This window comes from Panicum virgatum, chromosome 1K (assembly GCF_016808335.1).
Source record: "Panicum virgatum strain AP13 chromosome 1K, P.virgatum_v5, whole genome shotgun sequence".
Taxonomy (NCBI): domain Eukaryota; kingdom Viridiplantae; phylum Streptophyta; class Magnoliopsida; order Poales; family Poaceae; genus Panicum; species Panicum virgatum.
In genome coordinates this window covers 29885736-29957824 of record NC_053136.1, presented here as the reverse complement: position 1 = coordinate 29957824, position 72089 = coordinate 29885736, and the positions used below count along the sequence as shown (strand labels likewise).

Below are 72089 nucleotides of genomic sequence, written 5' to 3'. Positions count from 1 at the left end.
CCCGTGACTTCTCCTCCCCAACCCCAAGTCTAGTTCGGCTGGCTGGCTGAACCAGCCAGCAACAGTGTTTTCATCTCACATCAAATCAGTTCAGCCACCAGCCAGCCAGTCAGTAGTGTTTTCCTCTCACGCCAGATCAATCCAGCCACTAACCACCAGCCACCAGCCAACCGAAGGAGGCTCCTTGGCAGTTTGCTCCTTGCCACCGGCAAACCAATCCGCCACGCCATCACCTCCCACCACAAACATCGTAGTTAGCCACCGGCCGCCGGCCGCCTCCCAACTCCTTCCGCACCCAAACCGTGGCTTGCTCGCCCCATGAACCCTCCATCTCCTTCCTGCCACCACCTGAAACCCTAGGCCGCCGCCACCAGGAACCTCCCCACAACAACCTCCTTCTGCGCCGCCCCAGCAATCCCATCGTAGTGACCAAAAATCATGCCTCTTCTCACTGAACCAGATGCTCCCGGTGCTCTAGATCTGTGCCTTTAGGGGTGGCTGCTGGGCACGTTGTTTGCCGCTGCTGTCCGCCACATCTCAAGCTTCTGCAGTATATTAATTGATGGTAAGATGTCGCATGCCTTGTGTTCCTGCTGTATGAGATTTTTTTTATCTCGGGCTCAGATAAATTGTTTTTCGTGTATATGCTAGCTGCAGAGGGAATGTTTGATTGAGTTTTCACTGGTGACTTAGATCTGTCCTAGTGCTGCTGTTGTCTTCCCTACTAATGCCCCCAAATCATAGACATCCTGAACTACTATTTGGTAAGTTCTGAATCTCTGAATTTTCTTGCCATTATAGGTGACCATTGCTCAAATGTGGTGATGTCCTGTTCCTGATGGGAAAATAGACTCTGTATGCTAATGTGAGATGTGGCGATGTTCTGTTTCTTGTTTCTTGCTGTATGCTAATGTGAGATGGGACGAGATAAATTGATTGGCACTACTAGATGGTAATTTGCTTGTGCAACAAAACTTTTGTTATTGCATTCCTAGTTCCAGGATTTCTACTGTAATTTTAAGTGGCTGATTTTCTACATTGTTTACACATCATGTTACCTTCTTGGATACAAAGAATATCATCTGTTATGACCAAGTTTACATAATATTTCTAAATTCATTTTATTACTCTCAAATTATTTGTTTCACTATTCTGTTTACATCATATACGATAATCTCTCATGAATACTTTGTTTTATATTCTTTTGCATGCAGAGATGGGTCCTCTGAGGTATCAACTCAATAAAGTGTGGCCTTGTCTCAACATAATGTGGTCTTGACTTGACATGTGAAGCACACCTATCTTGTATGTGAGGTAAAGTTCTATTTTCGTAAATTACCTGCTAACAATTGAAGGTCCAAAAAGTAGTTGTGCAGTTTAAAGGCAGGCATACATATTGTCTACAATAATTATTCAAACTATCAGGAAAGCTGTAATCTGGCAGTAGTTAGGAATACTAGGATAGGATATAAATACTATGCATGATATATTTTGTTACCATTGGAGACTGAGAGCTATTCAGTTGCCACTAGCTCCCCAAATGGATGACTTCAACTGTAGCTGAGAGGTCGAGGGTGTTAGAGTTTTTCATGAGTTGCATTGTTTTATTAAAGTACACACTTAACATCAACTATAGCTAGGTGGTAGTTCAATTGCAAAACTTTACAGGCAAAAATAACTCCGCTAGTTTCATCTAACTAGGATGTGCACAAAATGCATTAAATCTGCTAGTGTTTTTTTAGTTCAGTACACATTCTAATGATTTTTTTTTAAAACTTCATGCAGGCCATTCAACATCTACATCTGACTATCTCCATGCCTAGTCCATGTTGTATTATTGTTTTAAGTTTTTACGAAGGAACTATGAAAGTAGCTTAGTTAGAACCATGTTGTGCACTGTTTACAATCTGATACTGTTTCATTTGGCTTCTAGAAGGCCATCATGCTACAATACAAGGAAATGCCACCATGTTGTTCATTATTTCTCGGTTCACAGGAATTTGATTGTTGAAATGAACTGACAGCCACCAATTTCAATGGCCAAATGAGCTTTTTTCTAAATATGCAAACTATTGTGAAAGTTCCTAAGGAAGCTGTGAGGGAGGTACGGTGTGACACTTTCCCTGATGGTAGCAGCCGACGGGAAAGTTTCTTGCTATTCCTGACGGCAGCAACCGTCGGGGACTGCCTGAACTGCCCGTCAGGGGACTGCCTGAACTGCCCGTCAGGAATAATTTCTCCTGACGGTTACCCAAAAAACTGACGCGAGAGAGCTTCCCTGACGGTAGACGGTTGCCGTCAGGGAATATCATGTCTGGGGTAGCTACCATCTAGATAGAAGCACATCATATATATCAATACGACGCCCATATCAATCTGAGGGTGTGCATCACTGTTACCACTCCAATCCAAACATAAATATCACTTGCAGTTTTATTCTAGACATGTACATTTCGGTAAATTTATTGTATGATTGAAGGATGATACTATAAACTGAATAAGTGAATGAATACTATAGAAATCAACTTGCAGTTTTATTCTAGATATAACTTTATTATAAAATAAAGTCATTTAATTTGGTAATATGTTGGTTCCTTTGTACTAATTAATTTTTCTCTGTTATCAGCCACTAATTTTAATATTTATTATATGAACATATTTTTACTAAATATGTTAATAATTTGGCTAACCACTTCACTATAGGTTTATTTGCTCCTCTTCATCATGGGCACGCTAGGTTTATTTGCACCTTCATCATGGGCACCTTCATTAATTTTTCATTTGACTTGAGTGAGTTGGAGTATCCAAACAATAGTTACAGGTAGTCAGGCTAAAATAAGTTTTAGGAATTATTGTTTCCACAAAATGTGCCAATTCTCTAAGTGCCATTGAATATTTTACTCATCCATTCAATGCCATTGAAATTTAGCTTGTCCCTTCAGTGCCATTGAAATTTTAACCTCATCCCTTCAATGTCATCGTTGTGACTAACCTGTTAAATGAAGATGAAAAGGATAATACTACCCCTATAGGAAAGAGATGAAACATAGTGTCACCGTAAAAACAGGCCTTGTTTCGACACCGTTACAGTTTGTTTTCTTTTAAATGTAATGCTGATGGGCATAGAAGGGATGAAAAAGTAGATGTGATGGCAATGAAGGGATGGACTAAATTTCAATGACGTTGAAGGGATGAGTTAAATTTTTAATAGCATTGTGGGAATTTTCACATAAATAACCCTTAGTGATTGGTTGAAGCACACCATCTCCCTCCATCCCATCGTGTTGAGGTAAACCCCACTGAATTTGAGACCGGGAAAACACCCCTAGCAGCATTCATATTGTATCTAGACTCTACTTCAACAAACCATTAATCTATAAATCCCCATAGCAACAGAAAACATTCTCTCCAACATGTCTTAAGTAGAAGCTCCTAACAAAAAATTATGAATGCAATTGAAAAGAAAGTAATCCAATTTTCTTTAAATTATAGTCAAGCCAAACAAGATATAAGGTTGAAATTGCCTAACCGAACATGGGAATGTGTCACGCCAAAATATTTATTACAACGACATATATACCCTTTTTGCTACAAAATCATGATAAATTAGAATAAACAACATTTTAGACTACAAATCCAAACAAAGATTTACTATGATCCATTCATTTTCTTTATTATTGAAACACTTTGAGTATGGAATCAACATTTGAAATCACTCAATGCAATAAAAAAACTCAAAGTCACCCCTCATTTTCAAAGGTGACCTGAAGCCTCTGCACGACAGCCACAAGCACTTCCACCAACCAATCTATATCGTCATCCTATATAAGCTCTTCCCTGACACAATCAAAGATCTATCATCTTGTTGCTCGAATTAAGACCGTTCCCTATCCTAGAGGCTGTGCTTCACATAGTCTGAATTATCCTCTATGAGCAGGATCTCTTGATCTTGTGTGGAGTGGGGGAGGGAATGGAGAACAAGCAAGCTAGCCTTGATCGTCCCATGTGATAGAGAGAAGAGAGATAGCGACGAGTGTACAACAATCCAAACTCGAGCAATGTGGTAGAGTTAGAAGAGAGGTGAGGAGGTGAAAACAGTCAACAGATAAAGCCAGTGCTATAAATAGATAGAGAAAGTTTACTAGTGTCATAGATGGGAAAGGATGCTTGCTATAAAGGATGTTTACTAGTGTGCTGGGCAACAAGACACACGGCAAATAGCTGGCACGGGGCAAAATGCTCTATTTGCTAGGGGCGTGATCTTTTGCCGACAAATGGCACACGGCAAAGGCAGCCTTGTTGACGTTTGTTTGTCGTGTGCCCGTGTGGATACAGGCCTTTGCCGTGTGCCCGAGGCACACGACAAACAAACTGACCCCCGTAGTGTATGACACACACAAATGAACAATCCTCCAGGCGACGTCAATTGTATAGTCTGACACAAAGAATTGCGTGCATGTCACACACTTGAAAAATGTCCTTCCAGGACTTCTACCTATCTACTCATATATATACATGTGTGCTTATGTCTGACTCACTCGTCAAAATTCTTCTTTTATCATATGAAGCAAGCTAATGCCAAATTGCTGCCTCCTCGAAGCAATGAATAGATGCAGCATGACATTATAATTTGAAAAATAAAATCACCTGTCCTTGCAGTCGGAGCACCTTATCATGGGAAGTTCAGGATTGTATGGCATATTACAGGTGCAGTTCCTTCAATGAAAAAAAAGAACCTATATTATCAGGCAAAAGCAAGCTCGCACTGTGCCGAAATAAACAATCCACAAGAAATGGCTTAGATTTCCATACACTGTAACACGACCAGGGGTAATGGATGCGCTGGCCACCTTGTACTCAAAGCGGCAGAAGAAGTCCTCAAGCCGGGCCTTACTGAGCTTTTTGTACTCCGTCAAGGTGTGGACGGAACACTTGCCCTGGAAGGTGTGCGCGCTCCTCGTGTCGAAGTGGTCGGAGAGCACGAGCTCCTTCTCGCGCCGTGGAAGAAATGGCGGCGGGGCTGGGTTTCCCCGGGGAGGTAGTACCACCTGACCCACGCCGCCAAGCCGCGGCACCCGCAGCACGTCTCCATCTTCTCCACCCGCGCCACGGAGAAGCGCTTGTCGTCTTCCCCGTGCCAGGACGGGCGAATCAGCACGCAGTCCCCAGCTGCCATCCCGGCGGCCGCCCGGCCGGCAGAAATGGATGAGCCGCCGTCAGGAATTCAGTAAGGTATAAGGAGGATTTGTCGTCGCCGGCCGGAAATACACGCACACGGCGGCGGCGACGGGAGCGAGGAGCGTGGGGGACTGGGGGCTCGCATGTACCTCGGACGACCTGCTTGGTGTCGCGCCGGTGAATAGTGAAGGACTCGACGGTCTTCTGGCCGTGGTTGGTTTCCGCCATGGCTTGACAGGGCGTGGCTAGGGTTTGGGATTTGGGTGTAGGGAAACCCTAGCTAGGAGCGAGGAATGGGTAGGGGTGGTAATGGGCCATGGCCCTAATGACCTCTTCACAGCCCAATAAAGCCCTTAAAATTTTTAGTTCAAAAATACATATGTTTAGAGCCCGGCCCTTTTAGGGCCCGATCCTTAGATTTTCTAGTTCAAAATGTTGGGCCCTTTACCACCCCTAGGAATGGGGAATGGAGCGGGCGTCTGACAGCCTGACAGGGTTCAGGTTCAATATGATTGCCGGCGGGCTTAGGTTTTGGAGTGGGGTGGGCAATATAGTTGGCCAAACGGGCCGGGCCCAACGGGCCAGCACGGGCCCGGTGCGAAAAAGCACGGCACTGACCCGGCCCGGCCCGTTACCCCGCGGGCCCGTGCCGTGCCCGTGCCAGAGGCCGGGCCGTGCCTGGGCCGCGATCTCGGCCCGCGGCACTAGCACAGGCACGGCCCGGCTAAGGGCCCAGCACGGGGAGGCACGGCCTCGGTCCGTTTGGCACAATGGCGGCCCGTCCGGCCCGGCGCCATCCTCCCCCCACGCCCCCTCGACCGTTGGATCTGTCCATTGGGGGGCGATCTGACCGTTGGGGGGGAGGGCTATATAAGGCCCGGCACCGGCCGTTCCCCCTCCCAACCCTAACCCTAATCATTTCTCTCCCTCCGCCGGCCGCCACTCATCTCGCTCTCTCGCCTCTCAGTCTCTCACCCTCTCGCCTCTCGTCCTCTCCTCAATCTTCCTCTCCTCTCCTCTTCCCGAGCACCGGTGAGTAGCTCGGAGCCCTAGAGGGCGAAGGCCGGGGTGCGGGGCCGGCACTAGCAGACGGCACTGCCATCTAGGCCCATCGTCTCGATCTCGCACAGACGACGTAGCATCCTCTTCTCGTTGTCATCCTCCTCGCCGTCGCCGCCGCCGGACTCTGGTGCTCCGGATCTTGCGTAAGTACGTCTATCCTTTCATCTCTCTCTCGCACAGACGCTCTTGGCCTCTCGATCTCTCACTCTCCTCACCTTTTTCTGTAGATGTAGACGAGATCCGTCGACGAACCAGGGCCGGGGGGCTAGATCCGTGCTTCATCGACCTCGCCGCTGTACCTGGTGCTCCGGCTACAAAGGTGAGTCTCTTACCCTAACCCTAGATGACTAGATCTATGTTCTTTCCCTAACCTAGGTCTTGATCTGTGCAGCTGTTGAGGAACCAGGTCACTGGCAAGTGATGATGACCGGATCTGACGACGAGATGGTGGAGCTCGGTGTGACCGAGAACGAGGAGCGGCGATTGTGCGGGATGGCCGGAGATGATGACGAGGATGACTTGCGCGAGGACCGTGATGCCTTGTTCGGCCATGGTGCTGATGATCCCATCAACGTCGACATGATGGCCCTGCTGTACCTGCCTGCGGCGGTGCACCTCCCCCAGACGGTAACAACGCCAAGCGCTCACGTCCCTCTACCTCTCCTGTTTGGGATGATTTCGAGAAGCTGTTCAAAACCACAGCTGATGGTAAGACTGTCAGGTATGGAGCTAGGTGCCTACATTGCTCTAAGATCTACTCTGGTTTTTCTAGTGGTGGCACTGGTCATATTTCACACCACATTGCCTCTTGTGTTAAGAGGCGTGAAAAAACTCGCATGTCTCAGTCTTAAATCTCTTTTAATCTTGATGGTAGTATGCGTACTTGGGACTACTGTCCTCTGGTTGCTCGTGCTCAACTGGTTAGATTGATTGCTAGACTTGATGTTCCTATCTCTATGGGTGAATCTGAGGCTTTTGAAGAGTTTATTAAAACTGCTCACAATCCTAAATATGCTAGAGTGTCTAGGCAAACCACCACTAGAGACATACAGAAGTACTTCACTGATTGCAAGGCTAAACTTGTTGAGACTTTTGGTACTTCTGTTAATTGTGTGTGTCTAACCTCTGACATTTGGTCTGGTAATGCCAAAGAGGATTACCTCAGTGTTGTTGCTCGCTACATAAACTCTGACTGGCAATTAGAGAAGAGGATTCTTGGTCTAGTTCTTATTGATGTGTCCCACAATGGACAAAATATTGCTGACCGTGTAGCATCTGTTCTTGCTGATTATGATTTGACTGATAAGGTGTTTGCTGTTACTTTAGACAATGCATCATCTAATGCTTCAGCCATGCTAAAATTGAAACCTATCCTGTCTCACTACCTTGGTTTTGATGTTACTGATGAACCAGAGTATGCATCATGTAATGACATTGCATCATCTTCTGTTAATTCTATGTTCTTGCATCAGCGTTGTGCATGTCATATTCTCAATCTGATTGTCAAGGAGGCCTTAACTACTCTCAAGCCTTTGATAGAAACATTTAGAACTGCAATATCATTCTTAAATTCATCTAATCAAAGAATTGCTGCATATTAAAGTTATTGCATTGCAACTGGTGTTAGGCCTAGAAAGTTTCAGCTGGACATGGAGGTTAGGTGGAATTCTACCTACCTAATGCTTAAACATTTGTTTCCTCATAAGTCCCCTTTCACTACTTTCATCCAAGCTCAGTATCCTAGGTCTGAAGGTGAGCCATTTCTGTTAACTGATGAGCATTGGATGATTGCACAAAAAGTTTTATCATTTCTTGAGCTATTTTATGATTCAACAGTTACATTGTCTGGTGTGTACTATCCTACTTCTCCACTTATGATTCATTATCTTGTTAAGATTGCTCTGCACCTAAAAACTTATGCTAATGATATACACATCAGATCTGTGGTGCAACCTATGATAGACAAATATAATAAGTACTGGAGGGACATACCTTTGATGTACTCTTTTGCATTCACCTTGGACCCCAGAGCTAAAATGAAATATATGATGATGATGGTGCTGCTGGTTTGGTTTCTGGTAGCTTGCCTGGTACTCTTAACATGTCTAGAGATACATCTGCTACCTCTCTGCTGCATGCGGTAAGGTCATCAGCTTCAGCTTCCAATGCTTCTGAACTTGTGTCCTACTTGAACTGTGACACTGTCAACCACCTAACTGATGACTTCAACATCTTGAACTGGTGGCATCAGCACAAACTTACATACCCAGTACTCTCAATCATGGCTAAAGATATCTTAACTGTTCCTGTTTCTACCATATCTTCAGAATCCACTTTTAGTATGACTGGCAGGATCATCGAGGAGCGAAGAAGGAATCTGAAGCCTGAAATGGTGGAGATGCTGACCTGCATCAAGGACTGGGAGGCTACAGAAGCAAGGCTGCAATAGAATGTGGAAGACAAGGAGCTTGAACAAGCTTTTGAAGAACTTTATCTTGATTAGTGATCATTCTTAGACCTATAATAGGCCAAAATAAATCATTTTATTTGAAGTTCATGAATATTTTTGTTAAAGAAGTGTCAAGAAAATTGTACTGATTTATGGAAAGTCGTAACTGTAAGTATAATTTATCAACAAAATATAACTGATTTGACCCTCAGCTTGATTCTTCGATTCAATCTAAAGCTCGAGGCCTACTCCATATGGAGCGCGAGTTCATCATGCACCATATAAAAGATGATTCTAGTTCAGAACCACCAAAATAACTCTAATCTGCAAATCTCGATTCCCCTCATCCCCCTGCGTCGCCATTGAGAGATCGATCGAGCAATACATGGCGAGGAGGCAGACATCCTGCTTCCCCATTTGGGTCTTGCTTGACAAGGAGGTGGATATCGACGACGAGAGTCACAGGAACCCGATGACCACAGCTAAGGCCCGGACGAGCTTAGGGCAACTCGTGAAGGTCTCCTTCTTCGCCGCCGATCCGCCAGGCCTTTCGCACTTCTGCGTCCACTGCCCCGGTCTGATAGAGAAATTTTACTTCCTCGGGAAGCCGTGCATCCTCCACTCGGTGGATGACCTCGCCCTAATCAGCGTCGGCTTTGCCTGCGGCTCCAAGACCGAGTACTTCTTCTACAAGTAGGGCGCGGGCGCTGGCCCTCGTTGGAACATCTGAGACATCAGCAATTACCTCAACGGAGTTCGGGTCATAGCATCCGTCGGCTTCCTCCGTGGTGGCAGCAACAGTAATGGCGATGGCTTCATCTTGGCTGTGCATGGTTTCAGGTTGGTCGAAGGACAGCTCGCGCACGAGCTCCATTTGTTCCAATCCGAGCGGGGCACATGGGCCAAGAACTTGCTGGCTCTTGGAAATCGCCATCTATCAAATGTAGAAAAGGTGACGTCTGATGGAGGAAGCAAGCTTTCATTTGTTGATCTCTTGAATGGTATTCTAGTCTGTGACGTGCTTATGGACAAGCCCACGTACCGGTTGATCTCATTGCCCAAGTTGCTACCGAACAACTAGTCCGATAACTAGCTCTGCTCTCTAAGGTTGTACTGTGTGATGTTGCTTTCTGTGGAGATGGTTTCAAGTGCGCAGAGCTGGAAGCCCAATGGATGCCCATGATCAAGGAAAGAAAGTCAGTTCATGACATATTACTGGAGGATGTATCATCCAATGATTTGCTGCAAGACTCAGAGGAGGACATGGAAGAGGTGATCTACAAGTACCTGGGTTGGAGATTTATCATATGGAGCAGGACCCTGTCATCAACTGCTTGGCACAAAGATTGTTTGGTTGATGTCAAGGATATCATTGTGAACAACCCAGTTCATATTGCTTTTTTGCATGAGTTTGGGTGCAGCGATACTACATTCACTACTACAGAACATGCTTTTGGTCTTTCACATTTGTCCCGGCTGCTGTTGGACCCGGGACTAATAAGTCTTTAGTCCCGAGTCCAATAGCAACTCAGCTAGTTGGATACGGGGAGACATTTAATCCCGGTTGGAACCTCTCATAGTCCCGGTGGGTGGCTTCAACCGGGACCAAAAGTAATGTATTGGTCCCGGTTGAAGTTGAGGACCGGGATAGAACTGGAGTGAGATATTTTTTCTCCCCGCCTCTCTTCCTCTCAACTTCTTATATCTTTCTTCTCGAGACCATCTTCTCTCCTTATTCTGTTCGGTCTTCCCTCTCCCTCTCTTTTTCTTTCTCTAGCTGTCTAGCATGAGGATGACATTGAAGTATGGTGCCCGCCATGAGCCGGAGGGAGGGGCTCGGCCGGCCAGCCTCCTGTTCGACTGGGCAACCAGTGCTGGCTGGGGAACTGTTATGCACTATAGCTACAGTACTTATGTGTCATAACATTCACCAGCCCCAGCCGAACCAGCCAGCAAACCGAACGGGGCGTAGGACACACGGTGCGGCGAGCTAGGGGAGGCACGGCCGGCCGATGCTCCGGGGCCAGGGGCCGCGCGCCCTGACGGAGCTGCGGGGCCAGAAGCCGTGCACCGTGACGGAGCAGCTCGGCACAAGGGCGGCGTGGCAGGCCGGACCTGCCGAGCACGAGGGCCGTGCAGCCGGCCGGAGCGGCGCGGCCGAGTGGAGTGGGCCTGGCGAGCAGCGGGGGCTCGGGCATCAAACAGTGCCTGCGGCGAGCTACGGCGGCGACTGCTCAGGACAGCGGCGGCCACTCAACTGTGGGCAATTTCGAGTCTCCTATGTGATATTGTTTGTTTTTTTTCATAAAAAACGATCTGGTTTTCTTATTCATTTTTCAAGTCGTGGGAGGAGTAGCGGTCGAGATTGGGATATTTGGTGTTTGTGGTATTGTTGTAATGCTATAGCTAGACCGTTTGAGTTTGCGTGGAAATAGAGAAGCACTTGTATTCTCTTGGTGATGAAATGGCAATACTTGTATGATTTCTTCTTTTTTTGGCTAAGTTTTGTGCGGTGGTGTCATGGTGGCCGGAGAGCCGCTCCTGGCGGCGGCAAGCATGGTGGCTGCAAGCACAGCCATCGTGGATTCTTGGGGCATAGTTTTTTATTAATTTTCAGCCATGTTTGGTCCCGGTTTGTAAGTTCAACCGGGATCAAAAATTATTATTGGTCCCGGTTGCCAGACCCGGGACTAAAGTACTCCTCTTTTGTCCTGGCTTGGCGGTCCCGGTTGAGAAACGGGACTAAAGCCAGTTCCCAACCGGGACAAAATACGTGTTCTGTAGTAGTGATTGAAGACATTGTACACATCTGTCCTGACCCTCAGTACCGATGGTAGCAATTCATTTTACATGACTTCCAAGGTCAAACAAATGGACCAAAATTTTTGTGTTATGATGTTTGACATCAGAGTAGGACACTTGAAATGTTTCACCAGTTCTCTCTCAAAGAACTCTCTTTTCAAAACCAACTACCCTGTGACTTGTCCAATTACCTGAATTCAGATTCATCAGGTAACTGGGGAAACTCTTTCTTTTCCATGAATTCCAATCTGCTGTTCTTACATGTAGATAATTGAAGCAAGCATGTTTATTTATTTTGAACTGGTATGGCATGCACGCATGGTGTGAGGTTTGGGTTAGTTTGTGTGTGCTATGGTGGTGGTGTGGTGTGGGTGGGATAGGGGGGGGGTTTGGTGGGGTGGGGGGGTTGAGATTTACTGTTTGTCTTGTGTATTACTAGTTCATACTGATTAGCTAAGTAAGTTTACCTTTTTTGCTAGCATTGATACCTATGCCTTCAATCATGATTGCCCTTTGATACCATTTTTAGGGATGGGTGAGGGGTGACCTATCCCTACAAATGCATTTTTAGAGGCAGGTCGGTTGCTACAGTACTTGCGTCCATTTGTAGGAACGTATGACATTTTGGTCTGCCTCTAAAAAAATTTGGGGCATTGCTACAAATCGTTTTTGTAGTAGTACCAGCTCACCACCTTGGATCAGAGTGATGAGAGGAGAATTTTTTTTTCCTAGAGAGGACTGTTACACAGAAACAAAAGAAAGAACCTGACCAGGGATCAAAGGATCACACTAAATCACACCTAGGTAGGACTTCCCAGCCCCAGACCAAGAAGCCCTTCAGCTCCCCCTACTACCCATAAATGAGATTCATCTTTGAAGGCCTGTAGAGCGGTCGGGATGCTCAGAGGAGATCCATCAAACACACAGGCATTCCTGTGTTTCCAGAGGTTCCATGCACCAAGAATGACAAAAGATTTGAAGCCCTTTCTGTGTTCCTTCTGTACTTTCCTTGCTGATTTCTTCCACCAATCTGCAAAGGATAAAGTTCGACGAGTAGGCACCAAACTAGCTAGGTTCAAAGGTTGTAAGTTGTGGAAGCATAGTTGCCGGGCAAAGACACAAGAGGTGAGCAGATGTTCTGCGGACAGTGATTAGGGTGCGGAAGTCCCCTTTTTTGTAATTGATCAGCTATTCAACAGCGATTGCGGATACCGAGGTCTTGCATTTGTTAGGAGCACAAGTGTCACACCCGGTTTTAAGAACAAAACCGAATGCATAACTATATGTATGCCAGGATCAAGTTTCATACATATAGAGACATCATAAGTGAATAATCAGTACAGTATCACGAAAAAGAGAACTAAAACAAATAAAAGACTATCAGAGTTATACAGCTTATCCTGGAAACGAAGGCTTCAAACTTCACAGGCAATCGACTGGGGGTAGCGTACGCCTAGAACTCAGCAACATCTTCAAAAGACTTCACCACAACTTTCTCCTTCTGAGCAGCAGTAAGCAAGGGTGAGTACACTTATGGTTGGTACTCAGCAAGGCCACAAGAAATAACCAGAATATGATTTAAATCCATCTTTAAGTTTATTAATCATGTGAGGGTCCAAGCCGCTCTTGACCGTGAGCACGGCTAACCGATTAGTTTTAACTCTGCAGAGGTTGTACACTTTCACCACAATTCGCGTAAATGTTCCGAAGAACTTTGAACCCAACCACGCATATGTGCTGATCAGGCACAATACCACACTTCCGAGGTGTGATTGCATAGGGACGCTACGAGGCCTTTACAAAGAATTCCTATATGTATGTGTTGGTCCCTGCCGTGCGGTCCCTCAGAAGACGCAGCTTCCTTCACCCGCTCCACAACACAAACTCATAACCACCAAGCGGAACAACCCCAACACAACATATAGTTCATCTAATTACTCAGCCAAGACCAGAGCCCATTAGTATTGTGGTTGTACGGTTTTCTTGGGTGGTTCTCCATGTTCCAATTAAATCATAGTACTCTTGTAAATAAAGCATAGATAGAAAAATGGTTAGGGTCACTTGCCTTTCTCCAACGAAAAGCTACTCTTACTGCTCTTCAGCTTTTGCTCACTTGGAATTCTTGATCTTCAATCTTCGAACAGCGATTCTTCTACTCGAAACAATCATCGGGCAAACATACAAAGCAAACAGGAAGATACATCTAAGAACAATACACCAGAACAAAAGAAAGGCTTTAAAAGAACATACTAAAGGATAGAGCTCGCAGCTAAGGTTATGAGAGCGCAAGAAACGCGGAAAACGGAACTAAAACGGCGATTCTATGGGATAAACGATGCTTCAGGGATCTAGTCGCGATTAACTATTGAGTTAAGAGCTAACAGAAAAGATTTGTAAGACACAACAAAGTGTGCTCACAGAGGATAAAAAGTTACAAAGCTATTGCACACGTCACAAGGATCACGTGAGCGCAAGAATCGCTGAAAACGGAGTTGAAACGTGAAAGATATGGCTAAAACAAGATTCTAGGGACTTGTTTGCAATAGATTTAAACTTTCAGGGGCTAGCTCTAAAGAAACTAGGGACTAAAACGAGATTTAATCTAAGATACAGGGGCTAGCTTGCAAAACAACGCACTAAGGATGGTGGGTTCTATTTTGGAAAAGCTCAGGGTGTTTTCCGTAAAGATTTGGACTAAAACAGAAATAGTTTTGAACTGCGATGGACGGAGGGTTGATTTTGGAAAAACGGAGGGGTTTATTTGCAAAAATGACCACGGTTGAACGGTATTTGGTTTAGTTGACTCGGGTCATATTAGATCTGGGCCGCTGGATCTAAATCAGACGGCGGGAGTGGATTGGGGTGGGCTGGCGGCGACGCAGAGCTAGAGCGGGCGGAGCGGAGCTCGCGGCGGCGCATGGCGGATGGCGGCGACGGCGAACAAGCCCGAGCGGAGCAGAGCGAGAGAGAGGGAAGAAAAGACGGAGGAAGTTGCTCACCGGAGAAGAAGGAAATCGTCGGAGTCGAGGAAGAAGGCATGGGGTCAACGGCGAAATGGCGACGACTCACGAGAAGGAAGACACCACGACGAAGAGGACAACGAGCTGAGCACTGGAGTGGCGTCGGATTTCACCGGAGATGCACGGATGCGGAGGATGGTGGGATTCTGGGGAAAAGATTATTTTAGGGATTCCCAAACAATGAGCCTCCCTACGGGTAGTCTATATTTTTGTGTGGAGTTGCCATGAGAGGTTGGTTTAATATATAGAGAGAAAAGTCTCGCCATCCCACATCAACTAGCAATGTGGTACTAAACCTCCCTCCCATGCTAATGGGCTTTACGTGCCTTTAGCCCATTAGGGAACACATGAATGGGCCCTTGAGGTCCATTAGGGATTTATGCACTTTTAATAGACTTAGCCCATTTAAAATTTCGGAATTAATTATTTTCGAAATTAAAATAATTCTAGAAAAATCTAGAATTCATATTTAAAGTCCGAAAAATATTCCAAATGGCCCGAAAATTCTATGAAAAATCCTAGAAATATATTGGGACCTAACGAACTCAAATAAAATATTTGGAGCTCATGAGAAGATTAGGAAGAGCCTCTAAAAATTAGAGTTTGCTCTAGGGAAAATAGGAAAAGAATCCAGAAAAATCCGGAAAATTCCCGGGAAGAATTTTTGATGATAGAATACGTTTGGAAAGGTTTTCACACTCAACAACACTATGCATGTGACATGAATGCATCACCAGAAGAACAACATCATTTAATTTGAAAAACAACCAATATTTATTTTCTTTTACACTAAATTCTCTGTGAAGAAAAATAAATGTTGAGAAAATTTTAAAATTTTGAGAAAATTGTTATTTTTAATTTTAATCACATCCTGAAATTCAAAAATTTCAGGGTATGACAACAAGCCTTTCAAAATCTTTTCCAAGGATCAAACTGCACGGCTCCGACAAAGCAGAAGGCTCTGTAGGCTGATCTTGAAGAAAAAATACCTGAGCTTTCAAACTTTGATGAGATGAAACTCTGAAAGCGTGTCCCAAAGCACGAGGTATTCCATGAGGCCATGCCAACTTAAAGCAGCCCTTATGTCAGAAACCCAAGTATGGTCTGTCAGAGCTTCGGCCACTGTTCTTTTTTTGCGTACCCGTAGTGGAGTAGTACAACATTTTTATTTGAGCTTATGGTGACTAAGAAATGCTATGCATTTTTCAGGGGCTGGTTTAGCCGGATGTGAGAATGCTGTGCTGACGGAAGGGGCAGTGCAGGGAGAAAAGACCTAACCAAATAGTTGATTCTTTTTGGAGCACCACAGAAGAAGATGCCGAAGTTCTTGAGGCTTGGATTGACGCTTACAGGACCAAGCTCAGGAGTGTTGCCTGCATCAACGTGGGCATTGAACCACTGACTGGAGTACCCAGGTGAGAGAGAGCTGTGAGTTCTGTGCTGAAAAGAAGTTTCGAGTCTGGGAAGTTCTTTTTGGTGATTCAGAATTCGAGCGTTGGTGAAACAGATAGCAGTAGGATTATGTTGTCCCAGGTCTTCTGGATTTTCCGGTGTTGGTATGATCTGAATTGTTATATGCTTGTTTGTTGGTATGATCTGGCCTTCTTGCAACTTAAGAGTTGGTAGTAGCTTCGTTATGATGCTATGTTTGTGGTGAGTGGTTATGCATTTATAATGTTATTATCTTTTTCAAGCTCTTTTTCTCTTGATGATACTGCCACCCTAAGTCCATAGATCTGTGTTATGTGCCTCTGATATCTTTTTCGTAGAGCATCAATAAGGCTAATCCTAGCCTCTAATAATAGGGGTCGTGCGCGGGTGGGATCACGCGTGTTGCTCAAGCACTGGTCAACCCAAATCAGCACCCAACCGGTCCAAATCGCATAGCTCATGGCTCATGAAGGATGCAATATTATTGGTGTTTTTTCTTTTATTTTTTTGTTCATTCATTTTTTTTACTCGAGGAGCAGAAAGGGAGAAAACGAAGAACGAAAAATGATCTGTACACCCTGCAGCTGTGATGGAACTTATCATGGCCCTCCATCTTGTGACCAACGGTGCGATCACATATCCCATGTGAATGTATAAGAGATGTATTTGAATATTTTTTTTACCATATACCACCTGCCTGCATGGTAAGGTTCAGATTGATGATGACATAAAGTTGCTTTTTCACCAACCCGAGGTGACATAAAACTGAATCACTGGTGACATAAAGTTACTTTTTCACCCACCCGTGTAACATAAAGCTGAATCACCATGCTAGTCCATTTTCAACCCGTGAGCCACTCATTTCAAATTTTAAAAAGCTACCATTGCACACCACCATCTTCTAATTTTTTAATTTGACTGATAACACATTTATTTGAATGTACATCAAGATACCATTTTTTGATATACACCATGGTATAGCGCATGAAGAATCCATGAACACATATCTTACTTTTAAAAAGCAATATCAAATCTAAAATTGAATCAGGACCACGCTAATAATATTCATCAAATTGAAGTACCACGGGGGTTACGCAACTGTACTACTGTTCTTTAGTGACGTACCAAACATAGTCTAAATATATACTTGATCCCATATAGCACAGTGTAGTACTCTCTTGTACACCGTGGTACACCATATGAAGAACACATAAACATAGGTCTTGCTCATGATATAAATTAATAAATTCTTTTAGTAATATACACCATGGTACCAACGAAATCAAAAGTAAATATTGATGTGTTCTAATTTTCATGTACAAATTGAAGAACCTATGAATACACATTTTGTTCAAGAAAAGCAATATCCAGTGAAATAAAAATAAAATTTTCATGTTCCAGTTGTTCAACTGAAATAAACATGAATCAGTAAAAAGTGAATTCATGAATCTATAGCAATCACGAATCCATGCAATTTTTTTTCACCAGCATACCTCAAAGCAGAGATGCAACTGACCAATCATTTCATCCATGAGAGAGATCAGAGAGTAGGCTTCCCTCCATGAAGAACAGAACCAGAAACATAAGTCAAGAACAAGAGCTAGAGCAAAGTCCGATGAGGGAGAACAAGAATCGGAGGAGCTGGCGGCGGGCCGGGCCGTGATCAGGCAGTCGCCGTGTGCCCGTGCGTGCTCGAGGGAGCACCAGGAACTACCTCCTCGGCAGCAACGTTGAGTGGTCGTTTATGGTGCCGACCTTGTCGCCGAGCTTGAGGGCCTCCGCGGCGGCCAAGAACGCGGCGCCAAGGGCGGCCACCATGGCTTTCTTCAGCACCAGCACATGCGCCACCGTGCTGCTGCGCGCCGCAGGTAGCCACCCAGAACACATGTTTATTGGAAAAATCTATCAATAAGAATTGTTCATTGGAAAAATCTATATATAATCAATCACATCAATGAGAATTGTTCATTGGAAAAATCTATCGGACGACCTGTCATTCTGGCGTGGAGCGCGCGACCCCACGCAGCCTGCCAAAGAGAAGCTGGCTGTCGCAGCCTACCTATTTATGTATTGTTTGAGCTAAAAAAAATGTGATAACTTTCGTTAGGTTAGTCCGATTTCAAATCCGCTTGCACCATTGTATTCTTCTCAATAAGATCCACAAAAATAGATCCATGATGCATATGTTTTGAAATATTTTTTACAAAGTGGCAACTTATATTGAATGTGTAGTAGTTAGTTAGTTATGTGTTAAGTGTGTAGCAACTTATATGTGTACCAGACAAAAAATTATATAGATAAATTGCTATAAAAATTAATTTTATCATCCATGTTTAGCTCTATGAAGTATCTATATAAGTTACCATATTATCTCTATATAAGTTGTTAATAGATATACTATAAGATATTGTCTATAGATATTTATTACCCAATCTTTACAAGTTGATACATTTGTCTAAATAAAGTTGTCACTATAAAAAATAGAGATACAACATAAGTTGCTATATAGTATAAGTTTGAAACATTGCATCTATGAATGTTGTTAAGTTGGATCAATAAAAATCATCTATCAATTTGTACACGAGTTTTATAGATAAGTTGTTGCATAGTTGCATATAAGTTACTACTTGCGATCAATATAATTTGACTGGCTCGTAAAACAACTTCAAAACATATCAAATATGAATCTTGCTTCATAGATTTAATTCTAAAAAAATGCAATAGTGCAAACGGATTTTAAAACAGACATGGGAGAGTAATGGTGATTTAAAGAAATATATTCTTTCTAGTACTCATGTCACTTGTGAAAGCGACATCCTCTCATGATCATTGCATGCGTCCAGACTAGCAACTGGCAGTGCAAGACTAATTGTAGCAGTCGTGCGACCAGTTGTTTAGCGCGACCAGTCGCGTGTTAACCTGCTCCTTGTTCATTCCCTCGGTTCTCTTGCTCTCTCAATTCTACTTTTAACATAAAATCACAGAATTAATCAGCTTTATTATTTAATACTAGGCTTAATTATAATCCTTGTGTCGTGTGTTGTGCGCTTAGCATTTATATCCCCCACCCCCGATTGACCCGCCGTCCCACCGATTGTATGGATAACTAATTTTTTCTTGGAAAACAGGACAATTTTGTCTAGGAGATTTCTTTATGGTAATGACTTTCTTACAACCTGCCGTATTTTTGTTGATCGGAACGGCCGGTTATATCTACAGTCCGCCTAGCATCATTTTTAATTGGATTGAATCCTAGCGTCCGTTGACCTCCGCCCAACCCCAACCCACCCACGCTTCCCCATCCCCCTCTCGTGAGAGACTCCTCCCTGATCCTGCCGACGGACGCACTTCCGTCCCCGTCCCCTGCCCCAGCGACGCCGCCGCCGCATCCCGTCAGCGCCCCGCGGTGCTGCTCCGCCCATGGCGGGAGGCGTTCGAGCACAACCTCATGCTGATCTCTAAGCTCATCTTCCCTAAGGGCATGCTGGTGTAGACCCTCACCCTGCTCAGGGAGAAGCTCGCCGTCACGGCCCCCGGCGGGCGTGGGCGCGCTGCAAATCCCGGCGGAGCAGGTGGAGCTCGCACTCGGCACGCTCGTGGGCATGCTCCATCCCGAGGATCCCGCGCTCAGGGATGGCACCGCGGCGTGGGCACTGTGGATCCTGGTGGAGCAGGTGGCGCTCGTGCTCGGCACCCTCGCGGCCATGCTCCCTCCCAAGGACCCCCGCACTCGGGGATGGTGCTAGGGCGTGGGCGCTGCAGATCCCGACGGAGCAGGTGGTGCTCCCGCTCGGCACGCTCGCGGCCATGCTCCCTCCTGAGGACCCCGCGCTCGGGGATGGCACCAGGGAGGCCAGGGCCGCGAACTGTCCACCACGGCGTTCGACGGGATCCAGGTCCCCAATCATTCGATCTATTTTTTCACGAAAGGACCATGATGCTCGTTGGATTGCTATGTGAATGCGAGTAATTGATGCGGAACAAAATGTTCTGATTTATCTAGGCAATTCTTCTGATTTCATCCAAGCAATAATGTGTTCGTAACAAGGTAGAATAATGCAAGTCCTTAGGCAATTATCTCTTTATGCATCACTGTTTTTTTCGCTGTACTACAAGTAATCAAATCATTTTTATTCTAACTATATTGCAGCTATCCAGCAGGAGAGGAGGAGGAGAGGGGGATTAAAGCTGTGCGGATCATGTATTGAGTTTCTGCCCACGTCGTCCAACCATGGGAAAATACAGTGGATTTTTGTGTGTACAAACCTCGGTTAGTGCATGGATCTTGTTTCCACTCTCGTATATGTTTTCTAATTTGCCTTTGTTATGCTGTAGTTTGCCTTTATGTGTGTTCTAATTTTTGCTAAACAGTGGTGATTTTTGAGACCCTGTATCTATGCTTCCTTAATCTGTCATTGTGGTTTTTCTGTTAAACTTTGCATAGTTCATTTTAGAGTGTGACATGTGCTAGCAGTACTTAGTTGTATATTGGATAGGTATTAAATTTCACTTGTTCTGTATTTTTTTTCTTCATTTTCGTTTCGCATTCATTCTATTAATGTGTCTTTCACTTTTCTACTGGATCCTCTAACTACTGATCTGCAATAATAATATGGACAGGAATAAGGCAATAACATGTGACTATTTTTTTTTGTCAAAGAGGAATGCAGTTTTAGTAGAACTCATAAGCATTTTAGTTGAGTTTGTTTATGTCTGTTTTTTCAATATGATATAGATAATTTATATCTACACTGAAATATGACTTCAAAATATAGATAAATAGATCTTACTTTGTTTGTATGTATTAAGACGGGATACACCATTTAGAAAATGTAAGCGTTTCAAGATTGCCAAATTATACACTTCGTGTTCTTAGGTTGCAATTTTTGTGGTCTTATAATCTGGCATTTCTTCCTACTGATTTAGTTCATGCTTAGCGCTTGGTTTTGGAGCATGCTCACACAAACCAATGATGCAACCAAGTAATCTATGCTCTTTTGAGTTTGAATACTTGATTTTTTTTGTGTCAGAGAGGTACTCAGATTTGGCAAAACTAATACACATTTTAAGTTGGTTGTGTATTTTTCTCAGTCTAATATAGGCAGTTTATATCTGCATGGAAATATGACTTCAAACTATAGACAAATGGATCTCGTTTTTAGTAAAATGTAAGGACTACAACACTGAAAATGAATCATAAATTAGGTACACAAAATAGAAATTACAAGCATTTTTAAGATTATCAAATTATGCCTTTTATGTTCTGAGTTATCAATTTTTATTCTAATGATCTGCCATCCCTTTTTCTACTGATTTACTACCTATTTTGTTCTTGGTCTTAGACTAGGCTCACACAAACCGATGATGCAGATAATTCATGCCTTCTGGTCTTTTGAATATGCTTTCATCTATGTTCTAATTTGCTCATAATTATTTAGAACTTTGCTTAAGAGGTTCTAAAAAATTGCCTATTGTATCTTGTTGGTTTAGATTACTAGCATATGAAAGTCTAGGAATTAGGTTGGGTGGGTTTTGATTATTTTTGCCTGCTCATATGTTTTAAATTGCTTCTGAGTTCATTACGATATGCCTACAACTTCTAGCAAAAATGCTTAATGTATTGTACAAGCGAAGTACCACCAAAATATAAGGTTCAGCAAAATGTTGTTCATTCATTGTGGGGTTGCTTTTCAGTTTTCTATACATACACCACTTGAGCTGTTCTCTTGCCTGATACAACTTCTTTTCTCCAATTATGCTCGACAAGCTCTCTGATTATTCTTTCCCTGTTGTATTTTTGCAGTCCATGAATAAAAATACTACACTATGTGATTGGAAGAAATATGATGTGTTCATTCATCTTTCGGACTATTTTGTTTCACATGTGCAGTTTTCTAAGATGCATGGGATGAAATGTTGTAAATAAGTAGGGTTGCATGTTTGAGGAAGTCATTGCTAGGATCTTTATCATAGAATCCTTTCAACATGTAGTCATCTTGAGATTATACAGTCCAAATAGTTAGGGCAGGAGACAACTGAAAAATTGCTTGCCTCCGATCATGCAGTCCATATGCTGAAACTAGGAAACTAAACTCATAGGTCCCTGATCTTGCAGTTCTGGGTCATGTATTGTATGATGAATCCTAAGCAATTTCTGAACAAATTTTGCCCATACTATTTTTCTGGTTTCTTGATAGTCATGCTTTCTAGCAGTGAAAACTGTAGGCAAATCAATAGGGTTTGTAGGTCTGAAAATTGTGTTGTAAGATGCATGATGTTGCTTGACATTTATAGTTCTTTTTATTTCCATGAGAAGCTGATGGTGAGCCATATTGAATGCTTGACAATTTGTATGTTGCCTAGTATTTTTTTTCTATGATGCTTATTATTTTCCTAAACCACATATCTGATGATGTGCTGAAATGCTAGTGAATTGCATGATGTATTATGTCTGGGCTTTTGATGGCGTCAGAGAAACGATGCAACCGCCGCAGGGCAAAAAAATGTAAAAAACAAATATGCTAGAATAGAAAAGTGCGCCACTAGTATTGATTACTTTCCAAATTAAGGGCGGACGTACGGCCGGCTGTACGTTAGCCGGATCCTTTCTTTATTTCTTGTTGTATTCTCTGTAATCATATGCGCGGAAGAGCTTATATATGCCGGTTGTTTAAAAAGAAAAGATTATCTGTGCGACTATGTTACTTTTAGTTGTTATATCTACTAGTAGAAATAGTAGCATACATGATGTTATTCCGCTTGACGTTTTTAGCTTTGTCATTGAACAGACCACATCTATGATAAAAAGAGACAAGTTCGTCACACGGGACAGGTGTCACAAATCTAGAGGGGACAGGTGGCCGAACCCTCAAGTGAAAAGTGGACAAGCAAGAAAGCGACACGTGGCCGAACCAGGAGGCTCCTAACAGCTGGACACGTGTCATTTTGCTAGCCCGCCTCGTGTCTGTCCGTTGCCGAAACGGGCTGCCGGCACGGCACCTGACGGCGTTGACGGGGACACGTGGATCCGGATGTCCGTTGACGTTCTTGCGGTTCGTCGCCAAAGCAAAAACAGTTAGGTGACGTAAGTTCCTTTGTCACCAGAAAAACCAGTTTCGTGACGTTTTTCGCGTTCCTTCACTGTGGAACAAACTTGACACGGCTTTCATGTTGTATCAAATTTCGTCATTAATTCGTCACCAAATTTTCTTTATGACAGATTTTGGCCCTACAGTGATGAAAATCGTTTGTCACCGATGCATCATTTTCCACTAGTGATCATAGGGATCACATCTAACTTATTTTTGGTGAAAATTTAAGTTTTTCAGTGGCCCAATTTTTTTTGTACAGTATATAGTACAAAACTGTAATGGTATGGACCCATGACCATACTGTAATTTTTTGTCTACTCGATGATGAGAACCGTTCTTATAATTTTTCTCCGCTCTGTTTTGCACTTGGATTCTACCGTATCCATTTGCAGCGTTCCATTAAATGTTTTTCATTCTGTTCTCACACTTCAACAACACATGAGTAAATCACGGAATTAACCTGTTTTATTTAATAGGATTAATTATAATCCATGTGCCTCGCTTCGTGTGATCGTGCCTTGTGCGCTTAGCATTTCCCCCCCACCCCCCGATTGACCCGCCGTCCGGCCGTCGCGAGTCGCAACTCGCAATCGCAACTCGCAACCCGTTTCTTCCTCCTTTCTCGCACCTGCACGTCCCTCCTCCCCTATTCCCTCTCTCCCACTCCAAAACCCTACCAATCGCCACCGCCACGGCCACCAGCCATGGCGCCGCCTCTCACCTGCGGTAAGCGACCCTCAAATCCTAGCTAGCTACGTTCACGTGGGCTAACCCTAGCCGTAACCCCGACCCATCTCCCCTCCGCCTGCCTCAGGTCCCGGCGCGCCGAAGCGGAGGCTCCTCCAGGCGGCGGCCGACGGCGACCTCCAGCGCTTCAAGAGTACGTGCGCGCGCCGTCGCTGGTGCTCGATCACGCGCTGATTTTTTTAATTTTGGGAATTGGGGGTTCCCAATTTTGTTGATCCGTATCGCCCATCGGCAGGGATAGCTAGCGTGCTGGACGCTGGGAAGGGCCGCCTCGGGCAGACGGTGGCCGCCGTGAAAGACCGTGGTGCCGGGGCGCTGCACATCGCTGCCTTCCCCGGGAGGACGGCGCTGTGCGCGTACCTGGTCGAGGAGCTCCATCAAGACGTCAACGCCGCTGATGAGTCAGGTGGTTTTCCTTTCCCCTTCTCCACCTAATCGTTGTAGATACATATGGTCACCTCTCTAGACCAGAGTTTTTTTTTTTGGCTTGCGATTGGTGCACTTTCAGTGGTAGTTGGTTTCATTCATCTGCATGTGTCTATTGTGAATATGTGATGTGATGGATTCGTCGGCTGCTTGTTTGGAGCATGAAGTGGATCTGTTCATCTACTTTATTTCAATCCATGAGCTTGAAGCTGGATATCTGATTGGGTTGAGTTTCACCTGGTTTACATGATGCGGATGCATGATAATGTGAAAGATTGCTTCTATCAATGTGGTTTCCCTATTCCATGTTCTGGTTTGGCACGCTCTACAACTACGCAGAAAAATGTTTTGTAGATTAACCTTTAAGGATGTTAAGAACTTTAGGTGTGAACTAAGATCATGTAACTCTTCTAGTTTCTAAGTTTACTATTGGGAAGGGAACTTGAGCTAATTATTCATGCCAAAACGACACATATGTTTACCCTCTGGATATAACTTGTTTTGAGAAATCCAAGGCTTAAACTTGGCAATGGACCCGGATATATATCAATTACCTTGTTTGGGTTAATTTTAGAAGTCCATTTGTTCCAGAGGTAGGCAGCATATACTGTTGGAACAGTTGCATAAGTAGAAAGTTTATTTATATGCTAGCTGCAGTACACTTTTACCCCCGAAAATTCTGCCAGCTTGTTTTTCTTTCCATGCATCAATTTGATTTCTACAAAGAATGACTTTAACTTTTTCTCCTTATACGTGCACCTGTACCGTACAAGTACCTGGCCTTAGTTTCTGCAGAAACTTCTGGATTTCATTGCATCAGACATTTTAATTGTATACTAATATCTGATTGTCTTTAATCTTATTAAAGCATCTAACTTTTTGGCAATTCACACTGACATGCACATACTGAAGTTGAACAATATGACATTTATTTGATTAGGTGCACATAGGTACTGTACTACTGTTAGACTAGTTTTCCCAGTTCTTGTTAATGTTTTGTCATGGCCTTTGGGTGCTACCTGTCTGTTTTCTATGTGAAGTGTCAGTGCCATGTGCCAAGATATGTTCATGTATGGTACCTGCCACATAAAAGTCACATCCTTTCTGAACTTTAATATATCCTACTGTATATAAAATTTTCTATGTATATTTTTGGCCACAGATGCATGTTTAGATAGCTTTTGTTTCTGGTATGAATTTCATTTTGGAATATTCCTAATTTCTATTGTTTTTTTATGATGAGTTTCTTATGCAGTATACTTCTACTCTTGATGTTTCCTTGTAGGAGAGACACCTCTGGTCTATGCCATTCGTGGTGACACTGTGGACACCGTACAATATCTTCTGGATCATGGTGCTAATCCGGATAAGCCTGATGCAAATGGGTCCACCCCTCTCCATTTAGCAGCTGCAGGAGGTCTCTCCCTATGTATACTTATCTCTTTCCTACGTGTGCCGCCTGACACTATGTCTTAAAGCTCTTTATTTATTTGTTTAGAGTGATGTAATGAAATTTGAACCAGATTATGGCATGTAGGTTGTAGGTAATAAAAAGGGAAATGGGCTGTATCTTTATTGGCTATGTTTGTGCGAAGCTATAATAATGTCATTCGAGTAGGAGGGATTTCTCCTATCAATGAGCTATTTAATTGCTACCTTTAAGTCTAAAAAAACTGTCATGATCAAGATATGTGCATTATGCATTTGTACCCTTCATCTAACAAAATGTGATCTGTACCGACATCAGTCAAGTGTGTACAAAACCCAACTATTTACTTGTCCAGATGTTGAAGCATAATTATTTGACAAGTTAGTTCCTAGAGTAACTGAATAAACTTCAGATCTGATGTTGAACATGAAAAACATATTAAGGTGAAAGTCTTAACCTTGGGAGGTATACTACGCACTAGGTCTATCCATCATTGTAAGGCATAAAGTCTTCACAAGTACATTTTTTGAAACACTTTACAAGTACATTTTTGACCATTAACTTCCCTTACAATTAATGTATTATCTATTGCTATAAAATCAATATCATCTTTAAAAAATTGAGTATGAATTTATCATGCAACTTTTGTAAACTAAACAAACACGTAATTTTAACTGTTGTTAGTCAATATTATGAAGTTTACATTTATGAATGAATATATGTCTTGCATTGGGTGGATGGAGGGAGCATTATCTTAATGTTTAGATATAGGAAAGAGAGACAACAGCAAATAACTTATTGATATTCTGTATTACAGATAGCCTGTGGAATGCTCTGTATTTTTATACTTGTGTAATTATTAACTAATAACCTGCTGTATTCTATATTTCTGATTTAGGAAATTGTGAAATAGTAAAAGCCTTGCTCTCAAAAGGAGCTGATATTCATTCATTTTTGGGTACTGGATCGACACCCCTGCATATGGCTGCTGCCTGTAAGCAGTATAATGCTATGAAGGTTTTGTTGGACAACCATGCAGATGTATGTCACTAGCTTGTCTATCCCATATAATAACAAGGTCCACATTATTGATTACAAGTTTTTTTTGTCTGGGGGAACGGACTACTTTCTTTTGTCCACTTTTTTCATTAAGGTTGGTTAACACGGTATTCCTCTTTCAAAATCTGATTGCAAAAACATAAAAAAAAACCTGTTTCAAAGACCAAATATTTCTGCTATCTTTAATCATGTATGGCACTGATTTTTCCAGTCTTTCTTGTTAGTGTAACAAGGTTACAAACAGTGTATACACACCTCTTATGGCCGCTCTCACTGCTGGCTCACTGGAATGTGTGAAGCTTCTGGTTAAGGTATTCATCTCAAAGACATTGTTTTTCTTTGAACTCTTGATAAGATCAGTAACTATCCCCTCATTTTTTTATTTGAGATTTGAGCTCTTTGCACATGAATGAATTAAAAATACAAACTAACCACATACCCTTGTTAAACTTGTGCATCTTCCTACCTTAGTGGACTCAGTTGTCTCCTCAACCATTGATTTTCAATATTGGTGACCAGAGAGTCAAGATAATTCGCCTTTGGGGCACATATCCAATATTCTCCCCACTCCCCATGGATTAATGTTTTGTTTCGTCTACCATTATGCTTTAGGCCCTTTTGGTAGTGTGCGCACCAGATCTGGCCAACACACTTGCTGCCAGCTTGACATGTGTCGAGTTTTTGAAGTGGTATAACAAAGCAAACTTGAAAACTACACATAGTGCTAAAAGAGTAATCCACAAAGGAGTGGCATGTCTGCAAAGCTATCCATTTTCACCTATGGCAAATCTCTGGCGCCAAAGGGCTTACTGCCCTGAGCCAAGGGAGTGCTATAGTTGCTAATTAGTAGAGGTCTAGTGTTGGTCAGGTCCCTTTTTATCATTTGTTTGTAATAGTCCGGTTATTGTTTCAGGCACATCCCTTACTCTAGTCCAAGGTAAGGTGATGGGGTTGTATTTGGACTTTTTTTTCCTCTCTTAATACAAAGATGCTCAGCTCTCCTGCGTGTTTGAGGAAAAAAAAAGAGTTATCTTCCTTTGGATAAGTCAGTGATTTCTCTTCTGAACCTGTAATCTCGAATAATAAAAAGAACTTTTCATTTCTTAAATAGCACATAAGAGGGAAAGGAATACAAATTCTTATATGCTTACATAGAGGGTTAACACAACATTATTTGTGTTAGGCTGGAGCTGATGTGAAGGGTGTTGGGACTATAACCCCCTTATTATTTGCTGTCAAAAAAGGCTTGACTGACTTCTACAAGTGCTTACTGGAGGCTGGTGCAGATCCTAATTTTCGTGATGATGTGAGTTCTTACTTTTCGCTTCGCTGCCACATGCTTTTTTTTTCACCAAACATGGAGAGACTTTTCAGACACAAGAAAATGTTAAATAACCTTTGCAAAACTGTGAATTTTTGCAAAGGCTAATAAGCAGAACTTAGTGATCTAGGTTTTTGTTTCCTTCTCAAAGTCAATCTGGGAATGCCATGAATGGTTCCAAATTGTCCTTAGTGACCATGACTTTTTTTTTCTTCCTAAATGCACAACTAATTATAAGTGCAAATACCTTGTGGACATTGGCCTGTTGTTTGAACAAAGTGCATGCATGCGTGCAGTTCTCTTTATTCATCTACTTATCATATGGATCCGTGTGAGATGATATCAATGTCATGCTGACACCCTATTTTTGGCTTAGATTAAGATTTTTGCTCTTGTGTTTAGATCTTTCCATCATAACTAAACAGATTATCCACGTAGTAAAATCTTAGATTGGTTATAATTAATGTGAGCTGTGATTTTGTAAAGGCAATATTTCTTGGTAGGTCTATAAATGTGAGTTTGTTGAGAGATTGAATTTTCGGTTTTATATTTAATAGCTTGATAGCTTATGCCTAAGTTTTGTGCCATCTTACCAAATTTTATTCTGTTATCTTGAGTAAACTTCTAACACAAGGCGAAAAAGGGTCATTCCTGTAAAGTGTTGTAAATTGCTTGCAGTTGACTAAGAATATCATCACTGCTATTCGTATCTGTGATATGGAAATTATATGAATTTTTCTTTTATTGTGTTATGCAAATATATCGCAATACTAAAATAGACATCGACGATCAAGTTTTTGTTATGATAATTGTTTTTCCCCAAAATAATGTTACCATTTTTATCCACATATAGTTGTGAACATTAGACAATTAACATTATTCTAGGTAATCATTTTTTTATATCACTCATATGGTCTGAATTTTTGTAGAGTTACTCATTGTCAGAGAAAAGTTGTGTTTTAAGTGTCATGATGGGCTTAGTTTTGCTTCCTATCATAGTCTCTTGTTCCTTGGCTGGACTGATGAAGCAACAAGCCATTAGTAACTATAATGTGGAGGAATACTGAAAGGTAGAGTAAATGTTTAAAAAGTTAGATGATTGAATCTGATCTCTTCAGCTCCCGATATTCAGTTTGTTTGGTTTTGAGCCATGTTTTCTAGTCGTCCGACTAATCGCGATTAGTCGCGATTAGTCAGGCTTATCGGTCCGGTGACCCCGATAAGGGACACCGAGTAGGTCTGGGCGACTAGTTTTCTAGTCGTCCGACTAGTCGTCGACTAGTCACGATTAGTCACACGATCAGGTTGGAAAACGATCAGACTTGATATTGTTTTGTGGGCTGTTTGAGTTGTGGGCCTCGGCCGGTGATGGGCTGGCAAGGTGGCCCATTAGGTTTTTGGTATATAGAGGCTGAGAGACAGGAATATGGACTATGGGACAGGAATACAGAGTTCTGGACAGTTCACAAATCATCTCTCACAAATAAGTGAAAAATCGACTATTATTGTTGCCTTCGTACTTGCTTTTTATTAAGTAATATGTAGTACATATATCATATCGGTCCTGAGACACATAGGACGACTAGGCAGACGACTAGGACCGACTAAGCTCGACTAATCGGCCTGATCGACGACTAATCGCGACTAGTCGTCTGATCAGTCCCATGGCAACTAGGTTCGACTAGACGATTTGAAAATATGGGTTTTGAGTAACTGTGATGGTGATTTTAGTACAATGACTAGCGAGTTCTTTTCTAGTTCTTTGAGCTCAAGGCACTACTTGTGAAATTCAGGTCAGAATCCTATGTATTTTTTTCGAACAACTATCCTATTTAATTTGTATTACTGTAAAGTTCAGCTGTATTGATTGAAGGTGTTCTTTTTTTTTCCCGTTCTCCCCTATATGAATTATGAACTGCGGTACTACGTTTCTATATGTATTATCACAGACCTTGTGTTCATGCTTACAGAGGTTGCACTTCTGTTATTTTTGTTATCTTTCTGCAAATGCTACTGTAAAATTTATATTAGTTTCCCCTTAACAGTTTGGTAACCTTCCAATTGAAATTGCTGCAAATAAGGAGAAGGAAAGACGTTGCAATTCTATTTCCAGTAACTTCACGTGTTCCATATGTACATGATTGGAGCATTGATGGGATAATGAGTTACGTGAAATCAATGCCATCTTTGGAGGTACGGCCCAACACATCATTGTCAATTTAGTTCCGTTTTGTTGGTTTATGTTACCATTGGATAACAATGGCAGTAGAGCACCTCCTATTATTACGTCTTCAATGCATGTCCTTAACTATTTAGTGTTGTGTGTAAAATAAGTAATTGATTATGCAATCATAAAAATGGTTGAAGTGAACCTATACAATGCTTGGATAAGAAATATTTATTTTCTTTCCCTAGAATCTTGCTGTCATCAATTAATTAATGTAACTATTTATCTTCTCACAATTCCTCTGTGGCAAATGATTTATTTTGCTGTTTCAGGATGACCCCGTGTACGGAATGGAACCAGCTGATATGAAGTTAGAAGGCAGCAAGGCATACAAGAGAAAGGATTATGTTACTGCAGCAAAACTCTTCTTTATGGTATTATTGCATCATCTCTCTCAGCCTACACTTAATCTGCTGTAGCATCATCTACAGTTGTATGATTTGTATTAAGTTTAAGAAAGACAAGCCACAACACTGCCCCATTTTGTTCGAACAAGACTCTAGTAGTTTGCAGCATAGAGATTTCAACAGTCGACAAACGGTTTGGCTAGCCACCGAGAGCGCATTGTGATGGTGAGCAATACAGGCCTACAATATTGTACGGCCCTATATTACTTTCTATATATATGCCATATGTATAGTTAGAGCGCCCCACCTAGCCAACCCGACCATAAAACCCAAGTGTTATAGTGGGAGGGGTGGGGGCTTTTATCCTCAGTCCAACATTCCCCCTACGGCGTGCGAGCCCGGCGTTGCCCGCAGCAGGTTCTAGTGCCCGGCGTAGCCCGCAGCAGGTCTCAGCACACGAGAGACGCAGGGGAAATCGCGCAGCGGAAATTACATGGCCGGGAGGGATCAAACCCAGGACCTCGGCTCTGGTACCAAGTTAGAGAGAATAATGCTTGTATTCCTCCAACCCTAGAAGGGTGGGTATATATAGTACCTACACATGTGCCTCTAGATGGGCCTCTATACACATGAGCTCAATATACTCCAACACTCTCCTTTATGTTAGTTCCATTCTGTTTAATTTGTTTCTGGGTAGTTAACATTTTTATGTAGGGAAATTAATAATGCTATTCTGGCATGGGCTGCTATTGAAGGCGGTCACTGTTGTGACTAAGTGCCAATGCTACTAAGTTTTCTACATTAGTAACAGGATTGCATTGTGGAATACTTTTGACAATCTCATCATTGTTAGAAAACTTTTCTAGAATATCGCACAACAGATTTACTACACAATTTCAATTATAACTAAAGCATCTTAAAGTATACTCCCTCAAGTCATAAATAAATGAAATTTTGAGCATTGACATGGTCTCCAGGACATAACGTTGACCAGTATTTTTTTGCTATAATATGTTTGTAACATACATAAAAAGTATAATATTATTTTCTTATTAAAAAATACTACCTGTGTCATTTTCAAATATCAAAACTCAGCACATAAAAAATAATTTGTGATTGAAGTTTGAAACGATTGACTTCACACAACACAAAAACATCATTTGTTTGTGATTGGATGGAGTATCTGTAAAAGGCTGTTATGATATACTCCCTCCATTCTCATATGATGGGCACATTTCAGAAAGAAAAAAGTTTTCACATATGATCGGCATATATACTGAACAACACCTTGTGGGAGATGCAGCCTTGGTAAGCAGCGCTGTCTAGCATTTACTCCATACCACACGTGGGAACTCAATCATTAGCTTCATGGACTCGTTTGTATCTGTTAGCCCATCGACCTTCACTGCTAGACCATCTTTCTTCTCAGCTCTCCTGTTTCCACGCGTGGTCATCTGTACTTGTTTGCCTTGGTCACTGAACCAAGAGAAAATGTAACTTAGCTTTCAAAAAAGAAGAGAAAATGTACCCATCATATGAGAATGGAGTAGCATGGACATGTATCCTAATTTGGCTCGGCTAATTAAGTTAAGTTCTAGCTTACCACTCTAGTAAATGAGCTGCCCTACCTGTTTATTGTGTACTTTACCCGAGAGAAGTGCAGTGTTAGGGTGGTTAACTATACTCTTTCTACTTTAATGAAATGTCATGCAGGTTTGAGAAAAGAAAAGTGCAGTGTTATATGTTGGTGGTGGCAAGTAATTCTCGTTATTTTTATGTAGGCTGCAAGGCACTTCCCAGATGATGCAACCCTGCTCTCAAATAGGAGCCTTTGCTGGCTTAAGTTGGGTGAAGGAGACAGGGCTTTGATGGACGCTCAGCTTTGCAGGATGAAGCGCCCTGGTTGGGCAAAAGCCTGTTACCTGCAAGGAGCTGCTCAAATGTTACTGAAGGTAAGATGAAATATATATACTTTTCCTTCTACCAATTCATTTTCTCCGCCAAATCCTTATTTATTTTTTGATGCTGTGACCCTTATATCTTCAGGACTATGAAAAGGCATGTGATGCATTTCTCGATGGTCTCAAACTGGATCCAGCAAATGTTGAGATTGACAAAGCATTGTGGTAAAGTCATCCCTTTCTTTCTCAGAAGACTTATTTTGCAAATATAAGCTCTCTCTGGTGTCCATAATTCTTTCCATAGCTAGAATCGATTTCATCAGATTGTGTAGTCACTTATTTGAAAGATTAAGAATCAGCTTACTTAACTATGCTTTTATCTGTTACTTTGTAACCTTGAGGCGTTTGCCCTTGGAATCCCCTGGTGAATCATGTGCGATTAAAGCACTTTCAGTAATTGGCGTATTTTGTTACGCAGGGAGGCTGTTGATTGCATGAAGGCATCTCAAGCCGCCAAACAGTTGTCTGCAGTGTCATTGGCTCAGTGACACTGAAAGCTTTGCCCAGGAGTACCGGAACTTTTGTCAGCCCGGTTAAAAACCTTGTCAGTTTCTTTTTGGCGACCCCAAATTAGGGTGCCTTCAAGATTTATCATGATTTTTTGTGGGCATGGGGGTCAGCATTGCAGATGTTCTTTTTCCCCCCCTACAAGTGGAGCCCTTGTCCGTCCGTCGTTGTTGCCTGTAAGTTGGTCTAGTAATAGCCGTGTGATGACGATGACCTCTGGTCTAGACATCAAGGGTGTGATTGGTTAGCCATGGCCAGACTAAGCCTGGCTGCGGCAGTATGGAGCCCCTTGTTTGGTTAGTACACTAAGTTTAGCCTGGCTTATGAAGTCTATGTTTGGTTGATCGTTTAGCATAGGATATGGCCACCTCTTCTTTCTCAAGGTGAGTGTAACTCCACTTCTCCGAATCCAATGGTATGACTGAACTGCGACGACCGGCGAGGAGGCTCCGCAGATAGGTTCCGTGACAGCGATGCTGATGTTATGCATGAGTGCAGGGAGTGACCATAGACAGCAGCTGCCGGTGTGCTTGTTGTGCTCTTAGGTTGGGGAAAGCACGAATGTGGGAGGTGAGTAGTGCTGCTGGCGCATCGTGTTGAGAAAGGTGATTGCGAGACTTAGATTGATGCATTTGGATACTGCAGTGAGCATGAATTGCAGGCCAAAGCTCGATTGGGAGCTAGAGCTCGTATTTCAGCAAAGAAAAAAAAATAAAGGGAGAAAGCAAGTAGGGGCGGCTACTGTTTTTGGCTATGGCTCCAATCCGATCTCGATTCTCCGAATGTTGTTCCTCTTTTGCAGCCCAACTACAAATCGTTTCGAGGCAATTTGATCAACCCCTCGATACTGCATATTGCCAGATCACAGATCATGAGTCACAACGCCTGCAGCAATCTTAGGAGGCGCCAACAGGCAGCAGGAAGAGGCAGACGAATCGGAGAGGGCAGCCTGGCAAGGCTCAAGCAAGGACACGAGCTCGCGGTCAGGCGGAGGCAGACAGATTAGGTGTCCACTTGCTCGAGGATAGCAGCGTCGACGCCTACATCGGAGTTGGGCGTGGAGGCAGAGGGGATGTGGCAGGCGGTGAGGAGATGCAGCGATGGAGGAGGTGAGCGGAACTGAGAATATTTGTGCCAGTGAAGCTTGTGCAGGCTGCATTCATGGAAACGGAACCCATCTGCGTTTCCAGCAAGCCAGGCTAGAGGACCACTTTTGCATTCCACAAGCCAGGCTAACGAGATGGTCAGGCAACCAAACGTATCTTACCTGCATTCCACAAGCTTGGTTAGAGTATTGTGCACCCAACCAATCACTCCCCAAATAAACTGTCTGGTGCGGCCTGTGTCGTAGGGTGGCGAAGCACGAGACTTGAGCCTCTCTCTCGATCACCAAAGGTATACGGTCGTTGCGCGTGCTCGGATGCCCTGCCGATAGATAGTGTGGTTGCGCTCCTTCCTGAACGGCTGAACTCCAATCCCATCGGGTGCGTCGCCGGGTGCGGTTATATGTCACAGATGGACAACTCTACTAACCATCGCCTGAAGATTTTTCCACCATCTATTATATTTAATGGGCTATCAACCCAACATCCGATGTATGAGCTCTTTTGTGCACTGAACTCCAGATAAAAAATATCTAGTATTGTACTGTAATTATGACCACATGCAGCACATGCACAGTCCGATGAAAACGACATATTAGCAAGAGGCATCAACTAAAAAAAGTCATAAGTTTCGAACCAAACATCTCAACTAAATTTTGATTTCACCATAATGTTCCTTACGATGAGATCTTCAAACCAAGACCACACTTGACTATATTCACAATAATTATTTTAAAAACTATCTCAACTAAATTTTGATTTCACCATAATGTTCCTTACGATGAGATCTTCAAACCAAGACCACACTTGACTATATTCACAATAATTATTTTAAAAACTAAATATAAGATAATTAATTTCGACTGTTCTGAGCAAATATTTTAAATCTGGAACAAAAAATTGCTTTATACGAACAAAATGATTAAACAAGACGAACAAAAATATTGCACATTCTGAACATTTGAAAACTAAATATCACGAACAAATGAGTTCACATCACGGAACAATTTTGTCTACAAGTTGAACAAATAATTTAATATCACGAACATTTTAGTATAAATAAATAGAAGATTATTTTTACATGGAGAACAAATGTGTCCACAAGACTAACAAATTATCCTTACAAACGAATAAATTATTCTTCTGGAGAAATAAAAGATAAAATAATAAAAATAATACAGTTTTCAAGTAGAGAAGAAATTATCTTTAAAGAATTGAAATCAAGAAAGAAAAAGGAAGTAGGGAGAGAAAAGATTGGAAGAAAAAGAAATAAAGGTGCACTGCACCTAGTAAGCATACATATATAGTTAAAATGGTACGAAGCATGCACGTATATAGAAAAAAAATTTCAAACATGCATAAATAAATAGAAGACGGGAATGTGAAGAACAAACACATGAATCGAGAAAAAAATGAATAAGAAGAAAAAGAAAATAAAGAGAAGAAACAGAAATGAAAAAAAAAGAGGGCACATGCTTCTTTAGCATGCATGCATGCATGCAACGGCAGAAGGAGCATGCACATCAGGACGTTCTTCAACCAATTAGTAGTCTGCTCTTCGTGAGCTGACAGCTGCATGTTGCAGCAACACCACACAGGCACAACAGCCAATCAGTCTACTCCTCGTAGGCTAATATCTTTTTGCTATCTGGGTCGAAATTATCTTGCTGCTCCACCCGACAATCTTCAGGCGATAGATTGAGCTTTTGTAGCCCAGCCGATATATAGCCATTGCGTGCGTCGCTCCGTAACAGAGTCTGGGATTGTGATGCCGGAAAACCTGTGGCGTTCTGGCAACCTGAAACGGGAGTGGCGCCTCGGCCTCGCTCTCCCAAATCGAATTCCAATCGGCCCGGAGGAGAGCACAGCCTGCCCATGGGCACCAAAACAATCGATCCTCTCGAGCGCTCCTAGTCCTCTACTCCTTCCGTCCCAAAATACTATCATCCTGGAATTCAAAATTTGTCCCAAAAAACAAGTCACACTATTTTATTTAGAAAGTGCATGTGCATACAAAAATCAATTAGTGCTAAATATGAATATAATATAGGGACAAACATGGCCATTTTAACTTCTTCTTAATTTGTCTTAAAATTTCTAGAATGACTAGTATTTTGGAACAGAGGGAGTATGTTCTAAACATCAATCAGCCATTATCTATGTAATTAGGCTATATGTTTAACTTTTTTATTAGGCATCAAAATAAAAGGGCTAAAGTTTGGTTGTGAGATCCAAAGAGGACCGCCTCAATGATCCTGTGAGCTGTGACACCGCAAAATGGACGTCGCCGCAGCCATTGCCCCAACGTGGAACACGTCGTCTTGTTACAATTTGTAGGCTCTAAAAATACCGGTGGGAGGGAGACGCCTCCCTGGCATTCCACTGAGAAGAAGCTTGGATATTTTCGGTCTAGAAAATTCCTGAACCCTAGTCCACGGGTAATACTTCCTACGGCGGGCTTTCACTTTTGGTGCGAGCAGTATCCGAGTCAGCGAGGGGATTTTTTTTTTAAAAGCAGCCCTGTTAATCAGTCCAGCAGTGTACAAAGAGAAAGAGGGCCTGCTAGATGTTAGTCGTGCTCTAACCGCTAGGCTAGAGATCCTTTCCCACAAATTGCAGGGTCACACCCAATAATAACCACTATTGGAGAATGGCTTATTAGTGCCGGTCACAGGACGTGTTAGTGCCGGTCACAGTGACCGGCACTAAATGACCGGCACTAACGTGACAACACGTTAGTGCCGGCTATTGTGACCGGCACCAACGTGCGCTGCCACGCCACGGCACGCCCACCCAGACATCCACTTTAGTGTTGGCTGGTATTACCGGCCGGCACTAAATGTTTTTATTTTTTTTCTTTTCTTTTTGTTTTTATACAAATTGCTATGCGTATTTGTCGTATTATGACCGTATTACAGACTAATATTAGGACCGTATTAGTACCGTATTGCACACTAATATTAGGACCATATTAGTAACTTATTGCACACTAATATTAGAATCGCATCACACTAATATAATATTATATATATATAATATATGTACATACATATAGAGTTCATATATGGAACACTTAGGAGTTCAAAAGTACTTGAGATATTACAAATTATTAAGCATCAACTATAGTAAGGGATCAGCTTTCTCGTCGTCGGATCTTCTTTGGCGACGCTTGTACGGAGATCGCCATGAAATTCGCCCTTAGGATTTATGACTTCATCGAGCAGGAATCCGCATATAGCTTCTTGAATTGCCCTGACCCGAGCCATTTCAATGAGTTCTTCTTTCATCCATCAACGCTGTCATATTTTTCGATAAAGTCATGAGAATAAAAAATAATGAATTAAAATAATGAGCAGATGTGATTGTGCTCATGTACATTGAATGCCTCCACTGTCATTTGCCCTTTTTCACTTGCAAAAGAGTTGATCCACTCGCATACGTAGTATCCACATAAGTTATTTCCTTGGTCCTGTCTCCAACACTATGGACAAATGTGGGTTACGATATAAAATTTTTCTGATGTTTATTGCGAATGACATTAGTAGCGAGAGTATATTCATACCGGAAAATCAGTGAACCAACGAAGAGGCTTGATTTCACCTATGAGCAAGCCTATGTGTTGGCGGAGGTAGCGACTCCATGCAATATTTACCACCTCAATGAGATCTTGGTACTTTGATTTATCTTGCCTTAACGAGTCGTACACCAAGACCTTGTGCTCCTCAATTCGAATACAAAGCAATATCCAATGAAAGATGTGCATATACATACGCACAACCAACATAATGTTGATTATAATAGTTATTAAATAGTATTATTAATACGAAGGGATTGAAAAAAGAGGCTAACGAAGAACGACTCATTGATGGTTGTATGGCAAGAGAATGAAGGGACACATGCTATTCTTACGCAACCCCCTATATATAACATTGACTATGTCTTCAGGCTTTTGCGCTACCGATTGCTCGTGTATAACATCGGGCTCGAAGAACCCGACGTTATGGAAGTTCTTCTTTCGGCAAATTTGAATTTTTGACCTACGGGACACAAGAAAAGCGGGGATCAGTCAACACACAAGGCTAAAATAATGAAATGAGAGACAATACTTACATGCACCATACACTGATGAAGGACTTGTGAAGGGCATCTTGATGGTATAAATCGTAAAGTGCTGCAAACTCGATATATACATCATCTGCCCCCCGCCAGAAATGCTCATCTTTAATCCGAGCTGGGAACATCTCTAATTCATTAGCTTTAGATTGCACGGCATACCATTTGTGTAACTCGGCCATTCTCGTTGGTAGGAATGGTAGCAACTCTGGCCATATCAAAGGTTCACCAAGTACAAACTTTTTCTTGCCGCGGGCATTCTGTAGGGCCTCCCCAAGCAATTGAGCCCTTGTTAGATCAGTTTGCAATATCATCCCAGCCATGGTCAACGGATCTCTTGATTCATCGGGACATTCTTCACGCGGCACTATCAACGGAGGGATCGATTGTTTGGACTGCTCTCCGAGCTGGGGAACGGTCTTTGCATTAATCCGCTGATTCTTGGGGTTGCTGTAGCACTTTCTGATCTGCCGATCATAATCCGACTCCCTTTCTTTCTCATTGGTGGGATCTTTAATGAAGTGTTTAATGAAGTGTGCCTTTGCAATCGGATCTATTTCTGGCTTCTTGTTCGCAGCCTCCTTCAGTAGCTTGCGCTTCAGCAAGAAGGTTTGAAATGATTCTTCTGCCTCTTCCTCTTCTGGAGCCTTCGCTTTCTTTTTTCTTTGCTGCTTATGAGATGGCTGGACCGAAGGTACCGTGTATGCCTTCTGTCGCTGACTCTGATTCTGTTGTGCGGCTGGTGATGATGCCGGAATAGGCTCGCTTTGTGCGGCTGGTGATGGCAGATCCATGCTGGGGTCTTGTGCAGGCGGTGGAGAAGGTGGGCCAACACTAGGATTCCTGTCAGCTGGCATTAGTGATCTTTGCCTTGAGCACCGAGCGGAATCTGTGGCTGCTTGCACCAATCTTATGTCGCGCTTTGGCCACGCGATCCATGTGTGTACGGCATGTTGTAGTTTTGTTTCTTCAGGACCTATAGGGATTGGGAGGTCCATGTCTTCCCAGCGTTCTTCAGTAATTCGGTCAACAAAGACTCTGGCGAATCCTTCAGGAATCGGCTGGCAATGTATTGTCCCGCCTTCTTCTTGGACTTCCGCATAACCCTCAGCACAAACTTTGAGCTTTTTCCCATAAAGAACCAGAAGCTCACATTGGGTCCTAACGGTGATGTCGTCAATGGGGTCCCTCGGCCTATCGGCACCCAAATTAGGGTGCTCCGTGGAAGCAACACTGCTACGACGCTGAGAGGGGGGGCTGATCTCCACATTGGCAGCTGGTTGGTCCGAGCGTTGCCCAACTGTTGCCTCAAGTGACATTATCCGGTTTTCTAGGCTACGGATCTTCTCTGCCACTACTGCCTTGCTTCTGCATCGGCTTCGGTAGGTTTTGAGATCTCCGGAAAAGCCATATTTCCATGGAACTACGCCCACGCCTCGGGTCCGTCCAGTGTGTTCCGCATTCCCAAGAGCGTAAGTTAACTCGTCATTCTCTCTGTTGGGCTAGAAGGTTCCTTCTTCCGTACGCCTCATTGCATCGTCGAGTCTTTGGGCAGCCTCTCTTAGTACGTCGCTAGTCACAAGCATTCCAGTGTCGGGGTCTAGTGTGCCTCCATAAGCATAGAAGTAATACATTGCTCGTTTGGGCCAACTCAAGGTCTGCGATACGATTCCTTTTGCAATTAAATCATTTTCCATCTTTTCCCATTTCGGAATAGCAACCTTATAACCTGCAGGCCCAAGTTTATGGAAGTTTGTCTTTTTGCTAGCATTAATTTTTCCTTGAATCGAGGCTGCCATGCTGTCAGCACTGTGCTTGTAGTTCACGAATTCATTCCACCACTCTCGTTGCTTCTTCCAGACTTTATCAAAATCTGATGTGAGGCCCTTGTTGACAAAGTTTGCCACCAATTTTTTCTTGAACGAGCCGAACTGAATTGCCATCTTCTTAAATGCCCATCCCTTTACTTTGTCAGCTTTGCCTGGGGGAAAGTTGAAGTGCAACGACACCTCTTTCCATAACAAATCTTTCTCTGAATCTGGCGCGATATCTTCAGGTCGATCAGAGACTTTATTTCTCTTCCAAAGCTTGTACTTTATGGGGACATTTTCCCTAACCAGATATCCCAATTGATTTACAAATATCGTCTTAATTTGACTAGGGGCTAGTGGCTCGCCGGTTGCTTCGTCGATCTCCGTGATGGTCGTACATCCTACCATCTTCCTCTTGGAGCCACGTTTCCGTTTAGGCTTCGTCGAGATTTTCTTCTTCCTCCCCATTAGTATCTTCATCCTCATCGCCATGATAATGCAAGTTTAAAAATTGGGTGCCATCATTCTCGGCTTCATAAAACTCGGTATCACCACGAATGAGCTCGTGCATTAAGTCGTCTTGGATGTCCGTAGGATCCATTTCCACTGTCGCATTAGTTAGCTAATTAATATAAACCAATACTACCTCCATCTCAAAATGTATATCTCATTGGTGCGAATTCAGAAGCAAATACCAATGTACTAAAAAAAAGAAAAAAGTAATCTAAAGGATGCAAATATTTTTATTGGAATTTGCAATGGTGGATGGAGTGGCAGATTTTATCTTCTCCTGACCAAGCATAAGTTTTCAGGTTTTGTATTTGGAATCGACAAATATGTAGTTAGAACTTATTTGGAATCTACTCATAATTCAAGTGAATCTGTAGTTACACAAAAAATTATGCTTGAGTGAACTCACAAAGCCATATGTAACATATACCTGAGCGAGGAGACGACGAGGTCGGGGCGCGCGTCAAGGGCAGCCGGGGTGGCCGGGACGGCGGGGGCAGGGCACGCGGCGTCGGCGGGGGATGTCGAGGCTGGCAGGCGTACTAATTTAAAGTGCTGCAAGTTGCTGATAGGAAGGTTATTGAGAATGAGAGACCATGAGGTGATCTCAAATGACAATCATTCCCTGACTTTATTTATTTATCGAGATGCATCCAGTTGACTGAAAATAGATGGAACTAGTTGACGCCAATAAAGAGCAGTCTTATCAACAATAGTGCGCAGATAACCATTTACTAGTGACAAAAAATATACATAATTGTATTAATGAAACAATCAGACTTGGTAATATGCAAGGTTAAATAATGAAGTGATATAAAAAAAACTTCAGATATGTATACAAGCATAAGGGATGCATCATACCATGTGATATCAAAAACTCTGAGAAAATTCAGAAAGATATTCTCACCTAAACAGATAGGGCACTGGACCTCCTTCCGTATCTCTGCTAATTTCACTAGCATAAACCTGAGAGAGGAAATGTTTTAGATAAGCTTCGACCATCTAAAACATCAAATCTTTCGAAGTCCATGAACCTGAACGATGATCTTAAATCTATGCAGTGCAGTGAGATGCAGGTAAAATAAGTGGATTGAAACAAAAAAAAGATATAGCTATCACTACTAGAAAATCGGCTTAAGGCACCGGTTGCAAGGAGCCTTTGGTACCGGTTTTTTGAACCGGTACCCCCAAAGTGGTACCAAAGGCTGAGTCTTTGGTACCGGACAAAACAACAGGTGCCTAGGTCTTCAAAATTCATGCAAAATATTCTCTTTAGTTGGGACTTGAACTCGCGACCTCTAGCCTCGAACGTTGCTCCTTTACCATCTCAGCTGCACAGTTGTTCTAATCGAGAAGAAGATATTTTCCTTTTAAAGTAACCAATGGAGGAGCCTAAGGTACCGGTTGGTGGTACCACCCGGTACCTAAGGCTCCTAAAGTACCGGTTGGTAACACAAACCGGTATCTAAGGTTGGTAACACCAACCGGTACCTAAGGCTCGTCTATAGGTACCGGTTGGTGGTACCACCCGGTACTAATATAAAAGTTACCACCCGGTAACTATGGAGAGCCTTAGGTACCGGTTGATAATACCAACCGGTACCTAAGGCTCATTCATAAATTCCATCCGCCCCAGGTACCGGTTCATCTCCGTACCGGTACTTTTGGGGTGGACCTAAGGCTTGTTTTCTAGTAGTGTATTGTATATGATACTACACACAAAGATCAAACATTTGAGCATACTTGAGCATTCAACTACCTAGGAGGTATGAGTTCTGTAATAGTCATAGTAAAGACTACCTGACAGTCTGTGATGAATCTATTGACTGGAGACATCTAACAAATAAAAAAGGAATACCAAAATTGGTCTCGACGCTGAAACCGATCTGTAGTATATCTCACATCTTATGAATTTCTAAAGTACGTGCATTGCTGACTGACTGGGAAACATGATTTGCATTTCTCACAAAGAATCATGCATGTATGGGGAGGGTGGAATCACAGGAAAAAGGATACTGATTAATCATGTTTCAGGTACATTTTTTCCTCAAGCGTACAGTTGGGAGTCTGTCAGATGCTGAGATTGCACGGCTTAATTCATGGGCATTAGGTCTTCGTGTTCTTTCCTTATTGCCATTGCCATCGCAACAGCGTTGCTCTTCTCTGCATGAACACCCTCAGTTGATCATAGAAGTACTATTGATGATGAAACAATTCCAGTCTGCTTCTTTGGTATTCCATCTCAACTATTTTTGTTATTGTTCTCATCTCTACTAAATCTTGGAAAAATATTATCTATTCTTATGTAAGCTCTGTACAGCTGCTTAACTTATATATATTTTGTTTGTGCTCATTTGTTTATGCTTGTGCCAAGGTTTCACACAGTTTAAAAATGAAGTACAGCTCATATAGCCAAGCTCCAGCATACTAATCTGGTTAATTTTGGAACTAAGTTTAACGAGATCATTGCACAAATTTTGGGTTCCAAAGTTTTCCAATAATATATCTATGGTTAATTGATTTGGAGATGAGACAAGAAGAGCTTTACCTGGGATTGGGCGAAGACGATTGTGTCGTAGGGGCAGAATCCCAATGGTAGGAGATGGAGCCGGCATGGTGGTGGGCGCAATCTGGATGGCAGCAGACGAGCCGACCTCGCGGAGGGCTCAAGTCCGGCAGGAGGCGGGCCGGCGCCATTTCCGGCGGAGTGCAGGGCGTTGGGGCAACGTCGGGGCGGCCCCGGGACGAGGTTGCGCCATCGCGGCGGGGGACGCGAGGGCTGCGCAGACCAGGCGGCGACGACGACGAGGCGCGCAGTGGCGCGGCCGAGGACGACGAGGTCGGGGCAGCGCGCGGTGCCGGGGCAGGGCGGCGTCGGGGCGGCGCCGGGGGACGAGCTCACACCGGCGCGGCGAGGGACGCGAGGGCTGCGCAGACCGGGCGACGACGACGAGACGCGCGGTGGCGCGGCCGAGGACGACGAGGTCGGGGCAGCGTGCGGGGACGGGGCAGGGCGGCGCCGGGGACTAGCTCGCGCCGGCGCGGCGGGGGGCGTGAGGGCTGCGCGGCCGGCACGGCGTGCCGGGCCGGGGAGGTCGACGATGACGCGCGGCGGCGCACGCGAGCGAGGGACGGCCGGGGATCCACGCGCGGCCGGGGACGGGGGCGGCGGCGCACGCAGGCGAGCGAGCAGGGGGTGCAGGCTAGGGATCACGCGATGTCGATCTGAATTTTGTGAAGTGTGGGAGAGAAGGGGATTTATGGGGGAGTGCTCGGTTAGTGCCGGCTAGCCTTACCAGCCGGCACTAACGTGCCCTCTGTGACGTCATCTGGCCAAGTTAGTGCCGGCTGGTAATTCTAGCAGGCACTAACGTGCGTACGTTAGTGCCGGCTAGAATTACCAGCCGGCACTAACTTGTCCCACATGGCGGGAACCAAAATTTGCCCGCCCCAATTCTCTTTTACACAAAATTTTTAATATTAGTAAATTTATTCGTAATAGGCTTAATAATTAGATTAATAAAACAAAAATTGATATCTTAATTTTTTAAGTATATTGTTAATTATATCTACACAATAATAATAGTAATTGAAGTAAATGAACGAATATACAAAGGGAGCCCAATCGGATTGAGATCAGGAAGATAGTCAATGCAAAACTCAATGACCTCCTCTGTTCCATAGCCCTTAGCAATGCATCCTTCTGGGCGAGAACGTTTACACACGTACTTCTTCAATACTGCCATGAACCTCTCGAAATGGAACATATTGTGTAGAAAAATAGGACCTATGATAGTTATTTTTGTCACAATATGAATTAGAAGGTGTGTCATAATGTTGAAGAAGGAAGGTGGGAGACCATCTCGAAGCTGACAAGACATTCGACAATGTCTTTCTGCAGCTTTATTAGATTATTTGGATTAATTGCTTTTGGCGAAATTTCATTCATGAACGCACAAAGCTTTACAACTGACAATCTCACATTTTGAAGCGTCCCCTCATAAGAGAAGACCTAAATGTGATACAAAGCACCAGTCCCAGGAGGCTGATGCCACATTTATTACATCAGATGGTTCAAAACCGTACAAACCTTGGAGGACACTCGATACAGATAATGATAATGATTAACCAAGCTACGACATAACACCAGACCGCAAACCACATGGGGTCTACCACAGGCTCAGAGTACTGCAACAGCGGAGGCATCTCGTCAGGGCCGGTACCACAGGCAAGGTTGGGTGTAGAACGATAACCCTACTCGGCGTCGTCTGGTATGAAGTCTGGGTCTTCTTATGTAAAAAGTAAGAGTGGGGTGAGTACAAACGTACTCAGCAAGTCCAACCACACCCACGGAGGGGGTTATAACAGAATAATATGCATAGGTAAATCAAGGAATAGGTTACGGTTTAATTTGCAGAAAAACGATATTTTATGCAGGGGTTCAGAAAACCTTTTTTTTTAAAACAGTTTTTGTAGTAACACAGAGTTCAGGTTTTAAAACTGCTACCGGACTCCCCGTCCGTCGTAGCACACGGCACAACTGCAGGACATAATTCCAAAACAACTCATACCAGCCCATCCCAAGGAAACACTAGTTATGTGACCACACCGTAACTCGCCCAATACCGTGGGCACGGACTATTCGAATAGATTCTTAACTCTGCAGAGGTGTGCAACTTTACCCACAAGTAGGATACCACAACTCGAACACCGTCGTGTCGGTGTAGATCCCAACATAGCCATTACCCACCATAGCTAAGCCTGACTAGCCATCACGGGATGCACCAAGGGGTCATTGACCGTTCACTTGGGTATAACCGGGCATAAGTCACTCGGGGCTTATCCCTTTTCCTTAGTCACCCGTTGCTCTTAGCTCTCCTGATGGCTATCACACCAACTAGTGGGATTTATGCTACGCCGTTGCCCATTCAACGGTCGAGTGGTTTGCACGATAGTGGAGTTAGGTGAGATGACACACCAACTCGGTCCATAGACATGACAAGATGGATATCTCCCTTCTTTGCCCTGCCACACAGGCATAAGCACACCAATCGGCAATTCACACAGAAATGCCGTCCATCCCGTCCATACTCATCTTTCGAAAATCCACATTTTATCCCTTCCCATACGCACACATTTACTTTATCAAATAGATCATATTATGAGTAAAGACCTAAGCGTTCTAATATCGATTAATGTCCAAGCAAAATCAGACATTAATCTAGGTGGTCAAGGAATGGTCATCACAAATCAAGGAGTGGCTATCCAACCGTGTTTTCATGCATGTAAAACATATGCAACTTTATAAAACAGGCCATTGGGTTGTGTTTATAAATACTAGGACAGAAACATGCATCGAAGGATGGGATTGAACTTGCCGTCTTCGAAGCCTTCGGGGAAGTCCTGTCCTTCGGGCTCGGGGTCGTGGAACTGATCCTCGTTCCCTTGCTCGTAGAACTGCTCGCTAGCGAGCTCTCCTTCGTTCACACCGCGATCTATAGCACACACAACAGGCATCCAATCAGTACAAAGACCTATCATTGAGCTCGAATCGGAAACACATAAAATATGGAGATAGAAGTAACATCTTTGAGTGGTTTCCTAAAGGCATGGCCAAGACTTAGTTATGAGAGGCGTGGTAAAGTTTCGGGTTGATCAGAGGTCGTTTGTTACATGAAATGATGGGTTTTGTAAGGGTTTGTGGGTCGGTTAAGGGGTCAGGGGCCTATTTGTAATTAATTCGGGAGAACCCGGGGCCTGTTTATGATTTCTAAAAGTATTTGGGCCTAAAAGGAAAGTGCAGGGGCCTAATTATTATTAAGTTTAAATAGTGGAGGACTTGTTTGGAAAAATAGGAAAGTAGAAGGGCCCTTTTAGGAAAAAGCCCATAAGGAGTGGGGATTCTTTTGAGAACACAAGGAAGACTAGGGGGTTTTGGGCAAAACCGCCCTGTTTTCCCCTTCCTCCCGACCGAAACAGGGGAGGGGAGCAAGGGCGCCGGCGGCGTCAATCCCCGGCGGCCAGGAGCTCGGCGCCGGCCCGGGGTAGAGGGGAAAGGAGAAGGGGAAGATGGCGGCTCGATTCCCCCACCTGGCTCGGCTTGGGACGGAGCGAGGCGGCGGGTCGTCGTGAGCGGGCGGCGGCGGTCACTGGAGTCCGGCGGGGCGGCGCTGGGAGCTGCGAGGAGAAGCGGTGGTGGTAGGGAGGCTTGGGTGCGGAGGAGCGGCGCCGGTAGGCCCTTTTATAGCCGATGTAGGTCGGTTGGGGGGGGGGCGTGGCCGGTGGCGAGTAAGTGCCGCCCGGCGGGCGGCGCGGCGGGCCTTAATGGCGCTCGGCCGCGCTCGCACGTCATGGAGCGGCGCACGGGCGACGAGGTGGCACAGGGGTGACGGGACGTGGGCGGCATTGGCGAGCGGCGCGCGGCGCGGCCAGGCGCGCACGTGGGCTCGGCGGAGCTCACGGCGTTGCGGCTTGGCGCGTTCGCCGCGGCTCGGTGCGCGTGCGCGTGAATGGCGCTGAGTGGGGCGGGGCAGTGAGCGGCACAGCGAGGTGGCGCGGCGGTGATGGCGGCCGCGGCGTGGCGCGGTCAGCAGGGGCGTCGTGTGCGTGCACGCGTGCGCGTGCGCACGGGCGGGTGCACACACCGGGACGGGGCGAGCGAGCTAGGCGAGGCCGGGGCCGGGGCGTCGTGGTGCAGCCGGCGCAGGCGCGCGCGGGCGCGGCCAGTGCGCGGGTACGCGGTGTGCATGCGCGACGCGGCTCCGCGCGGCGCGGCGTGTGCGTGTGCGTGTGCGCGCGGCGCACGGTCGGCCGGGGCGGGGCGCTGCGGTGGCGAGGCGCGAGGGCGGGGAGCGGTCGAGCGCGGAGGGCGGCGTGGCACGCGGGGCAGGCCGAACTGGGCGTGCGCGGGGAGGTGGAGCCAGGCACGGCAGCGCTCGGAGCGGGAGGCGGCTCGGGGCAGGCGCGACGGGGAAGGAAGAGAGGAAGGAAGGAAGGGAAAGAAAGAAAAAGGAAAAAGGGTGAAGAGAAAAAAAAGAAAAATAGGAAAAAGAAATGAAGAAAAAGAAAATGGGGAAAAGGGAGAGAGAGAGAAAGGAAAAGGAGGGGGAGGGGCGGCGCGCGCCAGCGGCGACCGCGGCTGCGGTCGGCCACGCGGGACGCAGGAGGTGGGGCACGCGGCCGGAGGAGAGAGGGAAAAGGAGGGGGCGGGATTCGCGGCGGCCGGTCTCGACGCGTCGCGTTGGATGGGAAGGAGATGAGACGTGGATTGAAATCGGGTGTCGGGTCAGATCTTCGGGGATCGGGAGATCGGAGCAGGAGGGTTTCCGTGAAGTTAGGGTTAGGGTTTGAGTCGAGCTCAACAGCAAAAACAAATTTAGCGCATGATTTATTTTGGTGAGTTTTCGGGATGTCACAAACCTACCCCACTTAAAATGAATCTCGTCCTCGAGATTCGGCTGGTTCCTAAACAGGTGGGGAAACTCCTTCTTCAGAGCATCTTCTCGTTCCCACGTCGCTTCTTCTACTCCGTGTCTGCTCCACTGGACTCTGCATATCCGTACTTCAGAGTTTCTGGTCCTTCTGGTGACCGTGTCGAGAATCTTGACCGGTACTTCTTGATATCGTAGGTCTGGCTGTAGATCTATCGTTTCTACTGGCACGTGCTCTGCCTCGGGTACTCTCAAACACCTCCTTAGCTGTGAGACGTGGAACACTGGATGTATATCTGACATTTCTTCTGGCAGTTCCAAACGGTATGCTACTGCTCCAACTTTCTTCAGAACTCGGTATGGTCCAATGTACCGAGGGGCTAATTTTCCTTGTACCTGAAATCTTCGGGTTCCTCGAATGGGTGATACCTTAAGATACACAAAATCCCCTGGACTGAAACTTATTTCCCGCCTTTTCTTGTCAGCGTAACTCTTCTGTCGGGACTGCGCTGCTTTCAGCTTTTCTCTAATCTCGGCCACCCTTTCTTCTGCTTCCTTGATGAGGGCGGGCCCGACTAGAGCACATTCTCCAACTTCTGACCACATCAGAGGGGTTCTGCATTTCCTTCCGTAAAGAGCCTCGAACGGCGACATGCCCAAGCTTGCTTGATACCCGTTGTTGTATGAGAACTCGGCATAGGGTAAACTCTGTTCCCAATCTTTGCCGTAGGTGAGAACACATGCTCTCAACATATCTTCCATAATCTGATTCACCCTTTCTGTCTGACCATCTGTCTGCGGGTGATAAGCAGAACTAAAGTCTAGCTTGGTGCCCATAGCTTTATGCAAGCTTTTCCAAAATCTAGAGGTGAACTGGGTCCCTCTATCTGAGACGATTCGACTGGGCACACCATGCAACTTTACTATATTTTCCACATAGAGCTTGGCTAGCTTCTCTCCGCCGTAGTTGGTCCGTACGGGTATGAAGTGAGCCGCTTTAGTGAGTCGGTCCACTATTACCCATATGGAATCATGTCCTTTCTGGGTTCTGGGCAGCCCTACCACAAAATCCATTCCTACTTCATCCCATTTCCAAACTGGAATGGGTAGGGGTTGCAATAATCCTGCCGGCTTCTGGTGTTCAGCTTTAATTCTCTGGCAAGTATCGCAATGGGCGACAAATCGTGCAATATCTGCCTTCATCCCATTCCACCAATATTTCTGTCTTAGGTCCATATACATTTTGGTGGATCCTGGGTGGATGGAGTAGGCCGAGTTATGAGCTTCGTCCATGATTATCTGTCTGAAGTCTCCCTTCTGGGGCACACAAATCCTATCTTTATACCATAACGTTCCCTTATTATCCACTTTAGCCTTATTTTCTCCGGTCTGCCTCCGGATCTCCATCAGTCCCTTGTCCGCTCTCTGGGCTTTCCTGATTCGTTCTTCTAGAGTGGATTGAACGTTCAACACTTGGCTGGAGCCTCGAGGGACAATGTGCACGTTTAATCGCGCCATTTCCTCTTGTAAATGGTCATCCTTGGGCCCGTAGGATTTCCGACTTAGGGCATCGGCTACTACATTTGCTTTACCAGGATGATAATGGATTTCAAGATTATAATCTTTGACTAATTCCAGCCATCTTCTTTGTCTCAAGTTCAAGTCTGGCTGGGTGAAGATATACTTCAGACTTTTATGGTCGGTAAAGATTTCGCATTTATTTCCAATCAAATAATGCCTCCAAATTTTAAGAGCATGCACTACGGCTGCAAGCTCCAAGTCATGGGTCGGGTAGTTTTGCTCATGAGTCCTGAGCTGACGGGAAGCATATGCAACGACTTTCCCATCTTGCATCAGTACACAACCCAATCCTTGTCGGGACGCATCACAATAGATGACAAAATCCCGATGGATATCCGGTAAGGTTAGCACTGGGGCCGTCGTCAATCTTCGCTTCAACTCCTGGAAGCTCCTTTCACACGACTCCGTCCAGGTGAACTTCTTTTCTTTCTTGAGCAGCTCTGTCATGGGCCGGGCTATCTTAGAAAATCCCTCAATGAATCTCCGATAATACCCAGCTAATCCAAGAAAACTCCTGATCTCACTAACATTGGTTGGTTGCTGCCAATTGGAGACTGCTTCAACCTTCTCGGGATCCACTGCTACTCCTTCCGCGGTCAAGATATGACCAAGGAAAGCTACTTTCTCCAGCCAGAACTCACACTTGCTGAATTTGGCGTATAGCCTGTGCATTCTCAACTTCTCCAGAACTACTCTCAGGTGTTGCTCGTGCTCCTGAATACTCTTTGAGTAAATAAGTATGTCATCAATGAAGACTACGACAAAACTTATCTAGCTCGTCCATAAACACTTTGTTCATGAGGTTCATGAAATAGGCAGGTGCATTTGTCAGTCCAAAAGACATCACCGTAAACTCAAACTGACCATACCGGGTGACAAAAGCTGTCTTCGGGATATCGCTCTCCCTGATCTTGAGCTGAAAGTAGCCGGACCTCAGGTCAATCTTGGAAAAGTACCTGGCTCCTTTTAACTGGTCAAACAGATCATCGATCCTGGGGAGAGGGTACTTGTTCTTAATAGTGACCTCGTTTAGTGCCCGGTAATCTACACATAGCCTCATACTTCCGTCCTTCTTCTTGACGAATAGAACCGGGGCTCCCCAAGGCGACGAACTTGGCCTGATGAAGCCAATCCGTTGCAACTCCTCCAGTTGTTTCTTTAACTCCGCCAACTCGGAGGCTGCCATTCTATAAGGTCTCTTGGCTATAGGGGCAGTTCCAGGGACAAGGTCAATAACAAACTCTACATCCCTATCTGGTGGCATACCAGGAAGTTCTTCCAGGAAAACATCTGGATACTCGTTCACTACTGGGACTTCTTCCAAGGACTTGGCTTTCATGCTGAATACCATCGGGTTTGCTCCACTTTCCCGGGTATGACAGGTCACTCGGACTCCCTCTGGGTTTGTTAGATGGACTACCTTGTCCGTACAACCTATGAGGCCATTATGTTTGCTCAGCCAATCCATTCCAAGGATCACATCTATCCCTTCTGACTTAAGTACTACTAGATCTGCTAGAAACTCTACCCCACTTAAATTAATCCTTACCCGTAGACAACCCAGTTGACACCTGATGTCTCCTCCGGGCGTCCGGGTTAATAGGGGTGTCTTTAGTAGTACTGTAGGTATTTTATGTTTCTCCACAAAACACGAGGATATAAATGAGTGTGATGCTCCAGAATCAAACAGTACTATTGCAAGAGTTGAGCTGACTAGGTACTCACCGAGTACTACGCCTTGAGCTCCTTGAGCTTCCTGTGCGTCGATGTGGTTGACACTGGCTCGTCCGAAAGATTGCTGGGATTGCCTCTGCTGATTGTTGTTGTTGTTGTTGCCGTTGCCACGGAGGGGCACTCGGTTGGCACCGGTCAGAACTGGCTTGGGTCCGTTCACTGTGTTGGAGAAAGCTGAAGTAGCAGGCTTGTTCTTGGCATAGGGGCAGTCGGCGATGAAGTGACCTATCTCACGGCAATTGAAGCAGGCCCTCACGTTGCTGTTGTTGTTGGTGACCTGGCTTGCATTATTCTGTGAGGTCCTCATGGTGTTCTGGCTTCTGGGCTGTGTGTTAGGGGCCCGTGGTCCTGTCACTTGAGACTGAGTTTTGTACTGCATTGGGGCTTGGGACCTTGGTGCGTTGTAGCTGAGGCTTCTGGTCTTCTGAAAACGATCCTGCTGGCGTGACTTACTTTCCAAAAACTTACGCTTGTTCTCTTTTCTTTCCTCAATCTTAGCCCTCTCTGTGAGGATTGCCTTGTTCATCAAGGTGTTGAAGTCAGGGTAGATCTGAGGAGTGAGCAGGGTCCTGAGTTCTGGGTTTAGTCCCTTCTTGAACATATCCTGCTTCTTCTCGTCGTCGTTCACTTCATCTGGCACATATCGAGACAACTCCATAAACTGGTGAGTATATTCTTCCACCGACATACTCCCTTGCTGAAGTGCGCGGAACTCATCTGCCTTGCGCTTCATGGTGGCCGAGGGAATGTGATAATGGCGGAACTCCCTCACAAATTCATTCCAGGTGATGGTGGAGGCATCTCTGGCAGCAGCGCAGTAATTTTCCCACCAGGCTAAAGCAGTCCCGGTGAGTTGATGTGCTGCCAAGAGAACTTTATCTCGATCCTAGCACCCAAATGGCTCGAGCTTCCTCTGGATCACGCGGAGCCAGTCATCTGCATCCAAGGGGTTGCTGGATCCGGCGAAAGTGGGTGGTCTGGCCCTCAGAAAAGCTGTCAGCTTGTCATTAAAGGTCTGCTCTCGTGGCTGCCTGTTCACTAGAGCATTGGCCAGTGTCTCCAGTATGAGGGTCTGGTTATGGATTATTTGTGCCAGGTCCACGAAGGGTGGTGGTGGTGGTGGCAGCTGTGCATCATGATTTTCTCCTCTGCCCTGACTCACTTCTTGTTCTTCCTGAGGATGGTTTTGCCCGTTAAGGCGTACTCCTGCATCAGCGGCAGCAGGGTCCCTGACACGGGAGGCCCTCGTGACGCTTCGGAAAACCATCTGCAGATTTGGTAGGGTTTTTGTGAGATTGGGATTAGGTGATGTTTAAGTTATTTAATTCGTATTTTTGAAAAAGGCAGAATTAACCTTCTGCCGAAAGGCACACACACAACAAGCACACAACAAGGCAAACAAGCAACTTTTACTAAAGCGAGGTAGGGTACAACACAGGAACAAGACTAGAACACGTACTACACGTCCGGGTACAAGTTCAAACTAGGAATACAACTTAAACTGGAAGGGCTAGAAGGGTACAACAACAGGGTAGGGTTGGACACTCTACTCGCGGGGCGAGTCTTCTTCTGGGGTGGTACGTGCTTCCGGGGAAACAAACGGCTCGTCGTCCTCCGGGTTCCCGTTCTCTTGGGGCTGAGCAGCAACTTCTCTTTCTCTGACAGCAGTAGACCCTTCGGGGTTCTCGGGTGGAGCTCGAGGGCTTCCAAAGAGCGTTCCCCATCCTATGACAGGTGTCCCAAGTAGAACATGGTCTTCTCCGATGGCCGGAACTGGGGTCCCACTTCTGGTCCATTCTTGCATGCGCCGGTCTCGGGCCTGTCTGAGGCTCGCCTGTGCAACTGCTTCACTGCTGATCGCGGCTGCGGCTCTTGCCTCGGCTTGGGCTGCTCGGACCTGTTGGAGCCTCACCGCGAGTTCAGCTTGCTCGGCACGATTGGTCTGCTCCCTCAGCAGGTGGGCCTGCTCATCGAAGAGTTGATCCAAAGCGGCCAGATAGTTAGCCACTTGGTACAAAGGGTCTACTTCATGGCGGCGCCATTCCAGGCTTCTCATGCGGGCTTCCCAAACAGGGGTTCTGATGGCCGGCGGAAAGAACCTCATTGGCGTGGGTGCTAGGTGTTCTTCGAAAATCCGGCATAGGTACCGAAGTGCCTTTCTGACAGCCAAGGGATAGGTGTCTTGGTGCCTGAATCTCGTAGCGGTCACTCGCCACGACTGGATGTTGGGGTGGCGTTCACTTCTGGCGATGACTAGGACCACCCTGCAGCGGAGAGTGCCATGATGCTCGTACTCTCTGCTGTAGTACCTTGGGTGTTCCGTAACGCCAAGGCTCTCCAGGGCGTTGATCAACAGACTGGGGAAGCCAGGTGCAGCTTGGCAGTCGCCCTGGGTCCATCCTTCCTCAGCCATCTGAAAACAAAGATAGGGTGAAGATCTTGCACGAATATTTGCGGTACACAAAGGGGTAGATGGTTTTTATTTATGGCATCATGGTGGGGTACAACTTCATGGGTACATGATTATTAGAGCAAAGGTTCTAGCTTAGAGACTACTCCTATCATGGGGATTCTTCCTCAATCCTAAGGGAGCGCTTCTTCAGCGGAAGATACTGATCCGTGGTATCATCGGTCTGAGTACCCTTATCCCAATGGGTTTCCTCGGGCTCTTCTTCCTCTGTCTGAGTACCTACGTCCCAATGGGTTTCCATGGGTTCTTCTTCTTCATCTTCCTCTATCCATCCACCTATTCCCCAGCGAGCCTCGTACCTCCGCATCTGAGCTTGGAGAGCGGCTAGCGAGTTCTCGGCACGTGCGGCCCTTGTCCGCTGCTCTTCCAGTTCTGCCTCTTTTTCATCCATTTGGACTTGGAGGGCAGCCAGGGAATACTCGGCGTGTGCGGTCCTTGTCCGTTGTTCATCCAGCTCCTGGGTTGCCTTTTCTGCTCTGTGAACTTGTTGCTTTAGCTGTGCTGCTTGCTCACGGTAGAGCTCATCCAGGCCGGTGAGGTAGATGGACAGGTGGGATACAGTGTCTTCCAGATCTTCTTCTTCCCTCCCGAGTCCTCTCATTCGGGCGATCCAGGTGCGTCCTCTTCCTTCAGTTGGCGGGAAGAACCCCATAGGAGTCCGCTGAAGGTGATGCTTGTAGATCACTCGGAGCCGTCGCAGGGCTTTACGGGCGGCTTTCCGATAGGTATCCGGGAAACGGAATCCAGTGGTGGAGATGAACCAAGGGTCCACATCAGGATAGCGGGTGCTTCTTGCTATGAAGATCATCAGGTCACACCGAAGAGTACCCTTGGAGTTGTACTCCCGATAGAGAAACTCTGGTGGATCCACAACTCCGATGTGTTCCAGGCTGAGTATCAACAACTTGGGAAGGCCGGGCTCTGCGAAACAGATTCCGCCAATCCATCCATTGTCAGCCATCTGGAACAGGGCAAGAACCAAAGGTAAGTGTTTGTGTGAGGAAAGGATTAAGGATAGAAAAGTCCTAAGGTAAAGGGTCTAAAAACGGGTTTCGCTCCTAGGGTCACGTCCTACGGCCAACCTACGGCTCTGATACCACCTGAAGCGTCCCCTCATAAGAGAAGACCTAAATGTGATACAAAGCACCAGTCCCAGGAGGCTGATGCCACATTTATTACATCAGATGGTTCAAAACCGTACAAACCTTGGAGGACACTCGATACAGATAATGATAATGATTAACCAAGCTACGACATAACACCAGACCGCAAACCACATGGGGTCTACCACAGGCTCAGAGTACTGCGACAGCGGAGGCATCTCGTCAGGGCCGGTACCACAGGCAAGGTTGGGTGTAGAACGATAACCCTACTCGGCGTCGTCTGGTATGAAGTCTGGGTCTTCTTCTGTAAAAAGTAAGAGTGGGGTGAGTACAAACGTACTCAGCAAGTCCAACCACACCCACGGAGGGGGGTTATAACAGAATAATATGCATAGGTAAATCAAGGAATAGGTTACGGTTTAATTTGCAGAAAAACGATATTTTATGCAGGGGATCAGAAAACCTTTTTTTTTTAAAAACAATTTTTGTAGTAACACAGAGTTCAGGTTTTAAAACTGCTACCGGACTCCCCGTCCGTCGTAGCACACGGCACAACTGCAGGACATAATTCCAAAACAACTCACACCAGCCCATCCCAAGGAAACACTAGTTATGTGACCACACCGTAACTCGCCCAATACCGTGGGCACGGACTATTCGAATAGATTCTTAACTCTGCAGAGGTGTGCAACTTTACCCACAAGTAGGATACCACAACTCGAACACCATCGTGTCGGTGTAGATCCCAACATAGCCATTACCCACCATAGCTAAGCCTGACTAGCCATCACGGGATGCACCAAGGGGTCATTGACAGTTCACTTGGGTATAACCGGGCATAAGTCACTCGGGGCTTATCCCTTTTCCTTAGTCACCCGTTGCTCTCAGCTCTCCTGATGGCTATCACACCAACTAGTGGGATTTATGCTACGCCGTTGCCCATTCAACGGTCGAGTGGTTTGCACGATAGTGGAGTTAGGTGAGATGACACACCAACTCGGTCCTTAGACACGACAAGATGGATATCTCCCTTCTTTGCCCTGCCACACAGGCATAAGCACACCAATCGGCAATTCACACAGAAATGCCGTCCATCCCGTCCATACTCATCTTTCGAAAATCCACATTTTATCCCTTCCCATACGCACACATTTACTTTATCAAATAGATCATATTATGAGTAAAGACCTAAGCGTTCTAATATCGATTAATGTCCAAGCAAAATCAGACATTAATCTAGGTGGTCAAGGAATGGTCATCACAAATCAAGGAGTGGCTATCCAACCGTGTTTTCATGCATGTAAAACATATGCAACTTTATAAAACAGGCCATTGGGTTGTGTTTATAAATACTAGGACAGAAACATGCATCGAAGGATGGGATTGAACTTGCCGTCTTCGAAGCCTTCGGGGAAGTCCTGTCCTTCGGGCTCGGGGTCGTGGAACTGATCCTCGTTCCCTTGCTCGTAGAACTGCTCGCTAGCGGGCTCTCCTTCGTTCACACCGCGATCTATAGCACACACAACAAGCATCCAATCAGTACAAAGACCTATCGTTGAGCTCGAATCAGAAACACATAAAATATGGAGATAGAAGTAACATCTTTGAGTGGTTTCCTAAAGGCATGGCCAAGACTTAGTTATGAGAGGCGTGGTAAAGTTTCGGGTTGATCAGAGGTCGTTTGTTACATGAAATGATGGGTTTTGTAAGGGTTTGTGGGTCGGTTAAGGGGTCAGGGGCCTATTTGTAATTAATTCGGGAGAACCCGGGGCCTGTTTATGATTTCTAAAAGTATTTGGACCTAAAAGGAAAGTGCAGGGGCCTAATTATTATTAAGTTTAAATAGTGGAGGACTTGTTTGGAAAAATAGGAAAGTAGAAGGGCCCTTTTAGGAAAAAGCCCATAAGGAGTGGGGATTCTTTTGAGAACACAAGGAAGACTAGGGGGTTTTGGGCAAAACCGCCCTGTTTTCCCCTTCCTCCCGACCGAAACAGGGGAGGGGAGCAAGGGCGCCGGCGGCGTCAATCCCCGGCGGCCAGGAGCTCGGCGCCGGCACGGGGTAGAGGGGAAAGGAGAAGGGGAAGATGGCGGCTCGATTCCCCCACCTGGCTCGGCTTGGGACGGAGCGAGGCGGCGGGTCGTCGTGAGTGGGCGGCGGCGGTCACTGGAGTCAGGCGGGGCGGCGCTGGGAGCTGCGAGGAGAAGCGGTGGTGGCGGGGAGGCTTGGGTGCGGAGGAGCGGCGCCGGTAGGCCCTTTTATAGCCGATGTAGGTCGGTTGGGGGGGGCATGGCCGGTGGCGAGTAAGTGCCGCCCGGCGGGCGGCGCGGCGGGCCTTAATGGCGCTCGGCCGCGCTCGCGCGTCGTGGAGCGGCGCACGGGCGACGAGGTGGCGCAGGGGTGACGGGACGTGGGCGGCAGCGGCGAGCGGCGCGCGGCGTGGCCAGGCGCGCACGTGGGCTCGGCGGAGCTCACGGCGTTGCGGCTTCGCGCGTTCGCCGTGGCTCGGTGCGCGTGCGCGTGAATGGCGCTGAGTGGGGCGGGGCAGTGAGCGGCACAGCGAGGTGGCGCGGCGGTGATGGCGGCCGCGGCGTGGCGCGGTCAGCCGGGGCGTCGTGTGCGTGCACGCGTGCGCGTGCGCACGGGCGGGTGCACGCACCGGGACGGGGCGAGCGAGCTGGGCGAGGCCGGGGCCGGGGCGTCGTGGTGCAGCCGGCGCAGGCGCGCGCGGGCGCGGCCAGTGCGCGGGTACGCGGTGTGCGTGCGCGACGCGGCTCGGCGCGGCGCGGCGTGTGCGTGCGCGCGCGGCGCACGGTCGGCCGGGGCGGGGCGCTGCGGTGGCGAGGCGCGAGGGCGGGGAGCGGTCGAGCGCGGAGGGCGGCGTGGCACGCGGGGCAGGCCGAACTGGGCGTGCACGGGGAGGTGGAGCCGGGCACGGCGGCGCTCGGAGCGGGAGGCGGCTCGGGGCAGGCGCGACGGGGAAGGAAGAGAGGAAGTAAGGAAGGGAATGAAAGAAAAAGGAAAAAGGGTGAAGAGAAAAAAAAGAAAAATAGGAAAAAGAAATGAAGAAAAAGAAAATGGGGAAAAGGGAGAGAGAGAGAGAGAAAGGAAAAGGAGGGGGAGGGGCGGTGCGCGCCAGCGGCGACCGCGGCTGCGGTCGGCCACGCGGGACGCGGGAGGTGGGGCACGCGGCCGGAGGAGAGAGGGAAAAGGAGGGGGCGGGATTCGCGGCGGCCGGTCACGATGCGTCGCGTTGGATGGGAAGGAGATGAGACGTGGATTGAAATCGGGTGTCGGGTCAGATCTCCGGGGATTGGGAGATCGGAGCAGGAGGGTTTCCGGGAAGTTAGGGTTAGGGTTTGAGTCGAGCTCAACAGCAAAAATAAATTTAGCGCTTGATTTATTTTGGTGAGTTTTCAGGATGTCACACATTTTCCGGTAGAATACCCCTCAGTATAACCGGAAGTAATTGTGTCATCAGGATGTGACAGTCATGGGACTTCAAGTTTTGGATTTTCTTCTCTTTCACATTTATTATGCCCTGTATATTTGAGGAGTATCCAGACGGGACCTTGATACTGTTTAAGCAATCGAACATACTTTTCTTCTCCTCTTTGCTCAGATTATAGCTGGCAGGTTTTAAATAGTGGCATCCTTTGTCTCTCTTCTCAGGTTGCAAGCCTTGTCGTTCGGCTAGATGCTGCATGTCGCGCCTTGCTTCCAATGTGTCTTTTGACTTACCATACACTCCCAGGAAGCCTAGTAGGTTCACGCAAAGATTCTTCGACAGATGCATCACATCAATTGTGTTGCGAACCTGTAAGACTTGCCAATAAGGTAGGTTCCACAATATAGACTTCTTCTTCCACATTGGAACATGTCCCTGGTCATCCTTGGGAACAGGTTGGCTACCGGGACCCTTTCCAAATACTACTTTCACATCCTTGATCATCGAGAACACACGCTTTCCATTACGGAACAGAGTCTTAGGACGAGTTTCGGGCTCTCCTTTGAAATGCTTCCCTTCGGTTCTTAGGGGGTGATTGGTAGAAAGGAATCGGCGATGGCCCATGTATACGCAATTCTTACAGTGTTTCAAATAAATGCTATCGGTCTCATCATAACAGTGGGTGCAGGCCATGTATCCCATGTTCGACTATCCCGAAAGTTTTGCAAGTGCAGGCCAATCATTGATGCATACAAAAAGCAAAGCTCGGAAGTTGAAGGACTCCTATTTATACTCATCCCACACACATACACCTTATTCTTTCCAGAGTAGTAAGAGATCATCCATCAAGGGTTGCAGGAACACATCAATGTCGTTGCCAGGTTCTTTTGGCCCTTCTATAAGCACCGGCATCATGATGAACTTACGCTTCAGGCACAACCAAGGAGGAAGGTTGAACATACATAGGGTCACGGGCCATGTACTATGAGCGCTACCAAACTCAGCGTACGGATTCATTCCATCCGCACTTAGAGCAAATCTCATATTCCTTGGGTCGTTGTCAAATTGAGGATACTCTCGGTTAAGGTTTCTCCACTGGGACCCATCTGCTGGGTGTCTGATCATGTGATCCTCCTTACGGTCTTCTTTGTGCCACCGCATCAACTTAGCGTTATCCTTGTTTTTGAAAAAGCACTTCAGGCGTGGTATTATAGGGAAGTACCACACCAACTTTGCGGGAACTCTCTTCTTTACCGGCTGCCCATCAATATCACCTAGATCATCTCGCCTGATCTTATACCGCAATGCGCTGCAAATAGGACAAGCTTCCAAGTTCTTGTATTCGCCGCGATACAGGATGCAGTCGTTAGGACATGCGTGAATCTTTTGCACGTCCAATTCAAGAGGGCAAACCATCTTTTTAGCTTCGTATGTTGTTGACGGCAGTTCATTACCCTTAGGAAGCATGTTCTTTACAATCTTTAATAGCTCACCAAATCCCTTATCGGTGACACCATTAGTTGCCTTCCATTTCAGCATCTACAGCGTGGTACCCAACTTCTTTTGCTCCAGTTTGCAACTAGGGAATAACAGCCTTTTGTGATCCTCCACCATCTTCTCGAACTTTAATGCCTCCTTCACAGTCTCACTGTCTTTCTGTGCATCAAGCAATGCCTGACCTAACTCGTCAGGTGGTTCCTCTTGTGCAACATTTGCTTCACCCTCGTCCATTGGTTCATCTTGAAAGCCACCTGCTTCATGAACTCATGCCCAATCTGGAAGGTTGTTATCATCATTGGCATCTTCTTCATTATCTTCCATCATAACTCCAACTTTGCCGTGCTCGGTCCAAAAGGTATAGTTACTCATGAATCCATTCAAGGCTAGGTGATTCCATAGAGTATCTCTTTTCTGGAATTCCTTTTTATTTTCGCAAACACTGCATGGACAACACATTAAACCCTTTGACGACCTATTTGCCATTACCGCCTTGAGAAAAGAATCTAAACCCTGAATCCACGCCGAGGTGCTCCGGCTGCCGTGCATCCATTGCCGGTCCATCTGTAATTAATTACCGTATAAAAACAAAAAATCAATTCTACATATCTCAAAACAAGTTACTATGAAGTAATTCGAAAAAAATTGTAAATGTGTCATAGGCCACCTATCTAGTAAACCTAGTAAATAGCAAAATAAATTGGCACAATAACATATACACATGTCACCATGAAATAATTCGAAAAAATCATTCTAAATGTGTGATAGTCAAACTATATAGTAAACCTTCTCTAAAAAACAACAAATAATTCTACCTTGCTCAAATTAATGAACAAATTGATAAATCATGTTCATTTTCCCTCATCCTTAAAATCCTTAAAATTTTGCATAATAACATATAGACATGTCCCCGTGAAATAATTCAAAAAAATTAATCTAAATGTGTCATACTCAAACTATCTAGTAATCCTTCTCTAAAACACAACAAATCAATTCTATTTTGCTCAAATTAATGAACAAATTGAAAAATTATGCTCATTGTTCCCCAACCTTGAAAACGCTATTTTCTTTACCTAGAAAGCATGAAACGAAAGAATAAACACCGTGAAAGAAGAGTGGAAGAAGCTGCTAATCTTTGGTGCACTTGGATGGGTGAAATCCTCACAAATTTTGGAGAAAATGGGCAGCACCTACCCTCTAACACGCCATGGGAGAGAGGAGAATCTCGGCCAAATGGATGGGTCGGGCTGGGGAAGAAGAGAGGAGCCAGTATATACGGGGCAACTTAGTGCCGGCCAGTAATTTGAGCCGGCACAAACTGTCGACGGTTAGTACCGGCTGGAACCTTAAGCCGGCACTAACCTGCACCGTGCCAAGTTAGTGCCGGCTGGGAAGTCCAGCCGGCACTAAATTGGCAGCTGACCACTAGGGGTGGGCTGCTGACCGTTGGGGGTGACACTTTAGTGCCGGCTGGGGAGTCTAGCCGGCACTAACGTGACCGTCGTGCACTGTACATACACGTTAGTGCCGGGTCCTGCGTGACCGGCACTAAACTGCCGGTACCGATAAGCGTTTCTCCAACAGTGAACATAGTGCAAAGCAAAACAGCGAATTCTTGAGCGGGCCGAAAGAACCAGTTCCTTTAAGACCCAGATGCACACATATATATGTTCAAACTTCAAACGCAACCACAATATAAGTAATTAAACAAAAAACCACAAATAGCCATTACAGGAACGAAAGCACAACAGCAAATGACCCATATATATGGCTCCTGCCTCTAGATAGGAAAGCCGGCGACGTCGCCAGGAGCGGCAGCAGCAGCAAGCGCGCCGTTGACGTGGGCGGCGGCCTGGTTGGCCATGGCGGCCAGCAGCCATTGGTGCACGGGGACGCACTCCGCCCGGTGCCCCATCCTCCAGTGCAGCGCCTGGCACGCGCGGGAGCAGTAGCGCGCCACGGCGCACGCGGTGCAGCGCCGGAACTCGAACTGCCGCGTCTCGGGCCGCCCGCAGGTGGGCAGCGAGCACAGCAGTCTCAGGCGCGCCGGCGGCGGCGCCTGCGGCCGCGCGGCGAACCACTCGCCCAGGAACCTGTTGGCCGGGTGCGCCCACTCGAGGCGGCGCGGCGCGGCGGCGAAGCACCCGAAGTTGGTGTTCAGGCAGCCGGGGCCGCTGCCGACGTGGGCGAGGGCGGCGTCCCGGGCGGGCCCCTCGGGGTGCCTGGCGCGCAGCTCCTGCACGTTGGCCCACACGGTGAGGTGGCGGCCGGCGGCGGGGTCTGCGGGCACGCCGAGGCCGTTGCTCACGCAGAAGCCGAGGTCGCGGAGCGCGCCGATGTGGCCGCCGGTCGCGGCGCGCAGGAACAGGCCTGCAGCGGCGCGGAGGCCTCGGTCGTCGACGGCGGGGCAGCCGGCGGCGTTGAAGCGGATGACAGCCGCAGCGAAGGTCGCCTCCGCGTGGCCGGAACTCACGGCCGCCTTGATGCGCAACCACCCTTGCCGCAGCCGCCCGAGGCAGTAGAATTCGATCTGTCGGGCAGCAGATCGATGACGCCGAAGCTTCAATTCGCGTAGAAACAAGACGAAGTTATTACTAGTTTAGAGCTAGACGCGCACCATGCCGAGCAGAAAGTTGGCGTCAGCATTGCCGGCGTCGCCGCAGCGGCGGAGGAAGCTGTCCGCGGCGGGGCACCACCGGCCGGCGCGCACGGACACGCACGCCGCGGACGCCACCTTGAGCACCTGGGGCGTCATCACCAGTTCGCCGAGCTTCTTGCACCTGCGAGCGAAGCCATCACACAACTCGGGCATCCGATCCTTGCCGGAGAGAGGGGGAAAAACGGAAAACACAATCAGAGCACACAATCCGGCAGGCGCACTTACACAAGCATGCCGGAGAAGAGGTCGGCCGGCTTGTCCGCCGACGACGACACGGCGGCGAGGATGGAGAGCACCAGGTCCTGCGGCAGCACGTCCAAGTCTCCCAGCTGGCTGCCGTCGTCCGGCTGCGCCGCCTCCACCCTAGGCCTCTTCCCCTCTGCCTTCTCCTGCTGACGCACAGCCTCCATAGGTCTCTCCCTCTCTCTCTAGCTACTAGATCTCTGATCTTCCCGACACTGCGAGTGAGGAATCTCTTATCTCTCCGACACACTGCGAGTGCTTCTTCACTTGGAAGAAGATTGCTCTGGACTTTGATGGGGACAAGAGCAGCCAAGCCGCGAGCGCTATTTATAGGAAGCGGGGCCGGGGTTGGTGAAGCGGCGGCGGTGACGAGTTTGCCCCCAAAGAACTTGAGAGCGCGCCGCTAACGGAGTGAGAGGGCTGCGCCGTTAAATCGGCAGCGGCGTGGGCAGCCGTTCTAGCTAGATGTTCCTTGAAAATCTAATAAGTATATACTCTCTATTTTTTCTATTTTAATAAATATACACCGAAACGTAATTAGCATGAATTCTAGAAAACACCATCATCACAACAACTACAATCCGCAACATATGTCATGGGAACATTACAAAAATTAGAGGAACAACAAAAATTTCACTTTGGAGGGAATGCAATTTATGTGTCACATTAGAATATTAAAAATAATACAATTGAGCTCTAAAAAAACTAAAATTTAAACATGCAAAAATAGATGAAGTTTCATACAATATCAAGAACTTAAAACAAATAAATGAAAATGAAATATCTCCTAATGATCTTTGATGCAATGGTTGCGCCACGTGGGGTGCCACAGTGGGGTGAGATGCTCTTAGCTAGATTCAGTTTCCATAATATCCATCAAGGTGGACCAGATTTTTACCATGGATAACACTCTTCATATCGATAACATTTAGCTAGATATGTCATATAAGTCCATAAACCATTAATTTGTAGTTTTAGGTCCTTGAACTTGTATTTTATTTGAATCCTATGATAGGTATCTCTACCTTTAGTCCACCATTGTACTTTATTCAAATCTTATAAGAGGTATTGATGACTCTTACGACCTAAAAGATTTGATGATTCACAACATGAGAGATCAAATTCATAAAGCACTGTGATATTTAGATGGAGGGAGTAAGTATGTAGAAATGTCTAAATCTTACCAAGGGGCGTCGGATGTGAGCGTGGGCCATCGGTCCATTTTGAGATACGGGGCGTCGGAGGTGAGAATGGGCTATCGGTCCATTTTTGGTATAGGGGTATAAAGCGCCTCACATCATGGGCCTCCGCCGGCATGCATGTTTATGGAAAAGAAGAATCCTATACCAAAATGGGAAGTCGACGAGCGGATGAAGCATCATGAAAAGGGGGCCTTTCGGCTATTTGGTCTGATGGATTGCCGGTCCATATGCGGGCTCGATATATGATTGATTGAGCATAGGCGGCCTATTGTTCTTTTCCGAGAACAAGCTCAATAAGGGAAGCAATGAGGGGTTCCTCATATGGGCTAGATCCGGAAGTATTCGTATATGCATGTGCATCTACACTACTACAAAAACATTGATTTGTCCCGGTTGGGAAACCGCTGTTGTCCCGGTTTCCCAACCGGGAACGCCTGTCCGGGACAAAAGGGGTGCCCTTTTGTCCCAGGTGTGGCAACCGGGACAAAAGAGGACATTTTGTCCCGGTTGGTAACACCAACCGGGACAAAAGGTGCAGCCAGCGCCCACGTGGCTGGCGCACCCTTTTGTCCCGGTTGGTGTTACCAACCGGGACAAAAGGTCTCTTTTTTTTTCATGTTTTTCTTTTCTCAATTCTTTTTCTATTTCAATTATACTTTTGCATTTCAATTAAACTTATGTATTGGAATTCAGTGTGTATGATCTCCACTAATATATACATATATATATAGTTACTTATATAATATTTGTCCTAGATAGTTTTCATATATAAATTAATTCACTTATATATATATGTATACACATATCTATACATGTGAATTCCTTTACATATGAAAATGTCTAGGACCAATATTATATAAATATATATATATACACATATATATTATTGGAGTGCTTATATATATAATACATACATACTCCATCATATTTGCATAGGTATATTCGTTCTTAATTACATAGTAGAATTCGCCTTTTGGAAATTTAATACATACATACATACTCATAAATAGAAATTTAATACATAGACACACATATATATTTACATAGTTATATTCGTTCTTAATTACATATATACGCGTATATTGTCATATTTACTGTGATTGTCAATATTAGATATTCCATCATAGTAGAATTCGCCTTTTGGATCGAGGACTTGCTCAACAATAAATCCGGAGAATTGTTCTTGAATCGCCATAATCTTTTCCTCCGGTATGAGTTTATCGCGCATCTCCCCGACCTATGGAAAAAGGGGATAATTAATTTCGACTAATTAAAATACGAGTTCAAATATTAACAAGTTTTTTTACTTACTTCCTCCTCCCAATCTGTCCAGCCCTTTGGAGGACCTACTAGACCATGGATGTTCTCGCATACATAGTATGCGCACAATACAGTGCCTGGTTTCTGCCTCATACACTTTAAGAGAGAAGAAATTATCAGGTATTTACATGAATATATAATAAAACTAATGAATCGTGCAACGAATCATCCAAGCGCGTACCGGAAAATCTGTCTTGATCTTCAATTCCTTGTCAAATTTGCCTGGATGATTTTTAGCGAATTCTTTCCAAACCCTGTGCATGATTAGAACAATTATAGTCAAGTAACAAAGTGATTCAAATTATCGGTCATGGACGGAGTAGTGGTAGAATTACTTTTTCATCATGTTAAGAAGATTTTCGTATTGTTCTGGAGGTCTCCTCAATGAGTCCATAACCACGAGTAGGCTCTTCTCGGGAATTATGACAATTAGGACAAAGTGTTCACTGCAAGATTATACGGAGGCAGTTCTTGGTAGTTAAGGTTTAAACAATTCGATTATAGAATAGAAAGAGTTAGACGGAAGGAATCACTCACGCAAAGTTGTAAGGAAACAATATCATTTGCTTGTTGTGATGAACGCTTATGTACTTGAACAAGTTTTGGAATATGTCATCGGGATTGTCCCGTAGAAGCCTCCAATTACAAGTAATTGGGTCGATGAAGCCGAGGTGAGAGTATCCCTTTCTTCTGCAAGTATGTATCTCCATTCTACATGATACCGAATAAATCAAGAGATCAGTATGTTGAGATCATGCAAAACAATACGTAAGGAGAGTAAAATACTTACAGAACCCACAAGCCGACCATAGAGTAAAATATCTAACTTTTTTGAAATCATATTTGTTATTTTGACCATGCAAAAATATATTAGGTGAAATTTTTTTTCAAACTGTTGCTTTTCGATAGAAAGTGGATTCTATCACGATATTAACGTTTAAAAAATGAATTTTAGATAAAATTAAGCAATTTCATGATATTAATGAGTAGTGTGTGAGTTTGAGAGATAGTGTGTAGTTAGTGAGATTATGTGTGTTAGTGAGAGAGTATAGTGTGTTAATGTGAATGTAATTTCATGAAATAAATAAAATTAGTTGAGTAATCCATTATTGAATGAAAATTATAATTGAGTCTAGTAATTAAGTGAAAAATATATAAAATAATATAAATAACACATAAAGTATAATTGTACAGTACATATATAATAAAAGTATTCGAATTGCGATTATGTTTTTATACAATAGTATAAAATGATTCAAGTACATGAAGAATTAGCGGTAACAGACTTTCTCTTCACAAATGTCCCTTGATTATGATCACGGCGCAAGTATGGAGCATCATCATTGGCTAGCAGGATGCATGGATCAGCATTTACTTCGAAAGGTGGAATGACAACAAAATTATTATATTCTTCTGAAAAGTCTGTCTTGTCCTCCACTCCAACGATGTTTCTCTTTCCTGATAGAACTATGTGTCGCTTAGGCTCATCCTTTTGCTTGTTGATCCCCTTCTTTGGCTTGCTGGACATGTCCTTAATGTAGAAAACCTGAGCGACATCCTGGGCTAGGACAAATGGCTCGTCTCTATACCCAAGATTGTTGAGATCAACTATTGTCATCCCATACTCATCTTTTGTTACCCCTCCTCCAGATAGCTTAACCCATTGGCAACGAAATAGAGGCACCTTGAAATTGGGACCGTAATCCAGCTCCCATATCTCTTCAATGTAGCCGTAATATGTGTCTTTTTTTCCATTATTGTCCGTGGCATCCATACGAACACCGCTGTTTTGGTTGGTACTCTTTTTATCTTGGGCTATCGTATAAAATGTGTTTCCATTTATCTCGTACCCTTGGTATGTTAAGATATTCCAAGATGGTCCCCTAGCCAATAAGAACAGTTGTTCACTTATATCCATGTTATGCATTAGATGCTTCCGCAACCAGCTGCAGAAAGTGTTCATGTGCTCACGTGTAATCCATGCCTCAGACTTTTCCGGGAAATTGGAGAGCAGAATTTTCTTGTGTTCCTCGATATATGGGTCAACCAAGGATGATTGTTGAAGAACCGTATAATGCGCTTTCTTGAATGAGAAATCATCTGTGCAGACATAAGATTTCTTTCCTAATGTACCCTTTCCAGTTAGTCTCCCCTCATATCGCGATTCAGGGACTCCAATCGGTTTAAGGTCATCAATAAAGTCAACACAAAAGTCAATGACCTCCTCAGTTCCGTAGGCACTGGCGATGCTTCCTTCTGGACGAGCTCTATTACGAACACATTTCTTGAGTACCCCCATGAACCTTTCGAATGGGAACATGTTGTGTAGAAATACTGGTCCGAGAATATCAATCTCTTTGACAAGGTGCACTAGAAGATGTGTCATGATGTTGAAGAAAGATGGTGGAAATATCAGCTCAAAGCCAACAAGACATTGCACCACATCGTTTTGCAGCTTTATCAAATTCTCCGGGTCAATTATCTTCTGAGAAACTGCGTTGAGGAAGGCACATATCTTCACGATGGTTAACCGGACGTTATCAGGCAGAATCCCCAGCAGCACAACCGGAAGAAGTTCGGTCATAAGCACATGGCAGTCATGGGACTTGAGATTTGTAAATTTCTTCTCTGCCAAATTTAAGATTCCTTTTATATTGGATGAGTATCCAGATGGAACCTTTATACTGCTCAAGCAGTCAAACATGGTTTCTTTCTCTTCCTTGCTAAGAGTATAGCTGGCAGGACTTAAGTATTGTCGTCCATTATCTCGCTGTTGTGGATGTAAGGCATCTCGTTCTTCCATACGTTGCAATTCTTGACGTGCTTCTACTGTATCTTTTGTCTTTCCGTACACTCTCAAGAATGCTATCAGGTTGACGCAAAAATTCTTCGTGAGGTGCATCACATCAATTGCATGACGAACATCTAAGACTTCCCAATATGGTAGCTCCCAAAATATAGATTTCTTCTTCCACATGGGCGCCATTCCGTTTTCGTTCGGAACAGGTTGGCTACCAGATCCCTTTCCAAAAACAACTTCTAGATCTTTTACCATGTTGAAGACGTCTTTACCACTACGGTGCATCGGTTTTGTTCGGTGGTCCGCTTGGCCTTTGAAATGCTTGCCCTTCTTTCGTACCGCATGCCTGATGGGAAGAAACCGACGATGACCCATGTATACAACCTTCTTACAGTGAGTCAACCATATATTATCGGTATCATCTAAACAGTGTGTGCATGCTTTGTATCCCTTGTTCGAATGTCCTGACAAGTTACTAAGAGCAGGCCAGTCATTGATCGTTATGAACAGCAATGCTCGTAGGTTGAAGTTTTCCTGTTTGTATTCATCCCACATCCGTACACCTTCATCGCCCCAGAGCAATAAGAGTTCTTCGACCAATGGTCTTAGGTACACATCAATGTCATTTTCGGGCTGCTTTGGACCCGGGATAAGCACTGGCATCATGATGAACTTTCGTTTCATGCAGAGCCATGGTGGAAGATTGTACAGACAAAGAGTCACAGGCCAAGTGCTATGACCACTGCTCATCTCACCAAAAGGATTCATGCCATCCGTACTCAAACCGAACCTTATGTTTCTCGCATCCAAATCAAATTTAGGGTACGTTCTATCTATTTTTCTCCAATGCGACCCATCAGCGGGGTGTCTCAACATCGAGTCTTTCTTGCGTTCCTCTTTGTGCCATCGCATCAACTTAGCATTATCTTTATTTCTAAACAGACGCTTCAAACGTGGTATTATAGGCAAATACCACATGACCTTCGCAAGAACTCTCTTCCGGGGAGGCTCCCCCTCGACATCTCCAGGATCATCTTTTCTAATCTTGTAATGCAATGCACTGCATACGGGACATGCATCCAAATTCTCGTACTCGCCTCGGTAGAGGATGCAGTCGTTGGGGCATGCATGTATCTTTTGCACTTCTAGTCCCAAAGGGCAAACAAGTTGTTTGGCTTCATACGTTGTGGCAGACAATTGATTGTCCTTAGGAAGCATTTTTTTAACAAGTTTGAGTAATTCACCAAATCCCTTGTCGGATACACCATTTGTCGCCTTCCATTGCAGCAACTCCAAGGTGGTGCCAAGTTTCTTAAATCCATTTTGACAATCTGGGTACAACAACTTATGGTGGTCCTCTAACAACTTCTGGAACTTCAACCACTCCGTTTCACTCTCACAGTCTGCCTGCACATTGTGCAATGCTTGCCCCAGATCGTCGCTGGGATCATTTTCTGCTACATCTACTTTGGGCTCTTCCATGGGAATATCGTCATCGAATGCACCGATTCCAGCATTCCCGGGAAAGTGGTCGTCAAAATCTTCTTCTTCATTGTCTTCCATGGTAACCCCCTGTTCTCCGTGCTTCGTCCAACAAACATACTTTTTCATGAAACCATTTGCGAAAATGTGGCTGTGTAGGATTCTTGAAGATGAGTAATCCTTGTTATTGTTGCAATGAACACACGGGCAGCACATAAAACCATTCTGCTTGTTTGCCTCAGCCACAGACAAAAAATAATGCAGGCCATCAATGAATTCTTTCGAACGTCGGTCAGCATTGTACATCCATTGCCGGTCCATCTGCATTTTAAATAAATCGATTTGAATTCTTTACACGTATCGAATAAATAAAATATATCAAACCTAAATTAAACTAAATGTAACATAACATGAATAATTAAAAGATATGCAATATCCATCATACATCTTGATTAATTAAAAGGGGTATTTAATCCATTACAGAACTTAACAAAGGAGTACTATACATGAAATTTAAAAATTCGGTCAACAACACATAGGTTTTCAACCGTCCTTGCGTTGGAACGCAGAATGTTCTAACGGATTTCTTGCTGGCGCAGAATAAGATGGCGGAGCTGAAACCTCCGAGTTTGGTGGTGACGAACCGTAACGCCGCAATAAATCCTCAAGATCAAACGGAGGTTCCTCGCCCCTTGCCATGCATTCTCTATATTCTTTTTCCAAATAACGGAGCGCTGCCCTATGAAAAGCACTAGGTTTTTTGGACCGACGACCTACTCGAGTTGTGCCCTTCTCTCCAGAAGGACAACGATCACCCCCACCGGCGCCATTCCCTCCGGCTGCTGAAGCCATATTTTACTGAAAAATACCTTTATTTTCCACAAAATTATAAATTCTTACCATTACAAAGCAAAAATTATTTACTATTACAATTACGGCGTATACTTGTTTCGAAATAAAGATTTTTTTAGCTTCTAGATGGTTTCAATGTGAGCCTGATTAAATACATCACTAGAGTGTCAAAATAATCCATTCATAATACAAAAAATTCTATAATATACTCATTTCATTAATTCATTCACGAATAAAAAAATCAACTATCCACAATATGGTCATATATACAAGTACATCACATGAAGTATCTACACTCATTCTAAAAATTTCTACTATCCATATACTCATCTAAATCTAAAAGAAAATTACACCTACATATGCAATCTAGCTAGCTAAATGTCCAAGAAATGAGCTAGCTACACATTTTCTCTATTTCTAAAGTATGAAATGAGCTATACAAGCTAAGGAAGAAGAGAAAAACAAGCCCCAAACCTTTAGAGCAGATGGATGGACGGGGAATCAAAGATCTTCACAAATGTGGTGAAGAAATGAGCAAGAACTCCTCTATCCCGAGCCAAGAACAACAAGAAAACAAGTGAGCTGAATGGCTCGGGCGGGGGGAGAGGGAAGGGGATAAGGGGCGCAAGGCTTTTTGTCCCGGTTGGAGGCACGAACCGGGACAAAAGGGGGGACTTTTGTCCCGGTTGGTGGTTCCAACCGGGACAAAAGGCTACGCGGGCCTTGTCCCGGTTGGAACCACCAACCGGGACAAAAGGCTCCCATTTTGTCCCGGTTGGTGTCTCCAACCGGGACAAAAGGCCCCCGTCCCCCCCGCTGGCCCGGCTAGCCGTTGGACCCGGGACAAAAGCCACCTATTGTCCCGGGCCCAAAGGCTGCCGGGACAAATGGCCAGGAACAAAGGCCTGTTTTGTAGTAGTGCTAGTAGAACTTATATGTCTCCTTATATATCATATTTTTTGTGGCATGTCGTATGCATAAGTCTTTCGCCTTGTGGAACATAACACGGTCCAATTGCAACGAATGGTCGAGGGAATTGAGGTAGAGAGGCCTTTGTGCAAATAGATTTGGAGAAGCGAAGATGGGCTCATAATGATTCCAATCATTTGAACGGGAAATAGTGGCAGATCTAAAATAGAGCAAGGTGGGGCTAGCCCAGATCTGACGCCTGGGGTGCCCTTGCGCAGGTAGCTAGGCAACTGGTAGTGAACCATCTAGGGTTTGAGGACGTTGATTCTCAATAAGGATTATGGGGGGCAAATGACCGGCAACAATTTGAAAAGAAATAAAGCAGAGGTGGTGCGAGCACGTGCGCTCATGTGTGTTACTTATTATATTCTAGAATTATATTGATAATTCAATAAATGCATCTCATAATTTTATTCTTTCACCTTTAAGTATACGGTCATCAGTAGATTTAGTGTTCTATTATTCTTCCAACTTGCAAGCTATCTCTTCTAACGACTGAGTTAGAAAATACGAGTCGCTCTAGCCATAGAGAGACATAGACGAAATGAACAAAGAATGGAGAAACTAATTCAATCTTTGTTCCTTTGTATTATTCTCCACCCAAGGTATAGCTACACCTAACTAATTATCGAACAAAATTTTTGATAATACTTACTCCGCATAATTATTTAGCAAATTATTATCATTATTTACTCATTTTTAGTTTA

General features: G+C 45.1%; 1 protein-coding gene, 1 long non-coding RNA gene and 1 pseudogene across 3 annotated transcripts; 2 read left to right on the top strand and 1 right to left on the bottom strand.

Annotated features, from left to right (window-relative positions):
- The first annotated feature begins 236 nt into the window (after window positions 1–236).
- LOC120702093 lies at window positions 237–1981 on the top strand. Of its 2 annotated transcripts, none has more exons than XR_005686296.1 (4): window positions 237–565; window positions 658–764; window positions 1215–1314; window positions 1786–1981. It is a non-coding gene; the product is annotated as an uncharacterized LOC120702093 (long non-coding RNA). The 2 variants fall into 2 exon arrangements; XR_005686295.1 differs by having other exon boundaries at window positions 652–764.
- A 21756-nt stretch (window positions 1982–23737) lies between these two features.
- LOC120654366 lies at window positions 23738–33172 on the top strand (annotated as a pseudogene).
- A 28463-nt stretch (window positions 33173–61635) lies between these two features.
- On the bottom strand, window positions 61636–62924 carry LOC120654348 (F-box protein At1g67340-like). The gene is made up of 3 exons (XM_039931869.1): window positions 62740–62924; window positions 62473–62635; window positions 61636–62385 (listed from the first exon to the last, which is right to left on the bottom strand). Exons 1-3 carry the CDS (start codon window positions 62922–62924, stop codon window positions 61636–61638), a joined length of 1098 nt encoding a protein of 365 aa, XP_039787803.1.
- Window positions 62925–72089: the final 9165 nt, after the last annotated feature.

Coding starts and splice junctions, on each gene's coding strand:
- LOC120654348 (XM_039931869.1), bottom strand. CDS start 62,924: ATGGAGGCTGTGCGTCAGCAGGAGAAGGCAGAGGGGAAGAGGCCTAGG. Junction 62,636..62,739: donor CTCTTCTCCGGCATGCTTGT/GTAAGTGCGCCT, acceptor CTTCGCTCGCAG/GTGCAAGAAGCTCGGCGAAC. Junction 62,386..62,472: donor CCAACTTTCTGCTCGGCATG/GTGCGCGTCTAG, acceptor GCTGCCCGACAG/ATCGAATTCTACTGCCTCGG.